Raw genomic sequence first — 72,089 nt, 5'->3', positions numbered from 1 at the left:
AAAGTATCGCATACCATGTAAAATGAGTTTATCTTGTTGGGCAGACTGGATGGGCCATACAGGTCTTTATCTGCCGTCATTTACTATGTTACTATGTATCAGCTCGGAAGTATCAGGCTGCCAAGCCATGCACCTATCCTCCTGGGCATTAAAGTGACCAACACCCTTAAGAATTAGCGGTCAGAGCACCACCACCATGCTGAAACCCCCTCTAGCACCCCCTGAATAAAGTTCCCCCCATAGTGCACCCATCTAGACACCCCTCAACCTGAAGTGGTAAACTCTCTCACCCAGAAGTGTCCTCTCCCCTATTTGAAGACCCACCCATGCTGTATTCCTCCCCAAGGCCCTATCACCCCTCAGGCCTACTTTTGTCAAATCTCTGGTCTCAAGTGGTCCAGGCAGGAACAATCCTAAGTCACTCCTGCCCTTGCTGGCACTGTCCTCCAAAATGGTGCCAGTGACACCTATAGGTAGTCTTGCAATACTGGATTACTAGAAGCTTAATACAAATATACAGTAAATTGAAAAATCAGTAAAGGACTCTTTCTTGTCCCCATGGCATTTGTGAACAAATGCATCTATATTGATAAATCCTCTTAGAAGAAACCTGATAATAAACTAAAGTTTTTATTGTAGTGTATTCATTGGAACATTTAAATTCTTTGTCCTCTTACCTAATTCTTTGCTGACCTCTAACTTTCTGTCATCTAAATTGTCTGTTTCTTGAGATACTTACATATAGTCTTTTTTCTGATTTGTCTCTACTTTAAATACAATATTTGCATCCCTAGCCTCTTCTCCCCATCTCTTGGAACACCATCAACCAGGTAGGTTTCCATGCTTCCTGAATAGACATAGTAAAGAGTCAGGATTGTGTTGAGCCTATTGTAATACCTTGCTAATTGTAAACATCCAGACCTATTTCTATGTAGAAGACCTATACAAAACCAAGTTTTTCTTTATAATCAAGTGGGTTAGAATACATAATTTTACAATATACAAACTGCAAATAGATTAATATTTCTAATTATATAAGGATTCCAATTCTTTCTCTTTACAAATTGCTATGGGTGCACAATTCCTGTGGACTTTTGCACATCCTTTAGAAATGGATAAAATTACATAGAAACATAAGGGATCTTTAACTAATCTGCAGAAGCATCTTTAGCTCATGGTAGAAATCAGCTAGCGGTATATGCCAAGACACTCATTATATTCCTATGGGCATCTCAGTGTTTACTGCCAGCTGATTTCTAGCATGAGCTAAAAATGCTACTACAGCTTAGTAAAAGACTCCCATAGAAAACATAGAAATATGAAGGCATATAAAGACCATGTGGCCTCTCCAGTCTGCCCATCCATGCCATCTACTCTACCTATTAATCCCATAGAGATCTTATGTACTTGTCCCAATTTTCTTGAATTCAGTTACTTTTTTTTTATCTCCACCACTTCCACCAGGAGGCCATCCATGAATTCACCACCCTTTCTGTGAAGTATTTCCTCAGGTTACTTCTGAGTCTATCCCTTTCACCTTCATCCTATGCCCCCTCATTCCAGAGCTTCATTTCAATTGAAAGAGACTTGCCTCCTGTGCATTTATGCTGCATAGTTATTTAAACATTTATATCATATCTTCCGTCTTCCGCTTTTCTTCCAAAGTATGCATATTGAGATCTTATAATGGAAAATAATACATATAAGATTTGAAAATACAGTCTCCTTGCCCCTGGGAACACTTCCTCTTAATCTGTCAAAAATATTTAATTTCATTTTATAATTTACGAGCTACTATGGTTGAAGACCCTCCATAGTGGTGTATAATAAAATGCCTGCAAAATAAAGTGTTATTGATATAACAGCTTAAATACATAAACATTCCAGCATAGTACATAAAAAACAATCATACAAAATCATCATAAACCTAGACAGAAACCAATGAACTTTATCCAAAACAAGATTAGAAAATATGTCAGTCTATTGATGTGGTTCTCAACCCATTCCTTGGAACACACCTAGCCAGTCAGTTTCAGGATACCCAGAATGTATATACATGAGATAGATTTGCATATGGTGAAAGGAGTACATACAAATTTATCTCATGCATATTCATTGTGGATATTCTGAAAACCTGACTGCCTGGGTGTCCAAAGCACTGCTCTGAGAAATTCTGAGAGAAGATGATATTTCTCTGGGTAAGCAAACATTATTTGTTGTTATTTATATGCAGAGTGGAATGAGATTATATTTAAACACGGTGAAGTTAAAGACTTTTTAGTGTGAACAAGCAGCAATTTTTCTGCATTCAAAAATGTTTACACTGTAAATCTACCATTATTTTTTTAATGGGGTACCAGCTTACTGTTAATCACATCACAATGGTGTAGAGTTTTTTCTGGGGAGCAATGTTAGAGGTCTATCACAAGCTCCACCCAAAGCCACAAATAGTGACCGAACTCAAGTAAGCGCCGCAGGGGATCTGGGACAGCCTGCCATAAGGACTGATCAATAAGGCTGTTAAGACTTCCCAAAGTGACTCAATGCCTGTGTTAAAGCTAGCAATGGACAATTTGAGCATTCACAGTGACTGCAAAATTCTGACACATTGTTAATTGAATCATTTGAATGACGTTATTTTACTGTGTTTTAGCTCAAACATTTTTAACGTACAAACATCACTAAGTAGTGGAGGAGTGGCCTAGTGGTTAGGGTGGTGGACTCTGGTCCTGGGGAACTGAGTTCAATTCCCACTTCAAGCACAGGCAGCTCCCTGTGACTCTGGGCAAGTCACTTAACCCTCCATTGCCCCATGTAAGCCGCATTGAGCCTGCCATGAGTGGGAAAGCACAGGGCACAAATGTAACAAAAAAAAAATGTCAGTAATGTCAACATAGCTTAAGATAATTAAGAGGCTCATTTTCAAAGCTGCCACTTATGCATGCAACTGTGTTCCCCCTAAGCTGTGCGTATGCACACGGGTCAGAAAGGGAACACACACACCTAGCGATTGCGTGTACAAAATTTTTGATGGCTCTCTTTATTTTGAACATAAGCTATACCTCACATATTACATCAAGGCTGAACATTTACACATAGAGGACTATTCAGTAAAGAGGTGCCACAAAAAATGTGCATTGAGTGCTATTCTCTAAATGGCACTGTAATTATTTCAAATATAAAGGAATACTAGCAGTAATAACTAATCCAAGAAGGGAGAGCAGTATCTGAAAATATCAATGCACAAATGAAAGATGCACACATGAAAAGGGGGTAGGAGTACTTGTTAAGAGGTTCTTATCTAAACTTTCTGTCTTCAGGAAGCATCTTATTGACAAGGATAAATATTTATATATTGCTTTTTCCATGTTTGACCATTTACATACACATTTTACAAGAACATTCAGCAGTTAAGTGCACAAATTAACACATATATAGTTGACCTGCATAGCTCATGAAGCAACAGGAAAGCTATATATCTTTTGTTTTAAGAACAATGAGTGCTCATGACAAAATAACTTCTAGATCCAGTTTTGTTAGGCTTGAAATTTAAAGATACATGATCCAGCTGTAAGGTTAAGTCCAGTTCATCCTTAGATGTTTTATTCATATGATTGGTCCTGGACTGGTACTTTCATCTCTGACTTAGGCAGATAATAAACGCTGGATGTGGGAGGAATTGTTTCTTTAGGAACTGAAAGAACCCATAGTAAGTTAAAATGTTCTTAGGTGAGATCATTAGAAACTTTCAGAAAGTTTAACAGCTGAAGATTCTCATTTTGATCAGGTTTTCCAACTTATGGTAAAAAAATAATCTAATTTATCCTTAATAACAACACTTTTCACATATGGAAAGGCAGAGGACTTACCCTGTCAAAACCTGAAATCTTTTCATAATAACCTCAACAGTTTGATCAAGAACAAGAACTTTGGTTCCATTTTCTGAAACGAGCCATCAACATTTTAAACTTTAATTGAAACATTCATTTTCTATAAAACTATAGTCAGTGCAAAATTATTGTGCTGTTAATCTCTTCCCCTCCCCCCACCCAATGATATACCTAACATTAAAAAAAAGCCCTCAACTCCTGTGGTCTTCCCAGCCATTTAACTTCTACCTTAATCCCTCTGTTTCTCTTTCCCATGACACAGGAGAGCCTACACAAAGTGCAGCGAGCTGTCGCGAGAAGTCACAGCAGCCATTTTACACTGGTGCCGCAAGGGGCAGGAGTGAGAGGGCTGTGATCCTGCCCCCAACGACTCCTCTGGACCACCAGGGATACAGGTATGCCTGGAGGGAGAGCCTGCCTACATGGCTGGGGGGATGGGGGGGTCTTCCGGGGTGGGAGTCGATGTGGACTGGAATGGGGGAGGAAACTAATAGACCATTGGCGGGGGGGGGGGGCTTGAGGTGGATTGGGGGCTTTATTTAAGAAAAAGAAATTAAAAAAATAAAAGCAAAATTATGCGGGTGCCGGCCCGATAAGTCAGAGCTGGCACCCTATGCAGCTGCTGGCACTGAATATTGCCCTTACCTGCATAACCTGGGGCTCCTCCCCAGTGCTGCCCCTAGCACTGCCCCTGATTGGCCCACTTTTTGTTTGGACAGTCTCAGGGGATATTCAGAGGCACTGTCCTGTTAAGTGCAGCTGAATATCCCCAGTTTGGTGGCGGGAAGCTATTTAAGCAGGTAGGCGAGGCTCCTGCCCGCTTAAATTGCTTTGAATATCAGCCTCTAAATGTTTTCCAATATTCAAAAATAGACCAAAAAAAAGTTTAGAAAGAGGATGGAATGCAAACGTCATAGATGTTCGGAGGGTGTATCCATGAGGAGAGAAAGGACCTGTTATACACATATCTGTTGTCTCACATTAACAACCAGTCAGGTAGTAACCAGCAGGTGAGCTTGGCCATAGGAAAGACTAAACTTTAATCTGTGTTCAGCAGGCCAGCGAGCAGGGGAATAGTGTAGACACCATCCAGTAGCCACCTGCAGGGGAAGAAGAGCAGGAACTGCTACTGGAGGAGCCCCTGTGAAAAACAACAATGAATGGGGTAAGAGAAGGCAAAAATGGAGGATGGTCTGAGTGGATCCAAGTGATGGGAAAGGGGCCCAAATTTTGTTCTTTTAAGATGCAGATCAGCTATGTGTAATTTTAAAACAAAAATGAATAAAATTTCAGTCATGTTTTCTTTCATTACATTTTAAAATTTAAAGGAAATGAAACAGGGAATTTCTTATGTTGTTTCCAATAGAAGTATATTCCTAATAAGTTGTACAGCCTGTAGTCTTCGATTGGCCTGGAGAACAGAAGAGCAGACCTGGGAATCTAGTTTAAGTGCTCTGAGCCACTGGGTTGACCTTGGTCTTATGGCTGTTCACAAAAAAGTAGAAATGGCCTCCTGAAATATTTATGTAAAAGCAAACTAATTAGTCTTAGGGCATACTGGACCCAATATTCAGAGCTATTTAACCAAACAGGAATGGCTTACAGCTGGTTAAATAGCGCTTAGATGGCTAAATGCCAATATTCAGTGCAAGATAGCCAGTTATCTCTGATTAATATTAGCACTTAGCGTATACCCCCGGATTCTATGTATTGCGTCTCGATTTCCATGTGAAAATCTAAGCATATTCCATAACAGTGTGAATAACCTAATTGGTTAACAAGCCAATTAGTGCTGTTAATTGGATGATAACAAGCAATTATCAGCATTAATTGGCATTAATTAGAACTTGTGCACAGAACTCACTAATCACATTCTATAATGTGGTGCGTTTAAATTCTAATGCAGATTGTCAAAACGGGGGCATGGTCATGGGTGAGGAATGGATGGGTCATCAGCATTCTGAAAATTTATGTGCATGGTTATATAATATACCTGCTCTTTTACACCAGTATTTACTTGGTGTAATTGCTCATGACTAATATGGTCGCATGGACGGGCCATATGCATATTCTATAAACCATATGGAAATATTATAGAACTAGTAAAACATGCCCATTTCTCACAGAAATGAAACAGGTGCTAGCAAGGTTATCCAAGTTCCAGCTTGGCCCCCTCCCTCCCCCCTCTCATCCGAGTTCCAGGCCCCCCTCCCTCCCTCTTTCTCCTCCAAGTTCCAGGCCCCCCTCTGTCTCCTCCGAGTTCCAGGCCCCCTCCTTCCCTCTCTTGTGAGTTCTAGGCCCCCTCAATCCCTCCATCCCTGTCCTCCGAGTTCCAGGTCCCCTCTCCTCCAAGTTCTAGGCCCCTTCCCTCCCCCTCCCTCCCCCTTACTCCTAGTTCCTGGCCCCTCTCTTCTCCCTCTCATCCAAGTTCCATGCCCCTCCCTCTCCTCTGAGTTCCAGGCCCCCCTCTCTCTCTTCTACGAGTTCCAGGCCCCCACCTCTTCTCCGAATTCCATGCCCCCTCCCTCTCCTCCCCTCCACTCCCCTCCAAGTTCCATGCCCCCCTCTCCTCCAAGTTCCAGACCCCCGCACCTCCCTCCATCTCTCTCTCCCCACTGACTGGCAGCCCAACCTGTGTTACCCGCCCTCTTCTCCCAGCCCTCCGCCTGCCCCTCACCTTCCTGCGTGCCAGCCTGAATTTAAAAGTTCTTACCTCGGGGTCCGGCGGCATCAGAGAAAGGCAAGCAGGTACGGAGCTTCAGCCTGCCTTCCCTTCTGTCTCAGCTCTGCCTCTGGTCCCGCCCTCATTTCCTGTTTCTGGAAGGGTGGGACCAGAGGCAGAGCTGAGAGAGAAAGGAAGGCAGGCTGAAGCGCCGCCGAACCCCGAGGTATGAACTTTTAAATTCTGGGCGGCACGCAGGAAGGGGAGAGAGAGAGAGGGAGGGAGGTACGCGGGTCTGGAACTCAGAGGAGAGGGGGGCATGGAACTCGGAGGGGAGGGGAGGGGAGGGAGGGAGGGAGGGGAGCAGGCCTGGAACTTGGAGGAGAGGGGGGTTGGAACTCGGAGGACAGGGGGGAGGGAGGGGGCGATTCTCCCGCGATTGTATCCTCACCTCCAACGTTCTGTGGCTGGCTGGTGCTGATTTCCCTTCCCTCTCATTGATCTGCCCTCTGACATCATCACGTTCAGATGCGAGGGCGGACCAATGGGAATTGTGTTACGAACCCAGGTATCCAGACGTAGAACATTGGAGGTGCAAATTATTATAGAGGATATGCTTAGGTGAAAATGGTTTCCACACAGATTTTTCAGGCACCATATATAGAATCTAGCCCATAGTGGCTGACCAACTATATCACACAATATAGTCAGTTATCTATGAATATTAAAGCGCTGACTGGCTACGTTTAGTGGGCAAATCGAACCACATAAATAGCAATCTTATCTTTGCCCGCTATTAACTTAACCAGCCAGTGCTGAATTCAAATAGTCGGTTAAGTTAGAGCCGGCCAAAAAATCCCTGGATATTCAGTGCCAGTCACCAGAAATGGACAATTAGGAGTTTGCTGCACATCTACCTGCATACTATTGTATAATACTGGATGTCCAAATTCCATAGCATAACCAAAAAGTAGGATCTGTCATAGGAGGGGGATGGGCGGATCAGGGGCATTCTAAAAATGTGGGTGCTGTGTTATAGAATACTGGAGATGTGTGCCCAACTTGAGCACTAGGATTTTTACCTGGTTTCAGCAAGCATAAGTTGGGTGCGGGAATCGGTGCTATGTGCTATTCAATATAGGGCACTCAGCCGTTGCATCCTTTATAGAATAGTTCTGAGCACTGATTTTTCCCAGTGCCAATTTTTGAGTGCCATTTATTGAATCTAGCCCTACATATTTGAAATGCTTAGTTGTGCATTAGCCATGCAGGGCACATTGAGACATAGGAGCCAACTTTTCAAAATTATTGGGGGTGCTAACCTCAATGAAAATGATCCCTCCCTGGACACAATGAAGGAGTTTGTTCAATATTGGGAGTGTTCAAGCACCCACAGCACCCACAGAGTTGGCTTCTATGCATTGAGAAGAGTTGCATATTGGCCAACTGGATTGTATAAAGAATCTTATGAAGTCAATGCTTAGCTGTTTTTTTCACCTAAATCTGAGACCTTTCTAGACAGGTATTCCTTTTACTGAAAAACAGCAACAACAACAAAAACAGAGAGCACAAATATTCCACAAAGCCACATGAATTGCAAAAGGAGTGGAATAAACCAGCCACAATGTCCAAAGAGACCAAAGTTTATTCTTCAAAAGAGATGTGCTGACACACCAACCCAACACGGGACATGCTTCAACATACAGAGCCTTCATTAAGGTTCTTAAAAGCCAGCAAAGCAAATATAAAAGAAGGTTGCACTCAAAATACAATTAAGAATAGTAAAACTCGCAGCATTGCAGCGCTGCATGTCTTCAAAGCTCTGCATCCCTCAGTATGTTGAAATATGGCCCATGTTGGGTTAGTGTGTCAGCACATCTCTTCTGAAGAATAAACTTTGGTCTCCTTGGACATTGTGGCTGGCTTATTCCATTCCTTTTGCAGTTCCTTCACTGAGACTCTATAGACATCAGAAAATATCAAATAGCCCAATGAGTTTGATAGATTCAATCTGTTGTAATCTGTTAAATCCACCTCTCTTGGAATGGGCATGGCCAGAAGAGGCTTCATTAAATTCAATCAATGCAGTTATTGAACACAAAATAAAGGTCTATTTATAATGATAAAATGAAAGAGCTCAGTTCTACCTGAAATCATTGTGTTAAATAGATTTGATTTATTGGACACTTTAACAACTTGATTATATAACACCAACACTTTAACCACAATCATTTGTCTTCGTCTTTATTGATACAATTCTGAAATAACTCTGTAGAAGATGAATTCTCAAATAATCCCTTGCATAATATATAATTTTCCATGCAGTATGGAAAGGATGGATAGGTTTTAAGATTATATATATATTTGGCAATTGTTACCCATTAAATTAAGGTCTTTATTTACCTATAATATGTTTAAGAAGGGTTTAGAGACTTTACTATTCTCTGAATATGTGATTAAGAAATAGTCTTGTTATCTATGCCAAATTTTTAATTTATGTTACATTCTAGATGTACTGTGATCTAGATTCTTGTTGTAATCCGCTTTGAGCTATGCAAATGGAATTAGCGGACTATAAGAAACCTAACTGTAAATGTAACTTTGGAAATGTCTTCTCCCTTTCTAGATATAATCTGTTGCAAAACTACAAAGTGCAAATCAGAAAATACATGATGTGCTGAACACCACTGTTCTACCAGCAATACTTCCATTCGATTATGATGAATATTACTTAATTTTTCTACAGTTTTTGCTTTTATCTTTCTTTTGGTTTGTCCAATGTAAGTATATATTGACAAGGACATAAGATTGTATAAATTACCTGTTCTTCATTTGCCAATATCTTTGAAGAAAGATTGGTAATTATAGAGATTTGAAAAGAGGAATTTCGGAAGAATGATCAGAAGTATGAGAATCCTTGTTGGATTTATTCCATGATATGAACACTTGAGCACTTCACCTTCACATCAATTTCACCTTGAATATTATATCCAGTAGTGAATGATGGCACATCTCCTTTGAAGTTGGTATAACATAGTTTGAAGCTAAGTACAGATTTACCTTTTCATCTAGTATTTTGGCAAGAATGTTGTAATGGATGGAGTTGTTGATGAACTATACCTAAGAGTGAAGATATTTCAAAAAGACAATTAGTTGGTTACAAACCAGAATATACTGTTAAGTCAACATAATAGGAGGTGCAGTGATTGGACAGTGATAGCTTTAAATAAAAGCAGAGGGCAGAAGGCACCATGGAATCCCTGAGGTTGCATCCTTTCTTATTCACCACAATCAAACCTTTCTTTCATTTCCACATACCAGCTTTCCAAAAGTACTAGTATGAGAGCATAAACTTTTTTACTCTTAGAAACTGACTCTACAGTAGAACATTTTATAAGGATCTACTATGACAGCTTTTGTAATCCAGAAACTTGTTTACATCAGTAGGTTTCCTGAAGATATCAGTAGTAAATCACCTTCCGCTGTACTTAATGTCTAGAAATGATATTAATTCATTACTAGAATCCACTTTGAAAACCAAATTCTCATCCAAAGAGTTCAATCACAAATAAAATCATTCAAGTTTGATCTCACTACCCAACTATATCAACAAAATGTTGATAGTGTAATCTACTATAATAAAACTCTCCCTCAACGTTCTGAGGACACTGACGTCAGTGAAGCCAAGCCACTGACTTCAGTTCCTTTAGGTTTGAAGGTTCGTGGTGGTGAAGCCACCGGGCCCTGCCCTCGCGTCAAACGTCATGACATCGAGGGCGGAGCAAACGTTGAGGGTGAGTTTTATTACTGTACCTGTGCTCCGCCCTCACGTCAAAATGCGATGACATCGAGGGCGGCCCAGGAAAATCGCCACCCACACAAAGCTAGACAACTCTAACAACAGCGGCGGCGCACGAACCAGCTACAACGGCGACGAGCCATGGGGCAGCCCAGGAAAATCACCACTGTTCTCCGTATGTGAGTCACCCCCCCCAAAAAAAAAGCTAGCGCCCGTTTCATTGCTCTGAGAAACGGGCCTTCTTTCCTAGTGTTTCCATAAAACAACATTGCCGACAAATTCCTGTTCAGCTAAAACACTTTTTTGAACCTTGCCATATATGTTTGCTATAGATGGGGCCATAGTTGTCCTCTTTATCTGTTAGTAGTAAAATTCTGTGTTAGTGCAATAGTGGCTAGTTCCAAAACAAATTGGGAAAGGATCCTCAGTGTGAAATCTCTTTTGGTCAACATATCTGCAATGATGTTTAGTACTTCTTGCTGGTGAATATTAGTGTGTAGAGATTCAACATCTAGTGTTGCCAGAATGATATCTCTATATTTAACTTGATCTAGGATCTTGATAACATACATAGAGTCTCTGACAAAGGAGAGAATGAGTGGAACAAAAGGTTTAAGAAAAAGATCAGTGAAAACTGACAGTAGCTCCAGTAAGGAGCCAATGGCTGATATTATTGCTCTTCCTGGCAAAAATTCCAATAATTTATGTATCTTAGGAAGCATATTATGGGTGTTATTGAGTTGGTCACTGTTAGATAATCTGTTTTTTTTACTAGTCAAGAAACCTTGTGTAATTGCAATATCAAGAAGAGACAGCATACCCTTCTTAATCAAAGGAGTGGGGTCTTGTTTCAACTTTTTGTGAAAGGTTTTATCATTCAGTTGTTTCAAAATTTCAGAAACATATATGTCCCTATCCATGATCACAATTGCCCTACCCTTATCTGATGTTTTAATAACAATTTTGTGTGGATGGCCTACTTCTCTTTAGTAATAATGAAAAAGACTCTGATATTCTGCTTTTCTAGTTTCTCTATATCTTTCAGAGCTAGTGATTCAAATGTAACTATGGCATGATTGGCATTCCCAGTAGTGGTTTCCTCAGATTTTTGTACTCTATGTGTTTAGTACATCCTGCCTCCCCCTCTCTATGTTTTCTTCTTTGTTGGGGTAGACTGTCTGCTGCGGCGTGTGATCTCCATAATTTTTCTAGTTGGAAAACCTGTTCAGGAACAGCAGCACATGGAGGAGTGGTATAGAAGGAGGGAGAGGAATCAATTGCCTTATTAGATATACTCCTAACCCTTTTGTTGGCCCTATAAATTCTTGGGCTGGTGATCTCTCTTTTGTTCTGTGTTGTAGTTGTGTGATCAGTCCTATTATTCTTGTAAGTATAATTACTTCTGTATGGTACTCAGTTTGTAGTCAAATTCATCACATCAGAATTTCTCTAGTTTTTGTTTTAATCTTAAGATCTTTTTTAACCATTCAGCGTTATTCTTATATTCATTACAGTATATCAGAATATGCACCATTGTTATGTAAAAACTGTATCTTTTTACCTAAATCATTAAAAAAAAACTTTTTCTTCCTTCATCTTTGCTCTTTCTATAATTAAAATCATTATGTCAATTGAGCATTTCTTAACGATCACTTCCCATTGTCTCATAAAACCTGAATCATCTGAAAAATCTTTGGTTGCTTAGCGATCCTTAATCACCTTGGAATTCTTTTATATCTGCAATAGTCCAATAAGGTTGATGTGTTTAATTCCATTCTTATCATTAGTTTATTGAGCTTTACTGTCTCTTCCCAATGGTTCAGATAGTCCTCAAATAAATTTTGTCATTTTTATAGAAAGGATCTAGTAGGAGCAGGTCATTAAGGTGCCTATCAGTAAAACTGAGGATGTCTTTCCAGTTGGAGAAAGGCAGGCGGTCTGCTAGTTCTAAAAAGAAAGAAACTGTTGAAGCAGATTCATTTGGAAGATACAACAGGAACTTGATTAGTAGTTGAATTAAAATGATGCAAGGATGTGTGGTTTCAGTTGTATCAGTTTCATAATTTAGCTAATTACTTGGTTTTATATGCTTGGTCTTATATGCGATTGAAGTCTGTGGGTATCATTTACTGGCTTGTTCTCAGTGACAGCACTCCTTTAACTTATTATCAGTTTGCTGCTGTACTCATATCAGCTTTGGCTTCTGTGGAATTGGACCCATCATCATTCAAGACCCTTTCCTTCTGAATTGGAGCACCATCTTTCACTGTGGTAAGGGTAGGTCATCAGCATTGATTCGCTGTTTGGAACTTTGGTCTTCCAATAGGCATAGTAGAGAGGTGGGCTATTAACTTATAATTTTTATTGTCATTTTTTGTGAGCTTCTGTGCCTTGCCCTTTACCTGTTGATGTCTGCATCTGGCATTCCTTATAATTTGGGCCAGAAAGTATGCCATGGACTCTCACTCGGGGACAAACCTCAGCATCAAATCAATTGATTGGGACTGCATTGGATGCATTGGGATCAACTAATATCAACCTTGCTTCATACTCAACTTTTCTCATACTCTGATTTAAGTTTGGTATGAGGGGGAGGGGAGCAATGATTTGCATAGATGAAAGGAGTAGATTTACACAGATAGAGCAGGATTTTCTATTGGCTACCTGTTATTTTTCTTACAGTAGTCTGGTAAAGTCTCAGATCATTCCTAGCTTGATTTTGAGGGATGCTAGAAAGGTAAAGGCTGTTGAGTATCTTCGACAGAGGGTTAATATGAAGGTGTCCAAGTTTGTGGAGTCTTTGAGGGGGTATGGTGCTCATACAGTTGATTGCCTGGAACTTTACCGGCTGGATGCTATTCATTTATATGATATCAGGTTGGATATTTTTCTGAGTATGATGCAGGATTTATTAGAATCAATCTGGCCTATATTCAGCCAGTGAGGGTCAGCATTTTTTAAAAATGCTGATCATCTCCGGCTGGATTAGCCCCCACTATTCAGTGCTGGGCAATGACCGGGCACCGATACTAAATATTTGGTGCTAATTGTGATGGGGATGATCGCCAGAGCTGAGTCCCACATAAGGCAGTTATGCAATTCTGGCTGAATATCGGCTGAGACCCACATAACTTTCTAATACCTTTAAAGCCCCCCTGATGCTCTCCCAGGCCTCCAATCAATTTGTATGTTGGTGACCATCATATTCAGTTTGTGGAACATTTTTCTTATTCAAGCATTCATTTTTTAGATGTATAAATAAGATAGCTCAATAATTATTTTGTTACAAAAATGTTTGAGAAGTCTACAGATAGAAATACATTTATGGGTTATTCAAAATGTCATCCAGGGCATTTGAAAAATACTTTACATTATATTCAATTAGAGGAAACTGTTCTAGTATGGAAGACTCTAAAGGCCCTGTTTACTAAGATACGCTAGCATTTTTAGTGTGTGCTAATAATTAATGCACGCTAACCATGTAGATGCCCATAGAAATATTATAGGCAGTGAGTTTTTTCTAGTGAAAAAGGTGTCGGTACTGAAATGACAGGCCACCTTTCAGGGGTGGGATGATCACTGAGGGATCCACCCCACAATAGTCAGGCCCCCTGCAACCAGTCACAGAATCTATGACAAGGCCGAATTGGTGTGTAGAGTCTGAGCTCTTTCATTAAAACTTGGGGACCATGGATCAATTTTAGCAGCACCGGTACTCAGTACCCCCAAGTACCCTCTCAAAAAAACCCCCGATTATAGGCATCTACACAGTTAGTGCAAGCTAATGCTTAGTATGTGCTAAAAATGCTAATGTACCTCTAGTGTAGATTATTAAACAGGGCCCTAAATTTCAAGCACATAACTTAGGGGCCCTTTTACTAAGCCGCATAGGACCTATGCATGCCTAATGTGTGCCAGTTTGGAACTACTGCCCGGCTACTACGTGGCCTGGGCGGTAATTTCATTTTGTATGCACATCCAGTAGGCGTGCCGGAAATTTTCCAGCGCATGGCACTAACTGGTTGGTAATCGGCATTGTATGCACGCTGATGATTACCACCTGGATAGTGCCCAGTACATTCTGCCTCTCCCTCTTTGTTTTTTTCCTCTTTGTTGGGGTAGACTGTTTGATGTGGAGTGACATTTCTACAATTTTTCTAGTTGGAAAACCTGTTCAGGAACTGCAGCATGTGGATGAGTGGTATAGAAGGAGGCAGAGGAATCAATGGCCTTATTAGAGATATTCCTAACCCTTTTGGTGGCCCTATAAATTCTTGGGCTGGTGATCTCTCTTTTGTTATGTATTGTACTTGTGTGATCAGTCCTATTATTCTTGTAAGTATAATTACTCCTGCATGGTACTCAGTTTGTAGTCAAATTCATCACATCTGAATTTCTCAAGTTTTCTTTTTTTAACCTTAACATGTTTTTTGAACCATTAAGCGTTATTCTTATATTCATCATATAAAACATCAAAATATGCACCATTGTTATGTAAAAACTGTATCTTTTTACCTAAATCATTTTTTAAACTTTTTCTTCCTTCATCTTTAAGTCAATTGAGCATTTCTTAACGATCACTTCCCATTGTCTCATAAAACCTGAATCATTTGAAAAAACATTGGTTGCTTAGCGATCCGTGAGACCTTACCACTAAGTCAATGGGTGGCAGTAAGGTCTCAGGCCCAAAATGGACATGTGCCAATTTAAATTTTGCAGGTGTGCTGAAAAATGAACCTACACGCGCCTAATACACATGTCTACACCAGTGCAAGTCACTTTTCAGCACACCTTAGTAAAAGGACCCCTTAACGTCAAAATTAAAAGCAAAGGAGTATTCTAGCAAACTTTCGAAGCAAGCGTACAAGCAAGTAGCAGAGATTTACTGCTAGAGACATCTGAAAGATCTAACAAAGTGGATGGAACATAAACTTGCATCCTGAAATATTCTGCTCATGGTGCAGTAATTGCAAACATTATTAAAAACAGATGGGGTACTGTGAAATCACATCCTGTTTTTAGAGAAAACACTTTATGTATTCCTTTTTCATGCAATAAGAATCTGAAAGACATTTTAAGTCCAGAAGTATTGCCAAGTGAAATCATTAATTTTATAAAATTAGTGGTCGTTACAAGTGTGGAACATGTAGTTAGTATTTGTAATATTACTTTGCAGATCAAAGAAGTTATTAATCCAAGTGATAACAAAAAGTATGCATTAAAACCTTTCACTAATTTAAGTCTGAATATGTAGTCTATGCAGTGCAATGTCCTTGTTCTGAATTGTATATAGGTATGACGAGAATGTTGAAGCCTAGAATCTTAGAACATAAATCAATTTTGAAGAGAAGGATACAGTGGAAACCTGTGGTATCACATTTTGAGGAACAAGGTCATAAATTTGAGGAGTCAAAATGTTTTGTGATTGACAGGAAAACACCTCATAAATGGGGAAGGGATCACATGAAAAATCTCCAACAACCTAAGACTCAATGGATTTTTAATTTGCAGACTTTAGAACCATGTAGTTTAAATCAGTTGACTGGTTTATGTTTTCGTAAGATTTTCTAAGTAAAATATATGAATATACCCCCAGATTCTATATATGGTGCTTTGAGGTGCACATGTAAATTTGGGCATGTTCTCAATTTATGCGTGCAACTTAATTGAATAGCGAACAAATCAATGCTGATAATTGGGTGATAACAAAAAATGATCGGCACTAATTGATAATAATTAGAATTTATGCATACATCTTTGTAGGTGAATTCTCTAAAGAGGTACATGTAAATTCTAGTGTGTGGACACAAAAAGACAATGTGGCCATAGGCGAAGCATGGGAGGGTCAGGGATATTCCTGTAATTTATGAGTATTGTTATAGAATTAGGGGGATCCATGACTAGTTTACATGTGGGGATTTACACCAGATTTTCATTGGTGTAAATGGTGATGCCTAAATGTAGTCACGATTCCCGGTGCAAGAACTATTCCGTAAACCACGCCTAACTTTAAGTTTAGTTTATAGAATAGGCTAAGCACAATTGTTTTGGCACCATTTATAGAATCTAGCCAACAATGCATAGTATATGTGACTGGAAATGATGATTGTTGGATCTCCTTCATTAGGAAAAAGTTAGTTTGAAGATTGAGGCTGTCAGTAGTTTGTGTTTTTATGTTGGTAAAGAACATTGAATTGAATATTTGGCTAATTGTTTTGTGTTTTGTTCTCAAGATGCAAACACTGAAGCTGAGCACACAAGAATTACAACCCCTGAGGAAGCCAGCATTGTTGAGTGAAAGAGCGTCCCCATTGGGTGTATCAGATAAGTGCCCTCTTTGCTTCACTAAAGCGCTTTTTGAACAAAAAAGTCAGTAGTAATTATCCCCAAGATTCTATATATATAGTGCACTGAGTAGCACATGTTAATTTGTTCATGTGGTCAATTTATACACACTACTCAATTAGTTAATGAGCCTGTTAGTATTGATAATTGGTCGACTATGACCAATTATCAACACTACTTGGCAGTAACTGGAATGTATGTGTGCATCTGTTTAGGCATATACAAGAAACAGGCACACGTAAATTCAAGTGCACATAACCAAAAAAGGGGAATGGCAATGGGAGCAGTGTGGGCATGTCAGGACAATCAATCAGATCTATATGCGTGGTTATGTACATAAGTACATAAGTACATAAGTAGTGCCATACTGGGAAAGACCAAAGGTCCATCTAGCCCAGCATCCTGTCACCGACAGTGGCCAATCCAGGTCAAGGGCACCTGGCACGCTCCCCAAACGTAAAAACATTCCAGACAAGTTATACCTAAAAATGAGGAATTTTTCCAGTCCATTTAATAGCGGTCTATGGACTTGTCCTTTAGGAATCTATCTAACCCCTTTTTAAACTCCGTCAAGCTAACCGCCCGTACCACGTTCTCCGGCAATGAATTCCAGAGTCTAATTACACGTTGGGTGAAGAAAAATTTTCTCCGATTCGTTTTAAATTTACCACACTGTAGCTTCAACTCATGCCCTCTAGTCCTAGTATTTTTGGATAGCGTGAACAGTCGCTTCACATCCACCCTATCCATTCCACTCATTATTTTATACACTTCTATCATATCTCCCCTCAGCCGTCTCTTCTCCAAGCTGAAAAGCCCTAGCCTTCTCAGCCTCTCTTCATAGGAAAGTCGTCCCATCCCCACTATCATTTTCGTCGCCCTTCGCTGTACCTTTTCCAATTCTACTATATCTTTTTTGAGATACGGAGACCAGTACTGAACACAATACTCCAGGTGCGGTCGCACCATGGAGCGATACAACGGCATTATAACATCCGCACACCTGGACTCCATACCCTTCCTAATAACACCCAACATTCTATTCGCTTTCCTAGCCGCAGCAGCACACTGAGCAGAAGGTTTCAGCGTATCATCGACGACGACACCCAGATCCCTTTCTTGATCCGTAACTCCTAACGCGGAACCTTGCAAGACGTAGCTATAATTCGGGTTCCTCTTACCCACATGCATCACTTTGCACTTGTCAACATTGAACTTCATCTGCCACTTGCACGCCCATTCTCCCAGTCTCGCAAGGTCCTCCTGTAATCGTTCACATTCCTCCTGCGACTTGACGACCCTGAATAATTTTGTGTCATCGGCGAATTTAATTACCTCACTAGTTATTCCCATCTCTAGGTCATTTATAAATACATTAAAAAGCAACGGACCCAGCACAGACCCCTGCGGGACCCCACTAACTACCCTCCTCCACTGAGAATACTGGCCACGCAATCCTACTCTCTGCTTCCTATCTTTCAACCAGTTCTTAATCCATAATAATACCCTACCTCCGATTCCATGACTCTGCAATTTCTTCAGGAGTCTTTCGTGCGGCACTTTGTCAAACGCCTTCTGAAAATCCAGATATACAATATCAACCGGCTCCCCATTGTCCACATGTTTGCTTACCCCCTCAAAAAAATGCATTAGATTGGTGAGGCAAGACTTCCCTTCACTAAATCCGTGCTGACTTTGTCTCATCAGTCCATGTTTTTGTATATGCTCTGCAATTTTATTCTTAATAATAGCCTCCACCATCTTGCCCGGCACCGACGTCAGACTCACCGGTCTATAATTTCCCGGATCTCCTCTGGAACCTTTCTTAAAAATCGGAGTAACATTGGCTACCCTCCAGTCTTCCGGTATTACACTCGATTTTAGGGACAGATTGCATATTTCTAACAGTAGCTCCGCAAGTTCATTTTTTAGTTCGGGAAGCGCACTTAAATTTAGGTGCAGGCATTTAGACCAGCTTTTCATTGGCATAAATGGCTGCACCTACATCTACAAACAAAAAGAGAAACACTGGGCCTTCAAGAATGAGACAACAGGAGTCTTTAATTCACAAATGACCCAACACGGGCCGTGTTTCAGCATTAAACAACGCCTGCCTCAGGGGTCAGGGCTTGATTGTGAAGTATGAAAGATGTGTAAATTCAATGCAGCTGCAATCAAACCATCAAACCCTGACCCCTGAGGCAGGCGTTGTTTAACGCCGAAACACGGCCCGTGTCAGGTCATTTGTGAATTAAAGACTCCTGTTGTCTCAGTCTTGAAGGCCCAGTGTTGCTTTTTTTTGTTTGTACACTTTCTATGTATGCTGTATTTCCTCTCTGGTTAGTTTGCACCTACATCTGGGCATATCCACCCTGCTGCCTATGTGCTATTCAAGAAACTGCATCTGAATGTAGGCACAGCTTATAGACTAGTTCTAGGTGCCTAGATTTTAGTCACCATATATAGAATCTAGCCCTATATGTGTAAAGTTACATTTTGATTAGGTTTGAGATGATGATGGTTTTACACATTTTACTGCACGAAAAGAGTAGTATGACCAGCCAAAACATGGTGCTGTGTCAGGTACTATAATAATAAAACATTTTCATCTTATATTCCATCCTCCTGTTGATTTTGAAAGAGCCTTGCTGGTCACATTACTCTTTTTGTGTGGACTTTTGTACGTAGTGGACCACAGTCTTCCACTTCTGCGGCTTCTCCCTGGTTCTTTGCACATTTTACAGCACAATAAAAAACAAGGGAGATTTTTAAGATGACCAATGAAAGAAGAGGGAACCATGATTGAGAGACTGAGGCTGGTCTTTATTATGGTTACTGAGGTCTCTTTTTCTCCATAAAAATATTGAGTATGTTTTAAGCTCTCATGTTCAGTGACTTGGTGCTGTGTTTATTGTTGTATACTACATTTTTTTACATCAGGAGTTAGAACATAAAAACATAAACATAAGAATATAAGTGCTGCCATACTGGGACATACCAAAAGTCCATGAAGAGAAAACTCAATGTCTGGTACTAACCTCGTAATACAACAAGAATAAATTTACCACCATCAACACACCTAAACTAAATCTACCAGTTTCGGAATCCCTAAAAATCCTTGGTGTCACCATTGATCGACACCTAACACTCGAGAACCATGCAAATAACACAACTAAAAAGATCTTTCGTTCAATGTGGAAACAAAAAAGAGTCAGACCATTCTTTCCAAGAACTGTCTTCCGCAATCTGGTACAATCATTGGTACTCAGCCATCTGGACTATTGTAACTCACTCTACGCTGGCTGTAAAGAGCAAATACTTAAAAAACTCCAGAGAGCCCAAAATACGGCAGCCAGACTAATATTCGGCACACCAAAATGCGAAAGCGCGAAACCCCTGAGGGAAAAACTACACTGGCTCCCACTAAAGGAACGTATCACGTTCAAACTTTGCACCCTAGTCCATAGAATCATCCATGGTAACGCCCCAGCCTACATGTCAGACTTGATAGATCTACCACCCAGGAACGCAAAAAGATCCTCTCGCACATTCCTTAATCTTCATCCTCCCAAGTGCAAGGGTCTGAAATACAAATCAATGCATGCATCTACCTTTTCTTATACAAGCACACAACTCTGGAACGCGCTGCCATGTAACCTGAAAACGGTCTATGAATTGACCAATTTCCACAAACTACTGAAAACCTATCTCTTCAACAAGATATATCACAAAGATCAACATGTGTAACTGTATAATCTAACATGTGTAACTGTATAATCTTAAAACTTCCAGACTGTCTACTAATGTCTTATAATGTCTTTCTGCTTTAACGCCTTCATGTACTTCACCACCATGTAACACAAAACCCTCTGTAAACCAAATGTATATTCACTGCTATTTCCAGTATCCATGATGAATTGTAAGCCACATTGAGCCTGCAAAGAGGTGGGATAATGTGGGATACAAATGCCATAAATAAAAAATAAAATAAATATGTTTCTAACAGTGGCCAATCCAGGTCGCAAGTACCTGGCAAGATCCCAGAACAGTAAAACAGATTTTATGCTTCTTATCCTAGAAATAAGCAGTGTACTTCCCAAGTCTATCTTAATAATGGCTTTATGGATTTTCCTTTTAGGAAATTATCCAAACTTTCTTAAAACCCTGCTAAGCTAACTGCTTTTATCACATTCTATGGCAATGAATTCCAGAGTTTATTTACACACTGAGTGAAGAAATATTTTCTTCAGTTTGTTTTAAATTTACTACTTAGTAGCTTCATTGCATGCCCCCTAGTCCTAGTATATTTGGAAAAAGTAAACATGCAATTTACATCTACCTGTTCCTCCCCACTCAGTATTTTATAGACCTCTCATATCTCCCCTCAGCCATCTCTTCTCCAAGCTGAAGAGCCCTAGTTGCTTTAGCCTTTCCTCATAGGGAAGTCATCCCATCCCCATATCATTCTCTGTACCTTTTCTAATTCTGCTATATCTTTTCTGAGATGCAGTGACTAGACTTGCACACAGTATTTGAGGTACAGTCACACTATAGAGTGATACTATGGTATTATAACATTCTTATTTTTGTTTTCTATTCCTTTCCTATTAATTCCTAACATTTTATTTGATTTCTTAGCTGCCGCTGCACACTGAGCAGAGAGTTTTAACGTATCATCAATGATGACACCTAGATCCTTTTCCTGGGTGGTGACTCCTAATGTGGAATCTTGCATCATATAGCTATAGTTTGGGTTCCTATTCCTACATGCATCGTTTTGCACTTGCTCACATTAAATGTCATCTGCCATTTGGAAGCCCAGTATCCCAGTCTTGTAAGGTCCTCTTGCAATTTTTCACAATCCTCTTGCGATTTAACAACTTTGAATAACTTTGTGTTATTAGCAAATTACTTGCTTCACTAATTACTCCCATCTCTAGATCATGTATAAATATGTTAAAAAGCAGTGGTCCCAGTACAGATCCCTTGGGGAACCCCACCACTATCTACCGTTTTTCATTAAGAATACTGACCATTTAACCCTTCTCTCTGTTTTCTCTTAATCAGTTTTTAATCCACAATAGGACATTACCTCCCATCCCATGACTTTCTAATTTCCTCAGGAGTCTTTCATGAGGTACTTTGTCAAATACCTTTTGGGAGGGGAAGGCCTTTGATACCTGCAGGGTAGAGGTAGTAGTAGGAAAGAGGGGGCTATTTTGGAGACCTGGGAGGGGATTGGTTGGGCTTTAAAAGAGAGATACGTGGGTCCCGGCCGATATTCAGTACCAGGTTAAGTTAGGCAACGTTTGAGTATTGCTGGCAACTGCAGAACCCCCTGCTCCTCATTAATACCACCCCCAGTGCACTCCTGACCTGCCCACTTTTTTGTTGGGTTGTCTGTGGTGATATTCAGCGGCATTGCCCACTTAAGTGCCACTGAATTTTACCACTTAGGTAGAGGAGAGTCTCCTGACTGCTTAAATCTCTTTGAATATTGGCCAGAATATATGGGGTTCAGTTGACCAGAACTGTGCAGTGTGTAGGGGGGGGGGGGGGAGGCAATTACAAGCTGTAGCTGTAGCTGTCCCTGCTTTGTTGTAAGAAAAGGAGAGCATTATTCCAGGTTGCCATCATTATGGGGTCAAGGGACTACAAGTGGAAAGAAAAGGGAGTGTGATTGTTTATGTGCAATATTACCACAAGTGGAGGTGAGGCCTTGGCGACACTGAAGATCTCACTTGTAACATGCATAGTTGTTGAACTTTGGTACGTGTTTGGTTATGCAGGGCAGCTAGGTTAATACTGTCTTGCCAAAAGGGTTTTGGGGCCAAAGGCTGCTCTGGAACAAAGGGTGAGAATATATTCAATTCTGTTGTTTGTTCTTTGTTGTTTGATGCTTAAATGGAGCTGCTGTCAAAAACTTCTGTTCCAAGAAATTGTGATTGTGATTTATTATTACTATTGATGTGTAGGTGGGATCACAGAAGTGGGTGAGAGGAAAACGTTATGTGCAGTAAACAGTTTTTCCCATGCAGTAATCATGTGAGAGCATGCTAGGAATGCCCCTGACAACTATTGCACATGCTTTGTACTTAACACACATTAATTTTTGTACCAAACGAGCAGTACATTGCAGAATTTACTGAATGTTAGTAAAAGATCAACTTACATTTTGGTTATCTTTCAAAATCTAAAAAAAAAAACCCTTCTGTTACATTTGGGCTCAAGCGGATTTTGATTTTGAGTCAAATATCTGTATTTTTGAAACTGGATTTAAAAGACGTCTGAAGAGGGATTTCTCCTCTATAAACCAATACCAAATACTGTAATTGTCATTTCTCTCCCCCCGAAAACTTACAAGAGATAAATTGGATTAAGAAGCACAGAGGGAAAATTCATGAACACAGCATCAAGCCTGTTTTCCTATCTCTACAAAAAAAGGAGCATTCGACAAACTGTTGTGTTTTATATGTTTGAATTGCCAGCTTTATTTGATTCAGAATGGCTTTTACAGTAGAAATCTGCCAACATAAGATTATAGTTCTAAATTAAAAATCAATCCTGATAAGCCTTCAGATGTATCACAGTGCCTTTACCCACTGAAATTACCTAAATGAAATGCCCTAAAAAGATGACAAGAGAAATTGAGTTTGCACATTGAAATTCAACAGCCCTTATCTCTTCCTTCCTGTTTACAAGACAGTACTTCACCAATGCAAAATAATGATGTGACATGTGAAAGCTGCTTGTCTGCAGACTGATATGTAACTGAACCTTAACCATGCATATAAAAGATTAAAATATTTATATTAACTCAGCTGTATGTAAGTGCCTTTTAAACTGTCTTCATTGGATTTATGAGACAGTTCTTCCCTGTGCAAAACAAACCACTCCCTTTCAGTTGTCTTTTTATACAGTAAAGTGATGCTGATCATTGGTTTTAGCTTATGAATTCATTTCTGTCAATCAGTTTTTCCATTAACGATAAAGAAACATTCCCTCTGTGGAAAAATCTAGTCTAGCCCAATACATTTTTTAAGAGACTTCAGTGAGAATACCATTTTGGGCTGTAGTGTAGCCGTACACATTGTTTACATTGTGTACGCAACCCCGTTCAGCAGCACTTAGAGTGCAGGTACTCCTTTTTCCTGTGCTGGTCATAGGTTTCGCTACTGGGTGACATGAGGTGGCAAGTGCCCCCCCTAAACTACTTTGCCACCCCAACCACAGTCAGCATACTCCGGCATCGCCTCCCTACTATTCTCCTCCTCCCTCGGGTTCAGTTTCTCTCCCTTCTGTCTCAAGTTTATAAACTTGTTGTGGGTGCCAGCAGCGGTTAGATCAGACTTTCCTCTGGCCAGACCCTGGGTCCTTCGTAACTTCCTTATGCCATGCAGGTGGGACATGGCAGAGGGAAAGTCTGATCTAATGGCTACCAGTGACCACAATGAGTTTGTAAACTCACGGTGGAGGGGAGAGAGACCAGTTAGAGAAGCAGGATGAAGATAGGGAAAGAGATTGGACCAGTGGGAGGGAATGGGAGTGGGAAGGAGAGGGAAAGACACTGCACAGAAAGGGAAGGTAAGAGGGGAGACATGCTGCACATTAAGGGAAGGGGAAGATAGAGGGGACAAATGTTGCACATGAAGAGATGGGAAGGGAGAATGCTACATGTGAAAAGGAGAGGGGAGACATGCTGCACAGGAAGGGAAGGGAATGGGAGAGGAGATATATTGCACATGAAGGGAAGGGAAAGGTAGAGGGAGAAATGTTACACATGGGAAGGAGGAGACATGTTGCATATTAAGGGAAGAGGGGAGACATTGCACATGAAAGGAAGGGAAAGATAGAGGGGGGAATGCTGCACAGGAAAGGAAGGGAAGGTGGAATGCTGCAAATGAAGTGAAGGGAAGGGAGATAGAAAGCTAAATAGCTTTGATGAAGAAAAATGGAATAAAGCTGAACGTGATAGATCAGTGCCAAACTTAGACCTAGAGCAGGAAGTGAAGAAGAAAGGATGTGAGAAAAAAAATAGCAAAGGAAAAGGAGGCCCTGGAAACAAAGTTAAGAGGGAAGCAGAACCAGAAACTGAGAAAATGGTGATTAGAAAAATAAAATCATCAGACAATAAAGGTAGTAAAAATGAATTTATTTTCAGTTTAGATTAGTTTCAGACATATGCTGTTCTAGCATTGTATATTGATGGCACATACTTCACAGGCAGGCATTCACATGGGCAGAGTTTGGGCAGATTTTGGCTGGGGTGCATATATACACACATACCCCCTGATTCTATAAAGGTTGCCAAACATTATGCATGCAAATTGAGGTGCGATTCTGATTTGTATGCAGTTTAATAGAGTGAGTCAATTAGTGCCAGTAATTGGCATTTTAACAAGCAATTATTGGCCTACTTAGATTTAATTGGGACCAACACACATGAAATTAGGCATAGGATCCACACCTAAAATTAACATGTGGTCCAAAAAAAGGTGGCGTGGAAACGGGAGGGTTGTGGGCATTTCAGGGCGGAATGGGGTAGTGGTTTTGAGTTACATGTGCAATTACAGAATAATGATTCTCCACATGTATATTCCTGGGGGCAGAGAATGGGTGAGGCAGCGATGGGATCAACAATTAAGCACATATTTTATAAAATATATGCAAATGCACCAGTACTTAAAATTACACACACCATAAGCTTGTTCCTGCCTCTGAGCAGGTGTAACTTTATTTATTTATTTTTAAATGTATATCAATTGATCCCTGAGAACAACTATCAGGCTTATTTTCGAAAGGGATCGCCGGTGATCTTCCAACACAAATCGGGAGATCGCTGGCAATCTCCTGATCCCGGCCAAATCGGTATTATCGAAAGCCGATTTTGGCTGGCTTCAACTGCTGTTTCGTCGCGGCACCGGCCAACCTTCAAGGGGTCGTGTTGGTAAGGTAGTGAAGGCGTGATGGGGGGCGGGGTGGGGGCATGGGTATGAGATGGCCGGCTTTGCCTTATAATGGAAAAAAAGAGGCCGGCTCGAACGAGCATTTCACCGGCCGGACTTGGTCCATTTATTTTTAGGACCAAGTTTGGAAAAAGTGCCCCAACTGACCAGATGACCACCGGAGAGAAGCGGGGATCACCTCCCCTTACTCCCCCAGTGGTCACCAACCCCCTCCCATCTGAAAAAAAAACCCAAAAAACTTTTTTTCCAGCCTGTATGCCAGCCTGAAATGTCATACCCAGCTCCTTGATAGCAGTGTGCACGTCCCTGGAGCAGTTTTTAGTGGGTGCAGTGCACTTCAGGCAGGTGGACCCAGGCCCATCCCCCCCCTTACCTGTTCCACTTGTGGTGGTTAATGTAGAGCCCTCCAAAAAAAACCAAAACCCACTGTACCCACATGTAGGTGCCCCCTTCACCCCTTAGGGCTATGGTTAGAGTTGTGGGGAGTGGGTTTTGGGGGGGATTTGGGGGGCTCAGCACACAAGGTAAGGGTGCTATGCACCTGGAAGCTATATTTTTAAGTGCCCCCTAGGGTGCCCGGTTGGTGTCCAGGCATGTGAGGGGGGGGCCAGTGCACTACAAATGCTGGCTCCTTCCACGGCCAAATGCCTTGCATTTCGTCGGGTTTGAGATAGCCGGGCCCGGTTTCCATTATGGCTGAAAAACGAAGCCGGCCATCTCATATAAACCCAGCAATCTTTCTCTAAACCCGGCGAGCGATTTGGCCGGTGCCAAGCGTATTTCAAAAATACGCTTGGCTCCTCCTACTTACAGCGCCGCCCCGAAGATGGCCGGCCATCGATTTGGCCGGTGCCGTTCGATTATGCCCCTCTATGTGATTTACAATTTCTATTACAGGTACTTTGCACTGTCCCTAATGGTCTCACAATCTAAGTTATATATTGTACCTGGGCCAATAGAGGGCTACGTGATTTGCCTAGGGTCACACAGAGCTGCAGAGAGAATTGAAACTGGTTCAACAGGATCACAAACCCACTGCTGACCATCAGGTAGCAGTGAGAATTGAACCCAGTTCCCCAGGTCTGCAACCTGCTACACTAAACATTAGGCCACTCCTGGGAGACTATTGCATAAAAATGCATAGATACATGCGTAGATTTTATAAAATATTAAAAACAAATAATCAGAAAAAAATTTGACCACAAATATGCACTATGGACCAGATTCAGCAAATAGTACCCAAATTTGGGTGTGGGAACTGGTGCTATGCACTAATCTACATAGGGTACTCTGGGTTAAATACTCTCTATAGAATAGCATATAGTGCCAAATTGGGTACCAGGACTTACAACTGCTGAAACCAGATGTAATTCCTGGTGCCCAATTTTGGTCTTCATCTGTGATATTCTATAACACTGCGTGCAAATTTCTGGAATGCCCCTGACCTGCCCATGCTCCTTCTATGGCCGCACACTATGAGATTTGGGTGCTCAATTTTATAGAATAGCCTGTAGGAAGATGCATGCACAAATCCAAATTGGTGCCAAGTAATATCAATAATTGATTGTTAGTGCCTAATTATTGATATTAATTGAATCGTTACCCAATTTAGTTGCACGCACATCTCAAAATTGCATCCAAATTTGGGTGCGCAAACTTGAGTGCCCTTTGGAGAATCTGAGGGTATATCCAAACAAACCTAAATGCTTCCTTATTTCTAACTCACTTCTGAAGGATATAAGATATACAAACAATTATTTATTCCTCTGTAAATCATTAAAAACCTTTATTTTAAAAAAAGTCCTTCCTCAGAATGTTTAACATTCTCTCAGTGTTACACTGATATACTGTTATTGCAGCTCTTTACTCCATTATCGTTGGCATTCCTATTAAGCCTATAAGTTCCTGAATTCTTAATCTTTATTACTTCAAACAATATAATATACTTTTATCAATTGTATGTAAGCCACATTGAACTGTAGTTTCTTTGCAAAATGTGGGAAATAAGTACCAATATATAAATACATAAACCACATAAATTATTTATGGACAATCATGTATGAAGCAATTTCAAAATAGAGATGAAACACAGCTTCAAAATATAATTATCAGTCCACAGGAAATTAGTGAAAACATATCAAACTAGTGTCCGAAAAGTTACAAATTATTTTCATAGAGAAAGAAATATATACAATATCAATATTTCTTGATATCAGAAGATTTCATTTCTGTGCTTAGCTTTACAGTGAAACATTCAGCAAGATTGCCGATGCAATTGCATTTAGAAAATCACTGGTTCTGCATCAGAGTAGTATAAAGCAATGGTTCAACTCAGCCTTATTTATTTGTGTTGGGGATCTTGTTCAGTGCTTCTTTGTAAAGCTAAGTACACAAATGAGTAGGGTGGTGGACTTTGGTCCTGGGGAACTGAGGAACTGAGTTCAATTCCCGGCACAGGCAGCTCCTTGTGACTCTGGGCAAGTCACTTAACCCTCCATTGCCCCATGTAAGCCGCATTGAGCCTGCAATGAGTGGGAAAGCGCGGGGTACAAATGTAACAAAAATAAATAAATCTTATATCATGAAATACTGACATTTTTAGCACATTGTATATTTTTTGTCATGAAAATAATTTGTAAGTTTTTGGGCGCTAGTTTGATATGTTTTCACTAATGATGATACTTTGAAGCTCTGTTTCATCTCTATTTTGAAATTACTTTGTGCATGATGGTCCATAAATAATCATATGGCTAAAAATAGTGAATTGTAGGAGTTTGTTTGGATATATAGATTTTATTTTAAAAAAGTACAACATATTTAATTATTTATTTTATTTATTGGGAAAATCCATTATTTCTGGGATAAGCAGTATAGAATGTTTTGTACTTTTTTGGGATCTTGCCAGGTATTTGTGACCTGGATTGGCCACTTTTGGAAACAAGATGCTGGGCTTGATGGACCTTTGGTCTTTCCCAGTATGGCAATACTTATGTACTTATGAAGAGATTCAGCCAAGTTGGTGTACAGCAGGTACAATTTAACATAAAACTTACAATTTTGTTAACAGCATAACAGTAGTAAAATAAGCAAGACTAAACATAAATACAATGAGGGCCCTGTTTACTAAGCCGTGCTATAGCTAATGCTAGAGACATTCATATGGCTGTCTCCAGCGTTTAGCATGTGCTAATTTTTAGGGCATGCTAAAAAGTTATTGTATCTACAGCACGGCTTAGTAAACAGGGACCTAAATGAGGTAAACTTGAAAACAGTAAATTGAAACCTAATAATAGAACTACTGTGAAACAGTATCAAAAATATACACATTTAACAACACTGAAATTCAAATACCAGAGATACAATACAATGTTATTATAATACTTATGATACACCTAATACGCATGCATTAGAACATTCAACTACAATACGCTTCAAGGCCTTTTTATTTGGAAAAGCTTACGCTCAAATCCCGCCTAGCATCTCCAACTTCTGACCTGTCTCTGTCACGGCGTCATATTGATCACCACAACTCTTTCTCTTTTTCCCTTCTTTGCTTTTCCCCTTTCTCTCTTACACTTCTAAGAAATTGATTGTTTGCTGACTTGATGTATGTTTTTACAGACTGTTGTAAGCCACATTGAGCCTGCCCGTGGGTGGGAAATTGTGGGATATAAATGCTATAAATAAATAAATAAATATAGCTTACCATACTTGTCTATACACCTTTTCTGCCTGTTTACCCTATTATATAATTATCCTTCACAGAACTGGAAGCAGGACCTTTCTCTGACTTTGGACCTAAGTTTAGACTGTAAAAATCAGATTTAATCCAGTTGCCTTAAATACATTTTAATAGACTTCCTTTCTTTTACTTCTCTTAGGACCATATGTACTAATGTTTTTCTACCATTTTGTGTGTTTAGGGAAATTTCCAGCACATCTCCTGATAGATGTACTGATAGACTGCTGGCTCTTTAGTGAATCAGAAGAAGGTTAAACATAGTATAAGAGAAAAATTAAAAATCCCACAGAAGACCTTTTCCTACTTTACAAAAATGTAGAAATACTTTGTAGTTTTCTCAAAACACAGGACTTTATATGCAGTGCAGGTTTGTATAGAATAGAATGGGAAAGGCCCTTTTGATTTTCAAGCACAAAATATTGGTGTAGTTTCCCTGCTTACTTGGGGGGGGGGGGGGGGGGGGAGGGTAAGCATGTCATATTGGCAGCTTGTATGTGTGTGTGTGTGTGCGTGTGTGTGTGGGAGTGGGGAATTCAGCATTTTTACCCACATTTGGGGGTGTTTGCTCCCATGCCTACCCCATACTAGGGTAAATTCTATATATATGGTAAAAAAAAACACGCTTAAGTGTTATTCTATAAGCTACAGCTAAAGTTAGGTGTAGTTTATAAAAAAACACTTAAGCGTTATCATTCCACATAAATATAGGGACCACCATTTGCACCAAAGAAAACAAGGTGCAAATGCCCAGCCTAAATTTACGGGTAGAGGGCCTTTATTCTGTAATTACGCGCGTAACTGAAAACTTTGCTTCTGTTCTGCCCAAAATGCCCATGACTGTCCCCATTCCATGACCCCTTTTTCAGGCCATGTGTAAATTTTAGGTGCATATCATGCTCCTAAAGTTAAGCACATATCACCCAATTAAATCTAATTAGTGTCAATAATTGCTTTTAAAAAGCCAATCATTGACACTAATTGACTCATTATTCAATTAAATTGTATTTGCAAACCAGGATTGTGCCTAAATTTGCATGCACAACTTTTGGTGACTTTTATAGACTTAGGTTCAGAATAATTGAATAAACCGAAGTGACAAACCACATATAATTTAAATATGCAAGATGATACTCCATTTAGTTCAAGGCCTTTGACTTTTTGGCCAGCTACTTTGTTTTCTTTGTGTTTTGTTTTGTGTTTGCTTTTTAAAAAAAAGAATTTAAAAGAGGTTCAGTTTTTGCCCTTGTAAAAGGGACACACCATTTTCTCATAGTTTCTGGTAGGTTTCTGCAAGCTGATATTCTGCAGTGCCAGTTTTCTCACTCTAAGATGTTTGAAGCTCCTTGCCCAAAGAATCTTTTGGGAACTAGTTTTCAGACTAAGGGCTGGAATTAGTTTCAGGGTGAAACCTTCTAACCTCTTCAAAGATGAGACAGGTTTGACCCTAGAGCCCTTATTTATAACAACCACTCATGAGGTAACTATCCTATATGACCTACAGAATGTGCCCTGCACTATTTTTAGCTACAATAAAATGTGCTCAAGGGTAAACGACACATTCCAGGATTCAGAATAAATTCCTGCAGACACATTTTTAACTTTTAAGAGGAACAAATGGCATTAGTGGAATACAGGCAGGAAAAAATATATTTTAAAAATAATAATTACTAATTCTGTACCACAGATATATGTTATATTTGCTACATATTATTATTGTAAATATGTTTTTAAGATTTCTAATTCAGTACCTTGAGTATTTGAATGAAATAACAATATCAGGCTCCGCTTAGAGAAAACAAATTCACTGTGTTCTGTACTGATTTGGTGGAGAACCTTGAAAATAAACAGTGGTTTCAAAGTGCACAGCAACAGTATAGTATTCCACTTAGATTTTTACAGCACGTGCAGTATTGTAGCATATTGGTTCTGAAATTGTTTATCTGGACCTGTCATGTGGTTCTGGAAGACATTAGGCAATTGCTTAAATGAAGCCTTGAGAGGGAAGCTCAACAAAGAATTTCAAGATTAACCTGCAGAACAGCAGATGCAGGGAAGGTACAGCACCGATGTTGAAAACTTTAAACCCTGAAACATTATGGGGTATCCTATAAAGAATGCATCAACATTTAGCCACAAAGAGCACAAATAGATGATCAGAATACCAACATATACAAGCATAGGAATACACATACATTCTGTAAACAGTGCCTAAATGCAATGACACATACCTTCAAATTCTATATATGGCACCTTAAGTTGTACGCACTAATTTAGCCATGCGGCCAAATTGCGCACACAACTTAATTGATTAACAAGCCAATCAGCGCCAATAATTGGTACTTAATAACCAATTAATGGCTCTAATTGGCTTTAATGAGAATTTACGCACACAACTTTCTAGGCGTATTCTATAATGGGGTGCTCCAAAATTCTAATTGCACAGCTGAAAAGGGGGACATAGCCATGGGTGTGGAGTGGGTGGGCTGTGGGGAGTCCTAAAAACTATGGGGCCCATTTACTAAGATGCAGTAAAGTGTAGATGTGTGTATTAGGCACGCGCCGGACCAGTTTTTACTGTGTCTGCAAAAAAGGAGGGTTTTATAATGTGACGGGCAAAGAACATGCAGTAAAACTGAAACCAGTGCATGTCTAAAACTGGTCTGAGCCCTTAATGCCACCCATTGATCTAGTGGTAAGGGCTTATGCTCTACACACGCGGTGATCAGTTGGTGCAAGCCAATTGCCGATTATCACCGGAAACAGCGCTCATGGGAGAAAATAAATAAATAATTCACACAGGCAGTAGGGGTATGCTGGCTTGGTGGTAGTCTCATTTGGACACACACTGCACGCACGTAGAGCCTACCGCGGCTTAGTAAATGGGTCCCTGTGTGCACTGTTATAAAAACACCTGATATGCGCCTAAGTTAGGCGCAGGTATTTTGTCTGGTTTTAGGTTTTACTCTCCCCTCAACCCATCCCATCTCATCCCATCCCATCTTTCTCTTTACCCTCTGGTCAAACCCTCCCATCCTAGCATCTCTCTCTTTCTCCTCATGAGTCCAGCTTCTCTTCCCTTCCCTTCCCTGTCTCCTGATCTGAGCTCTCTCTTTTATGTTCCCCTCCCCCTCCCTGTGGTCTAGTGACATCTTTCTCCCTACCCCCTATGCAATGTGGCATCTCTTTTACCTTCTCTCCCCTGCCATCTGTGGTTCAGTACCTGTCTCTCCCTCCACTCAACACACGGACCACTATCTCTCTCCCAGGTCCTCTCAAATGAATTTTTAAAAAGAAATGGCACTTATGCACCAAAGGTATCACTATGGGGTAGCAAGCACCACCCCAGAAAAACAGCTTGCCACCCATCATGACCTTTTCTGCATCGCCTGCCCTCCCTCCCCCCATGGGGTCTGCTATCTCTCTTCCTTCTCGGTCTCCCCGTGCAGTTCTCCCTTCTTCCGAGCCACCAGCAGCATCAGCAACGAAAGCATGCTGCCTTCAGCTGGCCCCAGAGCCCTTCTATCTGCTACAGCTTCCTGTTCCTGCATAGATGTGATAATGCAGAGAGAAGGGTTCCGGGGCCAGCCAAAAGCTGCATGTTTTTTTATTTCTGACACTACCAGCAGCCCAGAAAAAGAGAAAACTGTAGCATGCACAGGGGGACCAAGAAGGAAGAGAGATAGTGGACCCTATCGGAGGAGGGGACAGAAGGTGCCAGACAGGTTAACTTGGGGATAAAAGTATTAAAAGGTAGGGATTGGGGGGAAGGTTGTAAGAACATTTCAGTGTCTTTGAATAGCCCTTGAGGCACTAGCAGGTCCATTATTTATAGAGGAAACATTTTGGCACAACCAAAGTTCTGCCTCAATTAGGCCATCACTCCAAAGCCAGTAGCTGTGGATTAAGGAAACTTCTAAGCAAGGTCATTGTAAGCCTAGGAATACTTTAAAAGAGCTAGGACACTAGTATCTGGCAGAAACCCAAATAGTAGCAACATTCCATGCTCGAAATCCCAGGGCAAGCAGGTGCTTCCCCATGTCTGTCTCAATAGCAGACTATGAACGTTTCCTCCAGGAACGTGTCCAAACCTTTTTTAAACCTAGATACGCTAACTGCTGTTACCATAACCTCCTACAAAGAGTTGCAGAGCTTAACCGTTGAGTGAAAAAAAATTTCCTCCTATTTGTTTTAAAAGTATTTCCATGTAACTTCCTCGAGTATACCTTAGTCTTTGTACTTTTGGAACGAGTAAAAAATTGATTTACGTCTACTCATTCTACACCACTCGGGATTTTGTAGACCTCAGTCATATCTCCCCTTATCTGTCACTTTTCCAAGCAGAAGAACCCTAATCTCTTTATCCTTTCCTCATACAAGATGAGTTTCATCCCCATTATCCTTTTGGCTGCTCTTTGAAGAAGTTACATGGAAATACTTTTAAAATAAAGAGGAGGAAATATGTTTTCACTCAACGAGTAGTTAAGCTCTGGAACTCTTTGCTGGAATATGTGGTAACAGCGGTTAGAGTATCTGGGTTTAAAAAAGGTTTGGACACGTTTCCTGGAGGAAAAGTCCATAGTCTGCTATTGAGACAGACATGGGGAAGCACCTGCTTGCCTTGAGATTTGTAGCGTGGAATGTTGCTACTATTTGGGTTTCTGCCAGATACTAGTGACCTGGCTTGGCCACTGTTGGAAACAGGATACTGGGCTAGATGGATCATTGGTCTGACCCAGTACAGCTACTCTTGTGTTCTTATGTATTGTAAGTCCACTGTAACACACCTAACTTTAGGCATGGCCACTTCTGCCATGTCTATGGTTGGTGTAAATGATGGTGGCTAAAAGTGGCAGCTGCACACATAAAAACAAGTATTCCGTAAAGCATGATTGAGGTTATTCAGAACAACCCTGAAGTGCTCATTCCCCTCCCATGTTAACGTCCCCTTTGCACATGAGAGAAATTAGACACTCAGTTTAAAGAATAAGGGTATAAGTGAATTGCACATGCAACTGTTAATTAATGTCAATTACTGCTTGTTAATGCCAATTATTGGTACTTATCTCCAATTTAGCAGCATTAGCTCACTATCCTGCTCATTTTTGAAGAAGAAGGCCGGCCATTTTCCGACACAAATCGGGAGATGGCCAGCCTTCTCCTAAACACGGCCAAATTGGTATAATCGAAAGACGATTTTGCCAACTTCAACTGCTTTCCGTCGCAGGGCTGGCCAAAGTACAAGGGGGCCTGTCAGCAGGCTACCGAAGGCGAGACGGGGGCATGGTTAAGACATGGCCGGCTTTGGCCGATAATGGAAAAAAGAAGGCTGGCTCTGACGAGCACTTGGCCGGCTTTACTTGGTCCATTTATTTTTAGGACCAAGCCTCAAAAAAGTGCTCCAACTGACCAGATGACCACTAGAGGGAATTGGGGATCACCTCCCCTTACTCCCCCAGTGGTCACCACCCCCCTCCCACCCTAAAAAAACAATTTTAAACATTTTTATGCCAGCCTCTATGCCAGCCTCAAATGTCATACCCAGCTCCATGACAGCACTATGCAGGTCCCTGGAGCAGTTTTTAGTGGGTACTGCAGTGCACTTCAGGCAGGCGGATCCAGGCCCATCCCCCCTACCTGTTACACTTGTGATGGTAAATGGGAGACCTCCAAAACCCACCACAAACCCACTGTACCCATATGTAGGTGCCCCCCGTTACCCTTTAAGGGCTATGGTAGTGTTGTACAGTTGTGGGTATTGGGTTTGGGGGGGTTGGGGGGCTCAGCACACAAGGTAAGGGAGCTATGCACCTGGGATCAATTTGTGAAGTCCACTGCAGTGCCCCCTAGGGTACCCGGTTGGCATGTAATGGGGACCACTACACTATAAATGCTGACTCCTCCCATGACCAAAGGGCTTGGATTTGGCTGGGTTTGAGATGGCCGCCATTAATTTCCATTGTCGGCAAAAACCAATGGTGGCCATCTCTAACGCTGGCGATCTCTAAGGCCGGCCCAAATGTTGAGATTTGGCTGGCCCCAACTGTATTATCGAAATGAAAGATGGCCGGTTTTGATAATGCAGTCGGGTATGCCACTTTACGTGGCCGGCCTTAGAGATGGCCGCCCATATAGATGGCCGGCCCTGTTCGATTATGCCCCTCGATGGTGCCCTTTTATGAAAGGTTTGCCGCTCAGCAAACCAGAACTACTGTTGGCCCAACGTAGCCACTGGCAGTAGTTCAGGCTCAAAAGCGCGCTGTTTCTGGTGTGCCGGAAAATATTTTTGGAATTTTTATCGCAGCGCTAACCTGGTGGCGGTAAATGATCCCTGCCGCATGGCCACTTGGTAAAAGTAACCTTACTGCATGAAGATTTTTTTTGGGGGGGGGGGGGCTTTTTACCCACTGCATTAAAAAGGGCCCTAGTGCTTGGGAAAAACGGCCTTCACTGCTACTACAGGGCCCTTTAAACCACAGCTTGGTAAAAGTACCCTTATGTTACATACGTAATTGATGCACGTATTTGCACACCTAACTTTAGGTGCCATCTATAGAATTTGAGAAAAAGTGTTGTCAAAATGGCATATAAGTACAAAAAGTGTTTTGCCCTTGTTAATCAGTTGTCTGAAAATTGCACTCTCAATGTGACTAATCCATAATATGTGCATTGTTCCTGCATTTGAAGGAGATACTCCTGGGGTGTGTTTAGGTATGTAGATTACTTTACCTGTGTAATTTTCCATGAAATTCTATCTTCAGAAAGAGCATATGCAAATGTTCATGGGTACTGTGTACCTGTAGTAATTTTCCAGGGATGTAAATTTGTTAGCATGCATTAATTTGATAGTATGCCTTAAAAATGAATGCTCACCAATTTGATTTAATGTGCATTAACTTATGAAATAGCCTGCATAAAACCAATTAACACATGATAAAAATGTCTTACTACAATATTTTATTAGAATATATGAAATGAACCATATATGTCTCAAAAATAAGGAAAAATTCTGAAAATAATCCAAAATGTTCTCCCCTATGCAAATCCCTACAAATCTCTAAGTGAAAAGATTCATGTGCTTTCCCTTTCAAAATTGTTGCAATTGATATAGGGATGTACATTTATTAGTTTGCATTTGGTTTATTAGAGTTCCTTAAAAAAATTAGTGCACACAAATTTAACACACAGTAGTCTACATATTAAAGTGCATTCTATCGATTTACACAAATAAAATGGTTTAGGGCTAGATTCTATAAATGGCACCTAAAAAATTGGCCGAAAAATCCCGCTCCAGCAGTACTCTATAAGCCACACCTAAAGTTCAATGTGGTTTATAGACTACACACTTAAGCAGAGAGTCATGCATAAATTTAGGCATAGCCATTTGCACCAAAGAAAACATTGTGCAAATGCCCACACCTAAATTTATGCACAGAGCACCATTATTCTGTAATTACACCCATAACTCAAAGCCACATCCCCATTCTGCCCTGAAATGCCCATGACCCTCCCATTTCTATGCCCCATTTTTTGGACCTTGAGTAACCAACCTAACTTTACATATGTTGGTGGTCCCAATTAAATCCAATTAATTGGCTTGTTAAAAAGCCAATTATTGGCACTAATTGACTTGTTATTCAATCAAATTGTATGCAGAAATCAGGAACTTGCCTAAATTTGCACATACAATTTTTGAGACCTTTATAGAATCAGGGGGTTCAAGTGCTTAAATTTTTTTTTAACTGAATGTGTGAAATGAAACCAGATACCCTTCTGGAAAAGTGAGAAAATTTCCAAAAATTCTGAAACCAAACAAGCAAATTTTGATTGAGCAGATCCTTAGCCTGTCAGTAAAAAAATAATTACCTGAAAATGTAGTCCCAGTGACAGTTAAAAATGTCTCTTCTGTTAGCTGTTTTCTTACTACACCTTGTCCTCTTTTTTTTTTCAAAATTGTGCAGTATTCTTTTTCTTAAGAACTATGAGAACAGTTTTCAAAAGCCATTTATCCATATAACTAGCTATTTATGAGGTTTAAAAGGTCCGTTTGAACATGAACTGTGCTGTGTGCAGGTACACTTGAGTTTGCATTGGTTCAGTCAGAAAATGTACTGACAGTAAAAGCATGTGCACTCATCCATAGGTACTTCATCCGTAGGCTATTGGTGCAAAGACTACCCACAGACTGCAGTAATTGGAGCAGTTTGAAAATTGTCCCTCTGTCAGAGCTATCAAGTACTATTACTAATCATTTCTATAGCACTACTAGATGTACACAGCACTATACACATTATATACAGGCACTTTCTCTGTCCCTAGGGGGCTCACAATCTGTTTTTTTTGTACCTGGGGCAATGGAGGGTTAGGTGACTTTCTCAAGGTCTCAAGGAGCTGCAGTGGGAATTGAACTGAGGTAACCAAGATCAAAGCCCACTGCACTAACCATTAGGCTACTCCTCCACTGTCAAGGCAAAAAGGATAACAACTAAGTACTAAACTTAAGTGGCAAGGAATAGTTTAATGTAGATAAACTTTGTGGGAAGGAATATTAAATATGTCAAGAAATATGCATAGAGCTTTTTTCCCATTAATTTAATTTTTCCATTTTTTACTCGTATCACTTTGACTTTACCCTTCTCCATTCCTTAGTTTTAATTTACAATTACAAATGTGGAAGAGGATCAAATGGAAGAAGATAAGAAGAAAGGAATGCTAACCTCAAAGAAATGTAATAGATCTGTTATGGAATGCCCGCATGGCATCTTTCAACCCTGCCTCCTACATTATCTCATTCCCAGTTTGTTTTTAACCACAAACTGCCTGGAGATCCCAATGTTGTTTTTTTTTTTTTTTAACTTGTGACTGCAGTGAAGCCTGTGTTCTGTCTGCTGTGATGTATCTGTGTGCAAACAGCCCCACTGTTAGCCATTATGTACCTATTAGCACTGATTACCTTCTGAAAGCTGTACACCAGTTGGTTTCACTCACTTTGACAGACTTGGTGCTTTGTTTAACCTTTAAACTAGTAGGGCAATAGCACTGCTGACAGAGCTGGAGAAATAATTAAAGAACACATAGGTAAGGAATAAGAAAACAACTGTAACAAGGGCATGCCTTCTTAGTAATGTTACTTTATCTCCTCAAAGGGAACACGTAGAACACTATATCATGCCATTTTTTTTTTTTCAAAGATGGGAGACATAAAACCGAAGTGTCAACTGTGGGTTTTTCTTTTCCTGTTTGTTTGTTTGGAAGAATCTATTTGAAACAGATTAGTCAGGGGGTCTTTTACTAAGCGGCAGTAAGCCCAACATGGACTTACCGCTCGCTAAACTGGAAGTACTGCTGGGCTACTGCAGCAGCCCGGCGGTAGTTCCCACCCCCCAGTGTGCACCATTTCTGGCGCTACAAAAATATTTGTATTTTTGTAGTGCTGGTATTTACCCAGCGGAACTGCCCGGTTGCTGCTGGGTTAGCATGGGAGCCCTTACCGTCACATCAATGGGTGGCGGTACGTTCTCTCTCCCGAAATGGCTGTGCGGCAAGTGCTTCACTTGCCACATGGCCATTTCTTTTTTAAAAAACAACCTTTTACCCACTGAAGTAAAAGGGGGCCTCAGCTTGCATCAAAAACATGCGTTGATGCCAGGGCAGGCCCCCTTTTACTGCAGCTTGGTAAAAGGACCCCTTAGGTTGCTACACTTTAATATTAGTCAGTTTTCTCTCTTGGATTTTGACAGCTTTTTCTGCAATGTAGCTGTAAAAGATGAGTGAAGAATTTTTTGGCGTGCTATGTTCTATCCTGTGGAACTGATTTTTGTAAATGTAGAAAATTAAGTTAAGAAGTCACTATCCCCCCCCCCCCTGTTTATAAAGCCTCCGGTGCGCTAATGCTGACATAGCCCATTAACTTTGAATGGACTGTGTTGGTATTGCTGCGTAGCAGCTGCTAGCGTGACTTGGTAAACAGGGGGGTATATATTGGGTAATAATTTGTTATGTTGTGAGTGGCTGCTTTTTTCAGCAGTGTTTTTTTTTTCACCTCATTATGGAGTTGTTTCCCCACTTCTTTTCTTGCAGTTTAACCACACAAGCTGAAAAAAGTTAGTCCTTTTAGGGGTTTATATTGTAAAAGTCTATGAATTTCCCCAGGAAGTTAAGGCTTATTTATTTAATTATACATGAGATTTAATTAATGTTTTCTCTAATTTCTAGAGCAAAATATTTTTTCTTGATTGTTGTGTATTGACTTGGACCATTAACCTTATTTAGATTTGTCTATATCAGGTATTGTATCTAAGTAAAGGAATATCATGATTTCAGTAGTTATAATCTCAAAACTTCGTGTAAAAATGCACCCATGTCAGGGGTGGGCGACCACAGTCCTTGAGGCCACAACCCAGCTGGGTTTTCAGGGATTTCCGTAATGAATATGCATGAAATTTATTTGCATATGGTTTATAGTTTATCTGTAAGTTTGCTATAGTGTTTCATAGTCAAAGTGGTATAGAGTACTAACAGTAAGAGAAGAAAAGAACTCCAAATATTTAAAGAAAATAATTTCATACATTCGGAGATACACAGGGGCTCATTTTCAAAAAAATGGCATAATAGGCAGATATATGTTTTTTTTAATTGCAGAAAAATGTCTAAAACATAATCAACCCCCCCCCCCCAAAAAAAAAACCAACCAAACAAAAAAACAATGTCTAAGTCCTCAGAGGATTTGGACAAGGAAACGGGGTGAGATACAGAGGAAGGGAAGGGGGGTGGAATTTCAATCCATAGGGATTCCAAGATATGTTTTGTGTCCTGGAGAAGGTTGACAGAATGGACTGGGGGAAGGAGAAGTTGAAGATCAAGCACAGGAACATAGTTAGTGGATTTTAGAGGTCAGCCAAGGCTGACGTTTGTATGCCTTACAGAACAGGGAATGAGTGGAACGAGAGTATCAGAGCAGAGGAGAGAATTACATAATAGAAAGAGACAGCCTCATTAACAGACTTGGATAACGTGGAGGGGCATAATCGAAAGGGGCACCCAAGTTTTCCTGAGGATGTCCTCGCAGGGCAACCCAGCAAAGGGGCGGGGAAACCCGTATTATCGAAACAAGATGGGCGTCCATCTTTCGTTTCGATAATACGTTCAGGGACGCCCAAATCACAAAATGTAGGTTGACCTTAGAGATGGTTGTCCCCGCTTTTCGGCGATAATGGAAACTGAGGACGCCCATCTCAGAAACGACCAAATGCAAACCATTTGGTCATGGGAGGAGCCAGCATTCGTAGTGCACTGGTCCCCCTGATATGCCGAGACACCAACCGGGCACCCTAGGGGGCACTGCAGTGGACTTCATAAATTGCTCCCAGGTGCATAGCTCCCTTACCTTGGGTGCTGAGCCCCCCCCCCCAAACCCACTACCTACAACTGTACAACACTACCATAGCCCTAAGGGGTGAAGGGGGGCACCTACATGTAGGTACAGTGGGTTTCTGGTGGGTTTGAAGGGCTCACATTTACCACCACAAGTGTAACAGGTAGGGGGGGATGGGCCTGGGTCTGCCTACCTAAAGTGCACTGCACCCACTAAAACTGCTCTAGGTACCTGCATACTGCTGTCATGGAGCTGGGTATGATATTTGAGGCTGTCATAGAGGCTGGAAAAATATTTGTAAAGTTTTTTTTAGGGTGGGAGGGAGTTAGTGACCACTGGGGAGGTCATCCCCGATTCCCTCCGGTGGTCATCTGGTCAGTTCAGGCACCTTTTTGAGGCTTGGACATAAGAAAAATGGACCAAATAAAGTCGCCCAAGTGCACGTCAGGGATGCCCTTCTTTTTTCCATTATCGGTCAAGGACGCCCATGTGTTAGGCACGCCCCAGTCCCGCCTTCGCTATGCTTCCGACACGCCCCCAGGAAATTTGGTCGTCCCCACGACAGAAAGCAGTTGAGGACGCCCAAAATCGGCTTTCGATTATGCTGATTTGGGCGAACCTGGGAGAAGGATGCCCATCTCCCGATTTGTGTCGAAAGATGGGTGCCCTTTTTTTTTGAAAATAAGCCTGATAATGGTTGAGAAAAGGGATGAAACAGTGGTAGAGAGAGCGCAAGGGTCAATAACCTGAAGATTCCTAAATATATTCGTGCATGGCCAATAATAAAATAATAGAAAATCACCTATTTTCTTGCTGCGGTAAAAATGGCCATAGTGCATGGGAAAAGCCCATGTAAGTGTCCACTGAGGTCACTTTTTACTGCAGATTAGTAAAAGGACCCCTAAGAGATTCTGTTGATTTGTACTGGTTCTTAATCCATGAACTATCATGTGCAAAATTGATGTGTTCACATTAAAAACCAAATATGTAGAGTGGCAAGATGGCAACCAGAAGCTGGAATGCGTAGTGGTCCTGCTGTCCTCTGAACTTTCTTTCTTACCTAATTTCCTTAATCGCTATTGCAGATGCCCCATATGAAGAGGAAGGGGACAGCAAAAAGCCAACCACCGATGGCCAGAACCTCATCCCCTGTTCAGCAAACTTTGGACCGTTACACGATGAGTCGCCCACAGGCAGCCAGTTTGGCGAGTCCTGCGTTGAGTGCTGATGAAGGAGCATCGACTCTCTTGGGCTTGGAAACAACTCTATCGCCTCTGGAAATCAACCCACCACCATGTCCTGCGAAGTATAGGAGCGAGTCAGGAGAACATGCTGAAACGGAGAACGCTAACAGCAGGACTCAGATCAGTGGTGCTGCTCCTAAACCCTCGGTGGATACCAGCTTGGAGATTTCTTCTCCCGTGGAGGTTACATTGGGTTCCATTTGGAAGGCGCTTCAGGATCTAACAGTGGCAGTTACTAAGTCTGCTCAGGATACAACTTTACTTGTGAGTAAAATGGATAGCTTAACTGAATCCTTGGAGAATGTTAAAATTGAAACCTCAAATAAAGTTCTACAGGTACAGGAAGAGGTTAAGAATATAAAATCTACAATGGATGCACTGATAAGAGATAAGTTCCTAACTTAGCGAAAAATAGAACAAATGGAGAATTATAACAGACGTTTATCGCTAAGAGTACTAAATTTTCCTAGAGCTTCAGGTATGACTCCTATTGATTTCTTCAAAAAATACTTAGTGGAAATTTTGAAAATTTCTTCTTCAGCTATTCCTCCATATAATAAAATATATTTATTTATTTATTTATTTATTTATTTTTATTTGTTGCATTTGTACCCCACATTTCCCACCTATTTGCAGGCTCAATGTGGCTTAAGTGGAGGGGCATAATTGAACGCGAACACCCATCTCCATGGGCGTCTATCTATGAGGACGGGTACGCGAAGGGGTGGGACAGACCGTATTTTCAAAAAAGATGGGCATCCATCTTTTGTTACGATAATACGGTTTGTGCCAGGCAAATGCATCACATTTGGGCGGATTTGAGCTGGGCGGTATCGGTTTTCAGCAATAATGGAAATCGAAGGCACCCAGCTCAAAAATGAACAAATCCAAGGCATTTGGTCTTGGGAGGGGCCAGGATTTGTAGTGCATTGGTCCTCCTCACATGCCAGGACACCAACAGGGCACTCTAGGGAGCACTTGTAAAAAGTTAAAATACCTCCCAGGTGCATAGCTCCCTTCCTTTGGGTGCTGAGCCCCCCAAATCCCCCCCCCCAAACCCACTGCCCACAACTCTACACCATTACCATAGCACTTATGAGTGAAGGGGGCCACCTAGATCTGGGAACAGTGGGTTTTGGGGGCGGTTTGGAGCGCTCCCATTTAGCAGCACAAGTGTAACAGGTAGGGGGGATGGGCCTGGGTCCACCTGGCTGAAGTCCACTGCACCCACTAACAACTGCTCCAGGGACCTCCATACTGCTGTGATGGAGCTGGGTATGACATTTGAGGCTGGCATACAGGCTGGGGAAAAAAGTTTTTAAAGTTCTTTTTTTTTGGTGGGAGGGGGTTAATGACCACTGGGGGAGTCAGGGGAGGCCATCCCCGATTCCCTCCGGTGGTCATCTGGGCAGTTGGGGCACTTTTTGGGGACTTGTTTGTGACAAAAAAGGGGTAAAAAAAAGTGACCCAAATTCTCGCTTCTGGCGCCCTTTTTTATCCATTATTGGCCGAGCGCGCCCATCTCTCCTTGGCCGATAAACACGCCCCAGTCCCGCCTTCACCACACCTCCGACACGCCCCGGTCAACTTTGTTCGTTCCCGTGACAGAGTGCAGTTGGAGGCGCCCAAAATTGGCTTTTGATTATACCGATTTGGGCGCCAATGAAAGAAAGGCGCCCATCTCCAGATTTGGGTCAAAATATGGGCGTCTTTCTCTTTTGAAAATAAGCTGGATAGTACTGTCAAAGGCGTTTGCCCAGTCGGTGGATAACAAATACAAAGTTGTAAAGTGATCGTATGAGGTATAAGTGGAGGGTCGGAATGGATGAAGATTGCATGATGTCCTGTTCGATCAATCCCCGTTCCAAAAGGAGTGGAACCTGTTAATACTGGGACTTTGTCTCAAGTACTGGAAACTGAACCAGAGATTCATGATTTGTCTGCATTGTTGGAAGACTCATTGACTGAAGTATTTATTCGAGGGGCACTTATTGTTTCATTTGTATTTGAGCAAGATTTGAACTCAGTGATGAAATTATATTTTTTTAAATGCCTTGGTACTTTTTTGTGGACAAAGGCCACACAGGATAGAAGGAAACAGTTTTTAACATTAAGAGAGGAAACAAGGAAACTAGTAGCATCCCTTTTGTTAGCATATCCTTGCAAGTGTTTAGTGCATTTCCTGAGCAATAAGTATGTTTTCTTCGAACCTAATCAACTGCACACTTTTTTTTAGATATGAAGAAGCTACCTAGTGGACCAATGGGGATAACTGATTTAAATGAATAATTAGTGGGGACATTTAGGTTAAAGTCAATTTCTTGATTATTATTTTTCTTTAGATATTTGATCTTCTTGTCTTATCTCACTCCCCCACAATTTTTGTGGTCTAAGAACGAGTATATTGTATTACCTGAATGTAACAATTTTTCTTTATATTATTTTTATTGCAAGTTTATTTGTATTACTTGTAAAATTCAAATTGCTATAAATAAAAAGTAAAAACAAAAACAAATGTGTAAAACAAACTTAAAAATAAAACTTCCATAAATGAATCAAAAAAATCTCTAGTCCTAAAGGTTTTATTTTATTTGGGGGCCTACAAACTGAAACACACTCTAACATTTTTTAGTGTGTGTGCTAAAATATTAAACATATATGACAAAAAGGGGCATAATCGAATGGGGCACCCACGTTTTCCTGAGGACGTCCTCGCAGGACGTCCCCGTGAAGGGGTAGGTAAACCCGTATTATCGAAAAAAGATGGACGTCCATCTTTCGTTTCAATAATACAGTCAGGGATGCCCAAATCTCAACATTTAGGTCAACCTTAGAGATGGTCGTTCTTAGAGATGGTCCCCCTCACATGCCAGGACACCAACTGGACACCCTAGGGGGCACTGCAGTGGACTTCAGAAAAAGCTCCCAGGTGCATAGCTCCCTTACCTTGTGCGCTGTGCCCCCCCCAAAAAAAAACACTCCCCACAACTGAAGGGGGGGACCTAGATGTGGGTACAGTGGGTTTGTGGTGTGTTTTGGAGGGCTCACATTTACCACCACAAGTGTAACAGGTATGGGGGGATGGGCCTGTGTCCGCCTGCCTGAAGTGAACGGCAGTACCCCCTAAAACTGCTCCTGGGACCTGCATACTGCTGTCATGGAGCTGGGTATGATATTTGAGGCTGGCATAGAGGCTGGAAACAATATTTTATTTTAATTTTTTTTAGGGTGGGAAGGGGTTAGTGACCACTGGGGGAGTAAGGGGAGGTCATCCTTGATTCCCTCCAGTGGTCACCTAGTCAGTTCGGGCACCTTTTTGAGGCTTGGTCATAAGAAAAAAAATGGACCAAGTAAAGTCGCCCAAGTGCACGTCAGGGACACCCTTCGTTTTTCCATTATCAGTTGAGGACACCTATGTGTTAGGCACGTCCCAGTCCCGCCATCGCTATGCTTCTGACATGCCCCCATGAACTTTGGTCATCCCCGTGATGGAAAGCAGTTGAGGACGCCCAAAATCGACTTTCGATTATGCCGATTTGGGCGACCCTAGGAGAAGGACGCCCATCTCCCGATTTGTGTCGAAAGATGGGCGCCCTTCTCTTTCGAAAATAAGCCTGAAAGTGTTCCAAAGACCAATGTGCTTCTAATAGCTACTTTATGTTTTCTGGCAATATATATCTATATATTTATCAAAGCTTGTTTTACTTGTTATTAGAATTTAAGATGTTTATTCTCTTGTACTCTTCTTTTTTAAATATCTAGCTTAAATGTTTCTTTATACAAAGAAAAGAAAACTCTCATTGCCTCAAGATGCCTGCTTGAAGTTTCTTTTCTGTTGATAAAATCTGCTTGTTTTCATTTGTAACCTTCTTATACTAAACTACATTACCACTTAAATTCCTTCCTACCCCATCCATCACCCATCCACCCCAGAGGCTGTTTTTCTTATACATGACATATTACCACTTTATCTAGTTGATTAACATTGGCTATCAAGTGGTTTTGATACACTTTATAACTGATGGTAATTGGCAGATTAGAAGTGTTCATAAACAACAACAACAAACCAAATAAATAATAAATAAATACATTATAGCTGTCCTTTATCAAATCAATCAAATGACTATTATTCAATGTAATAACTATGGTGTCTTATTCTAAAGGCAGAATATGTAAAGGCTCATCTCTTGTCTCATCACTCCAACTGTCTACAATAAGAAAGAAATTGACTAAACTCAAATATGAGCTAGAGCTAGCTAAATTTAAGGGAGACCCCCCTTCATTATACAGCATACAAGCAATTCATCCTACTTTAACAGAGAATTTAAAACAAGAAAAGAGGTTACAGAGAGGCAAAATGTTGCCTGTACAAAATGCTTTGAGAGACACAAGTAAAATTTGTCCTAAGATCTTTAGAAAACAAGAATAAAAAGCATAAAATGTGTGATTAGGGAAGTAAGAATTTAAAAAATTGACATTATAATCCATCTAGATACAAATGAAATGGTGAGAAAAAAACATCCGTTATAGCAGAGATTTCCAGAAGCTGAAAGATGGGCTTAATCTATGGTAAAGTATTACCTGTGTAGAAATAAAGATTATATATATATACACAGAGGATCTCTAAATGGCAAGAGGGTAGAAATCAAGCATTGAGTGCATCAGCTCAAGTTGTAGAGATTTTTTTTTTGCACTTCTAAGAACCAATGGGGGAGGAGTAACTTGTATGGAGGTCCAGTTACAACCTGCAAGAAACAGTAGTTTAAATTCCTAATTGAAAGCATCAAAGGTAACCTGTATGAGGAGGCATTTACGACCTTAATTGCCTTACTGGACACACTAGATTTGTCACCAAGGGGGACATTATCAATGTGGGTTACTGTTAAGATGTGTTATGTTACTGTTAACTCTACTGTTTATTAACTAGGCATCATTTCATAAAACAGGACCTGTGCTAAAACCTGTTTTTATAATTAATAAGGCACAAAAGGGTGTCCTAAATGACCAGATGACCACTGGAGGAAATCAGGGGTGACCCTCCAATACCCCATTCTAGTGGTCACTGACCCACTTCCACCCCCCCCCCCCCCCCCACAAACGTGAATACAAATATGATTTAGCAACCTCTTTGACAGGCTCAGATGTTAGAGCCAGGTCCATTAGAGCAGCATACAGGTCCCTGGAGTAGTGCAGTGGTCACTGCAATGCAGTGCACCATAGAGTGGGGGACTCTTGTCCATATCACCCTCTACCAGTCACATTTGTGATAGAAACTGTGAGCTCTCCGAAACTCACCAGAAACCCACTGTACCCACATATAGGTGCCCCCTTCACCAAATAAGGGTTATCGTGTACAGCTGTGGGTTTTGAGGGGTTCAGCAGACAAGAAAAGGGAGCAAAAGAGATGGGAGCATGTTTTTGAAGTCCACTAGTGTGCCCCATTTATCTCCTGAGATGTCTGGGAGACTGACTAAAATTGGTGGCCCTTCCTATATCCCAATGGCTTGATTTTCTACGTTTTTCACTTTGACTTTTTTTTTTTTTTAATGGACCAAAAAACAAAATGTTCAAAGTACAAAACCTTGTTAGAAACAGTATTTTCGAAAACAAAAGATAGACATTTTTTCTTTTTGGAAAATGAACTTCTTTCTTATTCGGATTTTGGATGTTTTTTTGCAAGGCTTCTAAAGTCAGACTTAGATGTTATATCGAAAATGCTCCTCCACATCTGCCATCATTTACTATGCTGCTATGGTGCTCATTTTCGAAACAGATGGACATGTCAAACTGACCAAAAAATGTCCATCTGTTGAAAATGTCCAAATCATGACTTTCAAAAGGCAGAATTTGTACATTTTGCACCGCAGTTCATTCAAATAGTATGGGGGCATGTTGGAGGTGTGTTTTTTGGTGGGACTAAGGCAGGCCCAAAATTAAGATGTCTTTCGGAGATAACGGAATGGGAAGAAACGGCTAAGGCTAAACAGAAGGATTTTTACCTAGACCTGTTTCAATCATGTCTAGGGTATACAAAGGTGCTCTGATTGAGCAGCTGACCACTAGAGAGATGAAGGCATAACCCCTCCTTAATTTATCAATGGTTACTGACCCCCCTCCCACCCCCTTAAGAAGTGAAAGTAACAGTGGACACCAGGCTCTATGAGAGCTTCAGGTATTATGGCCTTTCTTAATAGAGCAGCAAGCAAGTATAAGGAGTAGCCTAGTAGTCAGTGTAGTGGACTTTGAACAACAGGACCCAGATATAACTTCCACTTTAACTCTTTAAATTTCTACACAAATTTGTTAGCCCACTTGGAAAATGAAAATTCCTACTGTACCTGAATTTATAAGATACCTGCAAATGTGATGGCTATTGTAGTAGTGTACCTTCAGGTATACTGTAGCAGGTTTTTATCTGTCCCTGGAGGGCTCACAATAACATATAAAGGAATTAAAGTGGGGTTTGTACTTGGGTCCCGATGTTTAAAGTCCACTGCAATGAAAACTAGGCTGCCCCTCTGCTCTGTAGGGACGTCTGTGTGGCCATTTTTGTAGAAATGATTCCAGAAATACATTTTTTAGTGTGTGTTTTTTAGGTTCCTAATTTGGACATTTCATTTTGGAATATGGCAGTTCACTTTGGACATTTTCAGAAGAATGTCATTTTCATGTATTTTTTGAACAGGAAATCCCAATGTTTTTTTTCCAATTTGAAAATGGCCGTGATGGACCTTTTTTTTAATGTTATGAGCAGGGTGTCTCAACTCTGGTTTGAATGTTCTTTCGAAAATGCCCCTTTAAGTCACGTTAGGGGGTCTTTGTACTAAGGTGTGCTAGCATTTTTAGTTCACACTAAAAAGCAGCTGGCACTAAATGCTAAGATTCCCATTAAATTCTTATGGGTGTTTCATCGTTTAGCACCAGCTGAATTTTAGCATAAACTATAAATGCTAGCGCACCTTAGTAAAATACCCCCTAAATAAGAAATACATTACATTTTTTTAGTTCAAAGTAGCCTCAACAGCACAAACACCAGCCATTAGCACACATACAAATACAGAAATAATTGTATTCATTCACAAAAAGCAGTTGATTATTGATGCTCACAATAGCTCAGATGTGCCAAACTAAGCATTTTCAATTCTCTTTCTTTTGGCTTCATCCCCTCCTGTCATAACTTTTGAAAAAGCAAGCTTATAGCATGATATAGGCTAGAGAGGAGAAGCAGAAGAACGATTAGATCCCAGGAGAGGAGGCAAAGGAGAAACAGAAAAGATCATCCAGATCTAATAAGGAATGCATTTGATGTCTCAGCAGTTTCAGGAAGAGAAGAAGGGAGAGAAGCTGCAGGAAAAGGAATAACCAGAGGCTAGAGAGGGCATTACAGGTGCAGGTGAACAACCTCATTCAATAATGGAACAAGAAAGTTGATGCTCAGAGAGAAAAATAATATATTTGGCAAAGAATAATATCAGATATTATCAGACTTAGAATTACAGGATCATTAAACACATTTAACATCATAAACAAGACATCAAAAGAAGAATCTGACTTAACACAGAGCTTTCAGGGGAAGACAGGATATAGCCCCGTCCGTACAAGCCACCCCATACCATTGCAACAACATGGAACAACAGTTTTGGTCTGGATATTATTGACAGCCTTTCTTAATTTATAGAGACCATATAAATATGACATTGAGATGAGCTGGTGAGTTATTTGAAAAATACCCATTAGAAATAAAGAGCAAAATGTATTAGCATTCTTTGCAAAGTTGTATTACTGACTTGTAGGAAGTTATAGGAGGTTATGTAGCTGAAGGAGCTCTATTGTGAGATGGGAGCTTTGTAGGTAGTTTCAGGGGGTTGGAAACTAGGATATTTGTAAATATCTGGAAAACTGTTGAGTTAGGCACATATTTCAGACAGGGTAGTTGAATGGTAATGGCTTTCAGGGAGATATGATGGATGTCTATAGAATAATGAGTGGAATGGGTAGACATGAATTGTTTGTTTACTCTTTTCAAAAATACTAAGACTAGGAGGCATGTGTTGAAGCTACAAAGCAGTAAATTTAAAATGAATTGGAGAAAATGTTTCTTCACTCAACATGTAATTAAACTCTGGAATTCATTGCCAGAGAATGTAGTAAAGGTGGTAAGCTTAGCAGGGTTTAAAAAAGATTTAAACGTCTTCCTAAAGGCAAAGTCCATAGACCATTCTTAAAATGGACTTGGGGAAAATCCACTGCTTATTTCTGGGCTAAGCAGCATAAAATGTATTGAACCTTTTTGGGGATCTTGGATTGGCCACTGTTGGAAACAGGATGCTGGGCTTGATGGACCTTTGGTCTGTCCCAGTGTGGCAATAGTTATGTACTTATGCCCTTATGTACTTATGAGCTACACTTTTCTTATCAAGGCTAAAGGTATACGTTTTTTGAATAAACCAACATATTTACCTGCTTTCCTTTTCTCAGGAACAATGGGATTTGGGGAATTCCTCAACTTCTACTGTATATTCATTTATTTATTTTAACATTTATATCCAGTAATTTCCCACACATTGTTTAGGTTCAATGTGGCTTACAGATACAAATATTTAGAGAAATACATACTGTATAATGCAGTTGACTGCAATTAAGCATAATGTAATTTACAATAAATCTTATGTCAAAACAGAAAAAACATGCAAATTGTTTCACAATAATTACATTTCAGTTTAATGTTTAGAATGATATACAGAAATATTCAAACACCATATAACATTGGATTAGAATTCATCTTTTTGTTGTAAGAACTTTTTAAAAAGAAAGGTTTTTAAGAGATTTCCGAAAGCTAGTAAAATCTGGGATACCTTTGATGTTTTTAGGCAATAAATTCCACCACTTAGTACATTGAAACATAAAGTCAGCTGAAAGGACCGATTTATATATAATTTTCTCTGATTTATATATAATTTTCTTACAGTTGGGTTAGTGAAGAAGTAGGAAGTCCCTGGATCCTCAGATAGAATTACAAGCAGGAAGTTCAATCAAGGGAAGCATGTAATCTGGTGTCAATCAATAAATGATTTGGAAGGCAAATACACATAATTTATGAGCTACCTTAGTATATATCTAGGACCAATGTTGCTTTGGCCCCATGGCTGGCAAAGAAGAACATAAAGTGATTAAAGAAGGTTATCATGCTGCCTATGTCATGAATGATCAAGGTGACCAGAGACAACATCTAGCCAGAAAAGTCTGAAGGGAGGGAGGAGGCATCAGATCATAGAGGGGGGCTTTTACTAAAGCTTAGCTTAAGTTATCTACATTAGGGCCCATTTTATTCCTATAGTCCCTGCTGCAGATAACTCAAGTTAAGCTTTAGCAAAAGACCCCCTGAGTCCTTAGCCCCCTCCAAAACAAATGTCAACTACTTGAGTTTACATTAATTTATTTCGGAGGAAAGCAATTCTTCATGAAGGTTTTAAAAATGTATCTATTATTAAAAATGTATCTTTTACCCTGGTATTTTTCTGAAAATTTGCACAGATGGCATTTTAAAAAACAAACACCCTATTTCAAACATATGACTTGAAAAGATTGCCCAGTTTCCTCTTATTTAGAAAGATCTGAGAGTATTCTAACATGGCAATTTAGTAATAACTAGTCTCAGTTTTCTCTACAGTAAATATAACAAGCAAAGGTAGATAATTTAGCTTTATTCGTTTTGAACCTTGCAAAAACCCAGATTATTCAAAGTCAGCTGAATGGGAGAGCCTTATCCTCAACCTCCTTTTGCTTGGATTCAGACAAATACCCCCCTCCCCCCTTTACAAAGCTGCCCTGGTGGCTGCTGTTACGGTAATGCCAACACAGCCCATTCAAAGCGAATGGGTTATGTCAGCATTACTGCATGGCAGCTACTAGCGTGGCTTTGTGAAAGTGAGGGGGTGGGGGGATATTCTGAAGAGAGGATGAATTGGTTCAAGATCTATTTTCAAGATAGAGGCAGCATTAATTTAAAACACTGTGGTTGTAGAAACAGCACCCTAGGAAAATTAGGAAGGCACAAATTCTTCTTCTTCTTACATTCTGATCCGATTTGAACATTTTTATAAATGATCTGGAAATGGGAATGATCAAATTTGCATATGACTCAAAACTATTGAAAGTTGTGAAACCCCCATGTGGACTGCATGAAATTGCAGGAGGACCTTGGGAGGCTGGAAGTCTGGGCATCCAAATGGTAAATGAAATTTATTGTGGACAAGTGCAAAGTGATGCACATTGGGAAGAATAATCCAAATTATAGCTACATGATGCTAGGTTCCACATTAGAAGTCACCATTAAGAAAAGGATTTAGGGGTCATTATGGACAAAATGTTAGGAATTACTAGAAAAGCTGCATATCAAAAAAGATGTAGTGGAGCTGGAAAAGGTACAGAGAGGAGTGTTCAAAATGATTAAGAGGTTGGAAGATCTCTCATATGAAAAAAAGGTAAAGAGGCTAGGGCTCTTCAGCTTGGAGGAGAGACGCCTGAAGGGGCATATGATAGAGATCTATAAAATCCTGAATGGGTAAACATGAATATATTGTTCACTCTTTCAAAAAATAAAAACACTAGGAGACATTTCATGAAGCATAGAAACATGACGGCAGATAAGGACCAAACAGCCCATCCAGTCTGCCCATTTTCAGTAACCACTAACTCTTCCTTTCCTAAGGGATCCCACATGCCTGTCCCATGCTTTCTTAAATTCTGACATAGTCCCTTGTCTCCACAACCTCCACCAGGAGGCCATTCCACTCATCCACTACCCTTTCGGTAAAAGAGTTTTTTCTTAGATTCCTCCTAAGTCGATTTCCTCTTAACTTCATCATATGCCTCCTCATTCCACCTTCATTTGAAAAAAGCTCACCTCCTATATATTGACGCCACTGAGGTGACGAATGCTGGCGGGACACAGACATGCCCGCTCTTTCAAAGGGTCTAATCATGTGACAGGGAACCGGACAGCTATTGGAGAAGTCCTATGGCCAATGGAAAGAGAGCAATTACATTTAAATTCTCTTCCATTCTACCTCCCTGTTTAGTCCAATAGGTGCCATATTGCGCCACTCATAAATCCATCTTTGCTCTTTTCTCCAAAGTAAGTGATTGATGGTTTCCACCCCAAGGGAAGCTGGGGGATTCAATTGCTACAAAATAGAAAGCTTTTCTATCCAATGGTGTATTAGATGAGCTTCATTGACAGCACAGCGGATCAGACTCAAGTGTTCCAAGAGTCATGAAGTTACACACACATTGAAAACAATTGTTTTCACTCAGCATATATGGGTCCTTTTATTAAGGTGCACTGAAAAATGGCCTGTGGTAGTGTAGACACATGTTTTGGGTGCACGCAGAATTCTTTTTTAGCGCACCTACAAAATAATGCCTTTTTTTTCCCCAAAATGAATGTATAGTAAAATGAAAATTGCCACACGTCCATTTTGGGGCTGAGACCTTACCGCAAGCCATTGACCTAGCGGTAAGGTCTCACACAGTAACCAGGCGGTAATGGTCTATGCACGTCAAATTCCACTTATTGGTACTTGCATCCAATTAACAGTAAAATTCCTGTCAATTAGCTAACATGCATAACTGACCTATTCTATAATTGGGTACACAATTGGGTGCCTAACTTTAGGCACCATTTATATAATTTGGGGGTTAATGTATCTGGGTTTAAAAAAAGGTTTAGACAAATTCCCGGAGAAAAAGTCTCTAAACCATTATTAAAGTAGAACTGGGGGTTAAGTAGCATGGAATCTTGCCACATTTTGAGACTTTGCCAGGTACTTGTAACCTGGATTGGCCACTGTAGAAAATAAGATACTGAGCTAAATGGACCCTTGGTCTAATCCAGTAGAGCAACTCTTTTTATGTTCCCAATATGTTCCTTATTATGAGTCATCAAAATGTCATTAACAAAACTGCTTCCCATTCTTGGTATATTTTAACCTTGTCTTCCAAAAGAGCTACATATTGATTCAGATTAGTCTTCCTGCTGAGCTTTAGTTTTCTACAAAGGCTCTTTAAATTCATCTGGAATTGTCTGAATTTCTTTCCTAAAGAGATCACTTGATAGCACAATTACCATCTCATAAAGTTTCAAAGTTACAATGTTTAGGTTTCAGCAATGTGGTCTTGAAAATAGCTTGAGGGGTGGAATGTTTCTCCAACAAACCATCCTCCTGTTGTATCTTCTCAAAGCTCCCTTCCAGAGGCATTTCAATACTCATCTCACTAACACCAAGCTCCAAACCAAACAAGGAAACCCTTCTTCCACCACTGACTCTGTACTACTCCACAAGCAAGTTATTTAATCTGTTTAGGATTCCCACTATTTTGTCATTCCACAGAAGGGTTTCACGATTTCCTGGGAATCAAGCCAACAGGAGGATTTACACTATGGAAAGAGAAGATGGGCTTTTACAGAAAAGGAAGAAAAAGTATATGCTTTATTTACAGACAAACGTTTCTCTGGAATCAGAGTTGAGCTATATCCTGCCTGAAATCCAGAACAGACACAGTGTGTCTTCTAAAGGAAAAAACACTATTGTCCTGCCCCCATATTCATGGAGGCAGGGCATATTGTGATGTATATATAGTATGAGTATTATTTGTATTTAATTGTGTTGTCTGTGTAATAGATAGCAGTGTGTACTGGGGCTTCCCCCCCCTCCCTATAGCTTGCAGTATCCTGCGATTGACTCCTTGTGAACTTTTTCTATTGGGCCATAAGTCTGAGCTAGGTCCAGCCCTCCCTTTCTGCCCTGTGGGCTGTGTGATAGAGCCCAGTCTTCCTTGCATGCCTTTTTGATCAGCAGCTGTTCTAGGGGCTGATCCCTCCTTAATCTACTGTAATTCCATCAAGATATTTTACTATCTTCCCAAATCATTCCCCATTTATTTTCCCTGAGAGTCTCTCCTTTATTCTCATTTGAGTGTTACAGCTTTTCCTCTTAGGTGGGTTGAGGTTCTGGTCCATGCCTCTGGGGTGGCTAGATACAGACTCTAAGTGCAGAAGGCAGCAATTCTCTTCTAAGCAACTGAAGTGTAGGTTGGATTTTCTTTGTTTATTAAGAGTACTACAATAAAGATTTGCTTAAGAATTGACAGTGTACTGGAAAATCTCTCTAGTTGACTGATTGCCAAAGCAGGAAAACCTAGTTGGAGAAAGGGCTGAAGAGAACATCATACTAGATGTGACAGAACAGTGTGTTTTAAGCCTGTAAAACTACCTTAATTCTTGAAGCGTATTTCTCTAGTTTGACCAGCAGGTGATGCATGCTTTTTTAAGCTGTTTCCTTCTTTAGTTAACACAGATAAAGAAAATGCCTGCAATGATGTAACCAGCTATTTTTTAAACTTGTTGTTCTGGATTCTGATTGGCCCAGGAGCTCAATTTCATTTGGATTTTACTTGTGTTTGCCGCAGTCATAGCCCAGGAGAAGAGAGAGACAGATATCTTTTCTGAGGCCCTGTGATCAGTTATATTTGATAATCTGTGAACAGCATATTTCCCGATCTTCCAAGGTACTTTTTAGAAAATAAACAAATACCTCTACTGGAAGGATATTAATTTATATTAATTTAAATTCTCCTTCCCTTAAAATTGTTTCCATTAATAGGCAAGGAAATATATTGAACTACACCTACAGATGAAATCTGAACAAGTTCCTAAATCTCTCACAATAAATCTATCTGCTTCCTATATCTCTCAGAACAAGTGTATAAAAAAATAGAGAGAGAATTGGTAGTCTTGTCATTTCCTTTGATCCACAGGCACAAAAAGCTCCTGCACTTGAAATGTGGCAAAGCAGCATTATGCCCCTGAAGCCGCAGCTCCCATTACAGCTATTGTCTCTGTTCAGACTGAATGCTTGGTCCAAGGCAAGATTCTGATTTTATGTGATAAATGTATGCATATTGTATCTCTCATGAAAGAAATATAAGAACTAAGAGAGGACGTGGCAAAACTAAGAAGCTTCTGTGACAACCGGAAATTCATCCCAGAGATGCATGTTGAAACACTGGGGATCTCCAGCAAAGGAAGAGAAGATCTTCTGCAGAAAGAGAACAGATGGACACAAGTCACCGGATCCTTCAAAATCAACCCCCCCCCCCCCCCAAATTCCATCTTCTGTTGAACTGAAGAATCATTTTGCATTCCTGGAGGCAGAAGAGCTGAAAACATCTCAATAACAAGAGGAGATGATGATCAATAATCCCAAAGATGCTGGATCGGTGGCCAATAAGAAGCAAAAGGTAGTGGTTGTTGGTGAGTCTCTTCTGAAGGGTAGTGTAGTGCCCATCTGCCAACCAGACATGATGCCCAGGGAGGTGTGCTGTCTGCCTGGTGCCAAGATTTGAGATGTAGCAGAAAGATTGCCTAGACTCATCAAGCCTACTGACCACTATCCTATGCTGGCACAAATAATACTTCTAGGTATTTTGCTAAACATATGAAATGTGACTTCATGGCTCTGGGCCAGATTGTAAAGCACCTAGGTAAGCTGGCTGTGTTCTCATCAGTCCTTTTTGTTGGAGGTAAAGGCCGAATGAGGGAAGCTTGCATCCTGAAGCTAAATGTCTGGCTGTGCGGATGGTGCCAACACAAGTGCTTCAGTTTTGTAGACCATGGGATCATTTTCCAAAAGCTACTGAGTTTAATTACACATTGAGTGAGAATATTTTCTCTGGTTTGTTTTAAATTTACTACTTAGTGAATCATTACGTGCCCCCTAGCCCTAGTATTTTTTGGAAAGCGTAAACAAGCAATTCATGTCTACCCATTCCACTCAGTATTTTATAGATCTCTATCATATCCAGAGATGGGTAGTAATGAATATTTGTACTTAAGTACAAATGACAGTACTTTTACTTGTAACCAGTTAGATATTTTTGCAATACTTTTTACTTGTAACTCATTACAAGTAAGCTGTACTTTTGTACTTTATTGATTGATTGATTTTTTGAATTATTTGTTATTATTATTATTATTATTATTTGTATGAAAGTACAAATTTAGAATGTATTTTTTAAGTATTTTCCATACCTTTACTTGTAGCGGATTGGGTCTGAACTTCTGGTCCCCAAAACAGCTGAACTGGGACCAGAAGTTCAGACCCAATCAGATGCAAACCATCATCTTAAAATTATTTCATCTTAAAATTATTTGGTAGTACCACAGTAATGATACAACATTATTCAGTAGTACTACGGGAACCGGGACCACAATTACTTTATCCCTGTGGTAATGGGGATAAAGGCTGGCCACCCTGCCTCTCTCTGATCCTCAGGGTGCCCTCCCCAAGCCTACCTTAATGTGCCCTGGTGGACTAGTGGCCTCTTCAGGGCAGGAAAGAATTCCTGCCCACTACCGCTGCTCTCCTGCTTTTTCAAAATAGCTGCCGAGACTTCAAGCGGTGGCCTCGCGAGACTTCTGAAATCTCAGCAGCCATTTTGAAAAAGTGGCAGTATTGAGGAGAGCAGTAACAGCAGGCAGGAAAGAGTGGAGTTCTTTCCTGCCCTGAAGAGGCTAGCTTAGCCCAGCCAGCCAATCAGCCAAGCTCAGCCCAGCCAGTGAGTGTGCAGGAGGGGAGGGGGGAGGGGAGTGGAAAAATGTGGATTGATTAAGAGCTGTTTTATGGTAGGTGGTCTTAAAGAGGAAATACTTTTAATAGAGTATCATGAGATATGACATTTGGTGGGGAGGGTTAATTTTTCTGTAGATGCACCATGTTTTACCTACAAATAAGGACTTTTATAAATTTGCCCCAGTGTATGTGTACATAAAATTGTATGTGATAGGATAGTGTGGTGAGCATGGAAATTCATGCAAATGAGCTGTGCACTCGATTTCTCCTAAAGCAATAAACCATGCTAAATTTTGAATTGCTTTCTTACCTCCTTCTTAATGCTGAATCTATGCTACAGCCTACCATGCAATGTGTAGAACCAGCATTAGGCAGAATGGATGAAAGTTGCTCTCCCCATAATGCAGCATTTTCAAAGAGGTCAATATTCAAGCAATCTAAGCACCTCACTAGGGTTTCTTTTAAAAAAGCGGCGATAAGCCCAATGCAGGCTTACCGCTTGCAAAACAGGAACTGCTACTGGGCTACCACAGCAGACCGATGGTAGTTTCCACCCCTAGCATGCCATCATACCGGTGATACAAATATATATTTACTTTTGTAGCTCTGGTATATACCTGGCAGTAATCGGGCAGTGCCACGTGCTGCCCAGTTACCTTCGGGTTAGCACTGGAGCCCTTACCGCCACTTCAGTGGGTGATGGTAAGGCGTGTTAGCATCTTTAATATGCTTTAACCATGTACGTGTGTTAACCATGTATGTGTCTACAATATCCCTATAGGTGCCTACATGGTTAGCACGTGCGCTAATTATAGGAGCGTTAAAAATGCTAACACGCCTTATTAAACAGGATTCTTGACTGTTATTGTATTTGATCCTTGTATAGATGTGTAGAGGAGTCAACTGATATAATGCTAACAGATAATTGCGGATCACCTTGTCGAATATGTTTAATAATATTTAAGCATACCTTACTTGAAAAAAAAAAAAAAAACTTTGACCTTGTTGATAATCACACAGCCTTTCAGGAAACACATCTTACTTATAGTCTACAACTGGCTCATTGATTTTAAGGGAAAAAATCTATTCAAAAACAATTATAAGATGCATATCCTGGTGTGTGAACGCATCGCTAGTTGCTGTCTGACAAGAGTGTTAAACAATTGTTACTCCTGTAGATAGGCCACATTTATTTTTACTGATTCAGAAACACATTAGGTTGCCATATAAGCAGACCTCTCTGTCCCTGAGTGTACTGCATGATAATGTTTCTCAAAGTCAAGGAAAGTTCATCCTGTGACCAAGATCACTGGATACAGTCCAGGAAAATGCCATTTGCAGGGATGGTGTTAAGTGGTGGAAGACTGTTGTGGGACTTAGATTCCTGCTTTTTTAAATTATCTCTGACTTTGATCTGTGAAATTTGGAGATGTGTGAAAGAAAAAAAAATAAAATCAGAAGTAAATATTTCCAGATATTTGGCCAGTGATGCAGCTTAGCAACTGTGCATAATTGAGGCCAGTGCCATTAACACTCAGATATACATGACTGTTTGTGTCTGATTTCAAAAATCACAAACTGCAGAAATCTTTTAGTTAACAAGCTCTGGAGTGTCACACTATTCCAAGTAATGGCAAAGAAGTATTGAATTCATGTTAGTACTAATATTTCATGTAATATAGCATTTTGATTTGGTTACCATTCAGGACAAGGGCTCCTTTTAGTTTCCACTATTGCAAGAGGTACTCAGCAGTAAAGCTGTAACTTTGCTTTACATTTGCATGGCATAATAGATTTGTTACTTTGGGTATGTCCAGTATGGGAAACAGGACAAACTGAATTTAGAGGCCCTTTACTAAAGTGCACTGAAATCTGGGCTTAATGTACTCTACGGTGGAACTTTCCTATGTGCTAAGCCCAGATTTAGGGTTGCTTTTACAAAGCCACACTCAAAAAGGGTTCCGTCGATGGTGTCAGTGCATGGGTTTTCCATGCACAGCAGCCACTTTCAGCATGGCAGTAAAATGAGCACCATGCCACTTTTTTTGTAATAAGAGTTGAAGGATGATATGAACCTGAGTGCCCTGGTTTACAGTCCACTGCACTAACCACTAGGCTGCTCCTCTGCTCTGCAAGGACATCTGTGTGGCCATTTTTCAAAAATGCTGCCAGACAAATGTCCTTGTCTCTGTTTTTTGGGTGTTCATAATTTGGATGTTTCAATTTCTAAATGGCTGCTCATTTTGGATGTTAGAACATAAGAATAACCATACTGGGTTAGGCCAATGGTCTATCTAGCCCAGTATCCTGCTTCCAACAGTGGCCAATCCAGGTCACAAGGAACTGGCAGAAATCCAATTAATAGCAACATTCCATGCTGCCAATCCCGGGGCAAGCAGTCGCTTCCTCCATGACCATCTCAGTAACAGACTATGGACTCTTCCTCCAGGAACTTGTCCAAACCTTTTTTAAACCCAGATACACTAACCAATGTTATCACATTCTTTGTCAGCGAGTTCCAGAGCTTAATTATTCTTTGAGTGAAAAAATATTTCCTTCTATTTGTTTTAAAAGTAGATAGTAGACATAGAGGAGAATAATCGAACGGCGCCGGCGAAATAGATTGCCTGCGATCTATTTTGGCGGCGCTGCAAACAGCTGGCCGAACCGAATTATCGAAAAAGATGGCCGGCCATCTTTTCTTTCGATAATACGGTTTGGCCCGGCCAAATGCCAGAGTTCGCCAGGTTTGAGATGGCCAGTTTTGTTTTTCAGCGATAATGGAAAAAATGCCGGCGATCTCAAACCCGGCAAAATCCAAGGCATTTGGTCGTGGGAGAAGCCAGCATTTGTAGTGCACTGGTCCCCCTGACATGCCAGGACACCAACTGGGCACCCTAGGGGGCACTTCTAAAAAATAAAATAATATATACAAATAGCTCCCAGCTGCATAGCTCCCTTACCTTGGGTGCAGAGCCCCCCAAATCCCCCCCAAAACCCACTCCCCACAACTCTACACCACGACCATAGCCCTTATGGGTGAAGGGGGCACCTACATGTGGGTACAGTGGGTTTTGGGGGGGGTTGGAGGGGTTTGGAGGGCTCAACACTTACCACCACAAGTGTACCAGGTAGGAGGGGATGAGCCTGGGTCCGCCTGCCTGAAGTCCACTGCAACCAACAAAAACTGTTCCAGGGACCTGATAATGCTGTCAGGGAGCTGGGTATGACATTTGAGACTGGCATACAGGCTGGCAAAAAAGTCCGTCAACCAGTTCCTAATCCAGTCCTATCTTCAGCCCATCTAGTTTATTCAAGAGCCTCCTGTGGGGAGCCGTGTCAAAAGCTTTGCTGAAATCTAAGTAGATTATCTCCATAGCACGTCCTTGATTCAATTGTCCAGTCACCCAGTCAAAGAATTCAATGAGATTTGTTTGGCACGATTTCCCTTTGGTAAAATCATGTTGTCTCAGATCTTGCAACTTATTGGTTTCCAGGAAATTCACTATCTTATCGCTTCCATTACTTTTCCAATAACCGAAGTGAGGCTTACCGGCCTGTAGTTTCCAGCTTCTTCCCTATCACCACTTTTGTGAAAAGGGACCACATCCGCCGTTCTCCAATCCCATGGAACCTCTCCCGTCTGCAAGGATTTATTAAACAAATCTTTAAGAGGACCCGCCAGAACCTCTCTGAGCTCCTTCAATATCCTGGGGTGTATCTTGTCCGGTCCCACGGCTTTGTCCACCTTTAGATTTTCAAGTTGTTCATACATACTCTCTTCCGTGAATGATACTATATCCACTCCATTTTCATATGTACTTTTGTCAGTCAATCGCGGTCCTTCTCCAGGATTTTCTTCTGTGAAAACAGAACAAAAGTATATGTTTAGCAAATTTGCTTTTTCTTCATCATTATCCACATAGTGGTTCGCAGCATCTTTCAGTCTCACAATTCCACCATTTTTAGTCTTTCTCCTTTCACTAATATACTTGAAGAAATTTTTGTCACCTCTCCTTACCTTTCTAGCCATTTGTTCTTCCGCTTGCGCTTTTGCCAGACATATCTCTCTCTTTGCGTCTTTCAGTTTTATCCGGTATTCCTCTCTGTGTTCCTCTTTATGAGTTTTTCTGTACCTCAGGAATGCCAACTCTTTGGCCTTTATTTTTTGAGCCACTCGCTTGGAGAACCATATTGGTTTCCTTTTTCCTCTTGCTTTTATTTACTCTCTTTACATAAAGGTTTGTGGCCCTATTTATAGCTTCTTTCAGCCTGGACCACTGTCCTTCCACCTCTCGTTCGTCCTCCCAGCCCATCAGCTCCTTCCTCAGGTATCCCCCCTTTTTACTAAAGTCAGCACGCTTTAAATCCACGACTTTGAGTTTTGAGTGGCCGACCTCCACTTCAACCGTCATATCAAACCAAACTATTTGATGGTCACTGCTGCCCAGGTGGGCACCCATTCTGACATTTGACACACTATCCCCATTTGTGAGCACCAGATCCAGCGTCGCTCCCTCCCTCGTGGGTTCTGTGACCATTTGTCTGAGCAGAGCACTTTGAAAAGCATCCACAATCTCTCTACTTCTTTCTGATTCTGCAGACGGAACCTTCCAATCTACATCCGGCAGATTGAAATCTCCCAGCAACAGCACCTCTGTCTTCTTTCCCAACTTGTGGATATCTGTGACCAGATCTTTATCTAGTTCCTGCAATTGTGTTGGAGGTCTGTATACAACACCCACGTGGACAGAGGTTTGATCATCTCTTTTTAAGGTGATTCATATTGCTTCTTCCTTTCCCCAGGTCCCTGTCATTTCAGTTGCCTCGATGTCATTTCTCACATACAGAGCTACTCCTCCACCTTTATGACCCTCTCTATCCTTCCTAAATAGATTATAGCCTGGTATGTTTGTATCCCATTCATGGGAACCATTGAGCCACGTCTCTGTGATTACAACAACGTCTAAGTCTGCCTCCAACATCAGGGCTTGAAGGTCATGAACTTTATTGCTTAGACTGCGAGCATTTGTGGTCATCGCTTTCCATCTACATTTCCTGGTATGTGATTTGGGGGTGTTTCTTGTCTTTGGGTACCTTCATATCTTTTTGTTCCACCTTCATTGCTTTTGCTTTTTCTTCTGCCTCAGTTCCATTGCTTGTTCTTCCGCATCAGTTCTATTTTGAGGAACATCACAGTGCTGTAATGGAGCAAAAGAATTCTGTAGGGGCAACACTTGTGAGGGCGGATGCCTCTGTGTCACATAATGAAGTCTGCCTGAGCCTACTGTGAACCATCTATTCTTAGGTGGTTGTATCCTTTGAGGCAGTGGTGTGAATTTGGCTTGATTCTGTGCAGTATGATTTTGTGCAGTCTTAGAAGTTGCTTTAAGTGCATCTAATTCCTGCTTTATTTTACTGAGCTCCTGTTTTAAACTAGCAATCTGATGACAGATAGGACAAGCCTTACATCTCCAGATGATTGACCTTGAAACTAAAGCTCCACAATTATTACAGAGAATAAAAGTCATCCTGATTTGTTGGAATGGGTATGAACAGGTATTCTATGATGGGGTTTAACAGTGTGCAAGATTAACTTTACTCCTCAGCAATCTGAGACAGATTGTAATTAGGGTGGAGTTAATTTATGATAAGTAGTGTATTTAGAAAAGCTATTTAGGAAGTGTCAGTCATGGGGTGTGTGGGGATGGGTGGGATGAGGGGAAGGGTGGGGGGGGGGGTTAAACTTAAAACTTGTGGAATATGTTTGCTGTAAAACCTATCTCTAGGACTGTATTAAGCCACTTTTCTACACAGCTGGTTGGGTCAAGGGGAAGACAAGGTTAAGTCAAGGGGAAGACAAGGTTAAGAAATGCACCAGAAATGTGCAAAAACCACAGCTTTAGGGTAGAAAAAGCCATGAATAAAGCCAGCACAAGTCTTATCTGTGTTTCCTTCAGGCAAGAGACAAGCAAAGAGCTTCAGGCTGCCCAGCTCTCTCAACAGAAGCCACACCTAAGCGTTTAAAATGGCTGCAGAAAAAACAGTATTCCATGTAATTTCATGGAGTGTCTCCTGGTCTTTGTACTTTTTCAAAGAGTGAAAAATTGATTCACTTTTACCTGTTCTACACAACTCAGGATTTTATAGAGCTCAATCATATCCCCTCTCAGCCATCTCTTTTTCCTATGCTTGGAATAAACTTCCTGAGCCCTTATGCCAAGCCCCCTCCCTGCCCATCTTCAAATCCTTGCTCAAAGCCCACCTCTTCAATGTCACCTTCGGCACCTAACCTATTCAGGAAATCTAGACTGCCCCAATTTGATTGCCCCTATTTGACTGACTGTACATTTGTCCTTTAGAATGTAAGCTCCTTGAGCAGGGACTGTCCTTCTATGTTAAACTGTACAGCGCTGCGTAACCCTAGTAGCGCTTTAGAAATGTCAAGTAGTAGTAGTAAGTTGAAGAGCCCTAACCTCTTTAACCTTTCCCCATATGGGAGAAGTTCTATCCCCTTTATCATTTTGGTCACTCTTCTTTGAACCTTTTCTAATTCTGCTATATTGTTTTGAGATATGGCAACCACAATTGAACGGAATGCTCAAGGTGAGGTAGGCATTATAATAGTCTTGGTCTTATTTTGCATCCCTTTCTTAATAATTCCTAGCACCCTGTTTGCTTTTTTGGCTGCCTCCGCAGAATGTGCAGAAGATATCAGCATATTATCTACAATGACACCTTTTTCTTAATTATAGTATTCCTGTTTGTGCCAAAGGAATACTTTCTTTGGTGTAACCTAGGATCTCTCCATTATTGTGGACTGTTTGATCCAATATTATATTTTCATATTATGCATGTTTGATTTTTCCTTGTGCTTTCTGCAGTGATGTAGAATTACTTAATATTGGTATATCTTTCAAAGATTGTTATCTTTGTTTAAAATGAAATTAATAAAGAAATTAAAAATATCTACAATGACACCAAGATCTTTTTCTTGAATGCTGACTCCTAAGGTGGACCCTAGCATCAGGTAAGTATAATTCGAATTATTCTCCCCAATGTGCATCGCTTTGCATTTGTCCACATTAAATTTCATCTGCCATTTGGATGCCCAGTCTTCCAGTTTCCTAAGGTTTTCAAAAATGTAGGCCCTGTTTACTAGGGACCGTTAAGGGCACTCCAGCCTTTTCAGCATGTGCTAAACATTAGCGTGTGCTAAACGCTAAAGACACCCATAGAAATATACGGGTGTCTCTGGCATTTAACACACGTTAATTTTAGGTGCACACTAAAAATGCTCGATCGTCTTAGTAAACAGGACCCATAATCACCTCACTCATTTTTTCCATCTTCCAGATCATTTATAAATATGTTAAATAGCACCAGTCCCAGTATAGATCCCTGCAGTACTCCACCATTCTTGAAGAGAAGCTCCACTGGTTTGGTTATTTGGATATCTACAGTAATAGATTTCATCACCAACAGATAAGTACTTGTTTTCATATTCCACGAATTGGAAGTAGATGTTTTGATTACATTGTCTAATGAGACCGGATATACACTTTAAAGATATCTTGTAATGCGGTGATTTACAATTAAACTGTATTTTGGAACACAAACCAACATGCCCTTTTACTAAGCAGCAGTAAAAAGTGGCCTGTGGTAGTGTGGACACATTATATTGGCATGCACTGGCCCATTTTTTTACTACAGCTGGGATAAAAGGCTTTTTTAAATGGGGCAGTAAAAGGCCATGTGCTAAAATTGAAAGTAGCATGTGGTTATTTACAGCCTGAGCCCTTACCGCCACCCATTGAAATAGCTGTAAGGGCTCATGTGCTACTCACGTGGTAATCATGCAACGTGTACCAATATGCCCCTACAATAGAAAATAGAAAATTATTTTCTACCATGGGAAACAGAATTACCACTGAGTGCCCATGCTATCTCAGCAGTAGTGCAAATTTGGTGCTCCCTACCTGCATGTTAGCCCTACTGCTGCTTAGTACAAGGGCCCCCAAGTGCTATGATGGACAAAGGGTGCGATTGTCGGTTGACAGTATATGCACATTGGGGCCCTTTTACTAAGACGCATAGGTGCCTACGCATGCCCAACATGTGCCAAATTGGAGTTACCCCCCCCCCCTCGGTTACCACGTGACCCTTGTGGTAATTTCAATTTTGGTGTATGTCCGCTACATGTGTCTGAAAAATATTTTTTATTTTGTGACACACGGCAGCTACGCGCGTCAAGTGGCTGGTGGACGTGAGGATCGCCTGGTGACTTGCCTGCCTGGTGCGAAGGTGGCGGACCTCACGCGTCACCTAGATAGGATTTTATATAGTGCTGGGGAGGAGACGGCTGTCTTGGTACATGTGGGTACTAATGACATAGGAAAATGTGGGAGAGAGGTTCTGGAAGCAAAATTTAGGCTCTTAGGTAGAAAGCTGAAATCCAGATCCTCCAGGGTAGCATTTTCTGAAATGCTACCTGTGCCACGCGCAGGGCCCAAGAGACAGGCAGAGCTCCAGAGTCTCAATGCGTGGATGAGACGATGGTGCAGGGAGGAGGGCTTTAGATTTGTTAGGAACTGGGCAACATTCTGGGGAAGGGGGAGCCTATTCCGAAAGGATGGGCTCCATCTTAACCAGAGTGGGACCAGGCTGCTGGCATCGGCGTTTAAGAAGGAGATAGAGCAGCTTTTAAACTAGAAATGGGGGGAAGGCCGACAGTCGCTCAAAAGAGCATGGTTCGGGATAAGGTATCTTTCAAAGATATCACCATAACAGGGAAGATAGAGTATCCTGATAGTGAGGTTGCAAAAGAGATTGTAGTAGATCGGGTATCTTTAAATAACAATAAAAATCAGACAAAAGATTGCCAATTAATACTGTCAAGTACTAAGCATGATGTACTTAGGAACAACAAACATAGTTTGAAATGTCTATATGCGAATGCCAGGAGCCTAAGAAATAAGATGGGGGAGTTGGAATATATTGCACTAAATGAAAAATTAGATATAATAGGCATCTCTGAGACCTGGTGGAAGGAGGATAACCAGTGGGACACTGTCATACCGGGGTACAAATTATATCGTAGTGATAGGGTGAATCGGATTGGTGGAGCGGTAGCATTGTATATTAACGAGAGCCTTGAATCAAATAGATTGAAAATTCTGCAGGAAACAAAACACTCCTTGGAATCACTGTGGATTGAAATTCCATGTGCAAAGGGGAAAAGGATAGTGATAGGAGTGTACTACCGTCCGCCTGGCCAGGACGAACAGACGGATGCGGAAATGTTAAAGGAAATCAGGGACGCAAACAAACTGGGCAACACAATAATAATGGGGGATTTCAATTACCCGCATATAGACTGGGTTAATGTAACATCTGTACACGCAAGGGACATAAGATTTCTTGATGAAATCAAGGACAGCTTCATGGAACAGCTAGTTCAGGAGCCGACAAGAGAAGGAAAAATACTAGACTTAGTCCTTAGTGGTGCTCATGATCTAGTGCAGGGGGTAACGATACGAGGGCCGCTTGATAACAGTGATCATAATATGATCGGTTTTGATATTGGCATTGAAGGAAGTGAAACTAGGAAATCAAGTACGCTAACGTTTAACTATAGAAAAGGTGATTACGACAAAATGAGAAAAATGGTGAAAAAAAGACTGAAAGGAGCAGCTCGCAGAGTAAAAAACTTGCATCAGGCGTGGATGCTGTTTAAAAACACCATCCTGGAGGTTCAGGACAAATATATTCCACGTATTAGAAAAAAGGGAAAAAAGACTAAACGTCAGCCGGCGTGGCTAAACAGTAAGATAAAGGAAATCATTAGAGCCAAAAAACAATCCTTCAGAAAGTGGAGAAGAGAACCAACTGAAAGTAACAGGATAGATCATAAGGAATGCCAAGCCAAATGCAAAGCGGAGATAAGGAGGGCAAAAAAGGACTTTGAGAAGAAATTAGCTTTGGAAGCAAAAATACATAGTAAAAATTTTTTTAGATACATTAAAAGCAGGAAACCGGCCAAAGAGTCGGTTGGGCCGCTGGACGAAAATGGTGTTAAAGGGGCGATCAAGGAGGACAAAGCCGTAGCGGAGAAATTAAATGAATTCTTTGCTTCGGTCTTCACCGAGGAGGATTTGGGGGGGACACCGGTGCCGGAAAGAATATTTGAAGCGGGGGAGTCGGAGAAACTAAACAAATTCTCTGTAACCTTGGAGGATGTAATGGGTCAGTTCAGCAAGCTGAAGAGTAGTAAATCACCGGGACCTGATGGTATTCATCCCAGAGTATTAATAGAACTAAAAAATGAACTTGCGGAGCTACTGTTAGAAATATGCAATCTGTCCCTAAAATCGAGTGTAGTACCGGAAGACTGGAGGGTAGCCAATGTTACTCCGATTTTTAAGAAGGGTTCCAGAGGAGATCCGGGAAATTATAGACCGGTGAGTCTGACGTCGGTGCCGGGCAAGATGGTGGAGGCTATTATTAAGAATAAAATTGCAGAGCATATACAAAAACATGGACTGATGAGACAAAGTCAGCACGGATTTAGTGAAGGGAAGTCTTGCCTCACCAATCTAATGCATTTTTTTGAGGGGGTAAGCAAACATGTGGACAATGGGGAGCCGGTTGATATTGTATATCTGGATTTTCAGAAGGCGTTTGACAAAGTGCCGCACGAAAGACTCCTGAAGAAATTGCAGAGTCATGGAATCGGAGGTAGGGTATTATTATGGATTAAGAACTGGTTGAAAGATAGGAAGCAGAGAGTAGGATTGCGTGGCCAGTATTCTCAGTGGAGGAGGGTAGTTAGTGGGGTCCCGCAGGGGTCTGTGCTGGGTCCGTTGCTTTTTAATGTATTTATAAATGACCTAGAGATGGGAATAACTAGTGAGGTAATTAAATTCGCCGATGACACAAAATTATTCAGGGTCGTCAAGTCGCAGGAGGAATGTGAACGATTACAGGAGGACCTTGCGAGACTGGGAGAATGGGCGTGCAAGTGGCAGATGAAGTTCAATGTTGACAAGTGCAAAGTGATGCATGTGGGTAAGAGGAACCCGAATTATAGCTACGTCTTGCAAGGTTCCGCGTTAGGAGTTACGGATCAAGAAAGGGATCTGGGTGTCGTCGTCGATGATACGCTGAAACCTTCTGCTCAGTGTGCTGCTGCGGCTAGGAAAGCGAATAGAATGTTGGGTGTTATTAGGAAGGGTATGGAGTCCAGGTGTGCGGATGTTATAATGCCGTTGTATCGCTCCATGGTGCGACCGCACCTGGAGTATTGTGTTCAGTACTGGTCTCCGTATCTCAAAAAAGATATAGTAGAATTGGAAAAGGTACAGCGAAGGGCGATGAAAATGATAGTGGGGATGGGACGACTTTCCTATGAAGAGAGGCTGAGAAGGCTAGGGCTTTTCAGCTTGGAGAAGAGACGGCTGAGGGGAGATATGATAGAAGTGTATAAAATAATGAGTGGAATGGATCGGGTGGATGTGAAGCGACTGTTCACGCTATCCAAAAATACTAGGACTAGAGGGCATGAGTTGAAGCTACAGTGTGGTAAATTTAAAACGAATCGGAGAAAATTTTTCTTCACCCAACGTGTAATTAGACTCTGGAATTCGTTGCCGGAGAACGTGGTATGGGCGGTTAGCTTGACGGAGTTTAAAAAGGGGTTAGATAGATTCCTAAAGGACAAGTCCATAGACCGCTATTAAATGGACTTGGAAAAATTCAGCATTTTTAGGTATAACTTGTCTGGAATGTTGTTACGTTTGGGGAGCGTGCCAGGTGCCCTTGACCTGGATTGGCCACTGTCGGTGACAGGATGCTGGGCTAGATGGACCTTTGGTCTTTCCCAGTATGGCACTACTTATGTACTTATGTACTTATGACATGCGGAGACCATTTCCACCCGGTTACCACGTGAGACCTTACTGCTAGGTCAATGGCTTGCGGTAAGGTCTCAGACCTAAAATGGACACGTGGCAATTTTCATTTTGCCGCACATCCATTTTCGGCAAAAAAAAAGGCATTTTTTGTAGGTGCGCTAAAAAATAATTCTGTGCATGCCCGAAACACGTGTCTACACTACCGCAGGGAATTTTTCAGCGCACCTTAGTAAAAGGACCCATTGTTATTTCTGAGCACTTATTATCACAAATTTATAATAGTCCACATACATGTGAAGAATATTTTGAAAAAGTAAAAAGTAGCAGAAAATATTATTAAGCCATGCTAAAAAGTGGCCAGCGCTGTCATTAGCATGTGTGTTTCCCACACGCTGCGGCCACTTTTAGCGTGACTGTAAAATGGCCACATTTCAATTTCTGTATCTACTACTACTACTATTTAACATTTCTAAAGAGCTACTAGGGTTACGCAGCGTTGTACAATTTAACATAGAAGGACAGTCCCTGCTCAAAGAGCTTACAATCTAATGGACAAATGTACAGTCAGTCAAATTGGGGCAGTCTAGATTTCCTGAAAGGTATAAAGGTTAGGTGCCGAAAGCAACATTGAAGAGGTGGGCTTTGAGCAAGGATTTGAAGATGGGTAGGGAGGGGGCTTGGCGTAGGGGCTCAGGAAGTTTATTCCAAGCATAGGGTGAGGCGAGGCAGAATGGGTGGAGTCTGGAGTTGGCGGTGGTGGAGAAGGGTACTGAGAGGAGGGATTTGTCCTGTGAGCGGAGATTTCGGGCGGGAACGTAAGGGGAGATGAGGGTATAGAGGTAATGAGGGGCTGCAGACTGAGTGCATTTGTAGGTAAGAGGGAGAAGCTTGAACTGCATGCGGTATCTGATGGGAAGCCAGTAAAGTGACCTGAGGAGAGGGGTGATATGAGTATATCGGTTCAGACGGAATATAAGACATGCAGCAGAGTTCTGAACGGATTGAAGGGGGGATAGATGGTTAAGTGGGAGGCCAGTGAGGAGTAGGTTGCAGTAGTCAAGGCGAGAGGTAATGAGAGCATGGATGAGAGTTCGGGTGGTGTGCTCAGAGAGGAAAGGGCGAATTTTGCTGATGTTAAAGAGGAAGAAGCGACAGGTCTTGGCTGTTAGCTGGATATGCGCAGAGAAGGAGAGGGAGGAGTCGAAGATGACTCCGAGGTTGCGGGCAGATGAGATGGGGAGGATGAGGGTGTTATCAACTGAGATCGAGAGCGGAGGAAGAGGAGAAGTGGGTTTTGGTGGAAAGATGATAAGCTCGGTCTTGGCCATGTTCAGTTTCAGGTGGTGGTTGGACATCCATGCAGCAATGTCGGATAAGCAGGCCGATACCTTGGCCTGGGTCTCCACGGTGATGTCTGGTGTGGAGAGATACAGCTGGGTGTCATCAGCATAAAGATGATACTGGAAACCTGAGATGAGATCAGTGAGCCCAGGGTAGAGGTGTAGATTGAAAAAAGAAGGGGGTCCAAGGACAGATCCCTGGGGAACTCCAACAAAGAGCAGGATGGGGGTGGAGGAGGATCCATGAGAGCTCTGAAAGTGCGGTGGGAGAGATAGGAAGAGAACCAGGAGAGGACAGAGCCCTGGAACCCAAATGCGGACAGTCTGGCAAGAAGTAAATCATGATTGACAGTGTCAAAAGCGGCGGATAGATCGAGGAGGATGAGGATGGAGTAGTGGCCTCTGGATTTGGCAAGGAACAGGTCATTACAGACTTTAGAGAGCGCTGTTTCTGTCGTGTGTAGAGGGTGAAAACCGGATTGAAGCGGATTGAGGATGGCCTGAGAAGAGAGAAACTCAAGGCAGCAGCTGTGAATGGCGCGCTCAAGTATTTTGGAGAGGAAGGGTAGGAGGGAGATGGGGCGGTAGTTGGAGGGACAGGTAGGGTCAAGTGATGGTTTTTTTGAGGAGAGGTGTGACTACGGCGTGCTTGAAGGTGTCAGGGACAGTTGCAGTGGAGAGAGAGAGGTTGAGGATATGACAGATGGAGGAGGTGACAGTATGAGATGGTGTTAAGTAAGTTGGTATCTCATATTAATTCATGGGATAGAAGAGAATCAAAATTATCAAAGCATAAAATTTTATTTGTTTTAAATTCAATTTTAATAAACTGGCTCAAGGCCACTTACTGACCTGTAAAATTAATTGCCAGAAATTTCGCAGAGTATCTTCAAAAGTACTCAGTTCTGGACATAGTAAGAAAATATCATCAGCATATGAAAGACAAAATATCCCTAGGCCTGATAGCAGTTTACACAAGGGACTGAGGACAATGTTAAATTTTCGTTATTAATTTCAATTTAATCAAAGATAACACTCTTTGAATGATACATCAATGTTTTAAATAACATCTTTAAAGGAAATTATTCTAAATATTAAATTCCAAAAAAATAAACAAACATTGATTTTCAACAGTCCACAAAATAGAGAGAATCCAATTGTCACCAAGGGAAGTTGGTTAAAGTAG

The 72,089-nt window shown here is 41.0% G+C and overlaps 1 long non-coding RNA gene across 1 annotated transcript; it reads left to right on the top strand.

The window, feature by feature from the left end:
- The first annotated feature begins 47,148 nt into the window (after nt 1-47,148).
- Nucleotides 47,149-71,053, top strand: LOC115462304. Its single transcript, XR_003940808.1, has 3 exons — nt 47,149-47,273; nt 67,843-67,849; nt 71,042-71,053. It is a non-coding gene; the product is annotated as an uncharacterized LOC115462304 (long non-coding RNA).
- The last annotated feature ends 1,036 nt before the right edge of the window (nt 71,054-72,089 follow it).

The sequence above is a fragment of the Microcaecilia unicolor genome, chromosome 2 (assembly GCF_901765095.1).
Source record: "Microcaecilia unicolor chromosome 2, aMicUni1.1, whole genome shotgun sequence".
Classification (NCBI taxonomy): Eukaryota; Metazoa; Chordata; class Amphibia; order Gymnophiona; family Siphonopidae; genus Microcaecilia; species Microcaecilia unicolor.
Note: the sequence above shows the minus strand (reverse complement) of the source record. Positions and strands in the feature narration are given on the sequence as shown.